This window comes from Bubalus kerabau, chromosome 3 (assembly GCF_029407905.1).
Source record: "Bubalus kerabau isolate K-KA32 ecotype Philippines breed swamp buffalo chromosome 3, PCC_UOA_SB_1v2, whole genome shotgun sequence".
Taxonomy (NCBI): Eukaryota; Metazoa; Chordata; class Mammalia; order Artiodactyla; family Bovidae; genus Bubalus; species Bubalus kerabau.
In genome coordinates this window covers 3,911,908-3,982,617 of record NC_073626.1, presented here as the reverse complement: position 1 = coordinate 3,982,617, position 70,710 = coordinate 3,911,908, and the positions used below count along the sequence as shown (strand labels likewise).

Here is a 70,710-nt window from a genome sequence, read left to right as displayed (position 1 = left end):
CACGCCCCAGAGCCTTCCCAGTTCAGTTATGTGCAGGAGGAGAACTCAGGCTCTGACAGCTCTGGAGCCCTGGGAGGGTGCAGACTTGAGAGACGGTCAGGTGGAGCTCAGGTGAACTTTCACTGGAGCTTAGAACCCCCTGGGGCCTTCTGGGATCCCTGAGACAGGGCTTCACGATGGGTGGGGACATGAAGGGCCTCGGTGAGCTTGGTTCTCTACCAACGATTGAAAGTAGTTGATCTTGCTAATAAATAGGAGAGTCTATTGTCTCAGCATTTATTTTAACTTTGTCCTTTTGTCTAAGCCAAAGACGCGTTTGGTGAATCTATGTAGAATAAAGAAGCAGAGGAAGAATTTCCTTGGTGGTCCAGTGGCTAAGACTTGGTGCTCCTGAAGCAGGGGACCCAGGTTTGATCCCTGGCCAAGGAACTAGATCCCACATGCTACAAGTAAGACCCAGTACAGCCAAATAAATAAATAAATTACAAAAAAAAAAAAAAAAAAAAAGAATCAGATGAAGTCCCCTTGCTTCTTCTGTGGCAAAAAAGCATATAAAGCCTGCTGCTGCTAAGTCACTTCAGTCGTGTCCGACTCTGTGCGACCCCATAGAAGGCAGCCCACCAGGCTCTCCCGTCCCTGGGATTCTCCAGGCAAGAACACTGGAGTGGGTTGCCATTTCCTTCTCCAATGCATGAAAGGGAAAAGTGAAAGTGAGGTCGCTCAGTTCTGTCTGACTCTTAGTGACCCCATGGACCGCAGCCTACCAGGCTCCTCCGTCCGTGGAATTTTCCAGGCAAGAGTACTGGAGTGGGGTGCCATTGCCTTCTCCATATAAAGCCTGCAACTAACCTAAAATACTTTTCTGTTAAAAAAAAAAAAACAGACAAGGAAACAAAAAATTCTAATACATGGAACAAACTTAAGTAAGGATTGGATCAGCAGACTCATCTTTAATCTAAGAATGTTCTCTTCTTTGTAACTGGCAATCAAGTGCCTCAAAGCTTCCCTCCTTTCCTTTCCTTCAACAGAATTAAATTTGATTCTAGGGGAAAGATGGAATAACACTATTTTTGAATTCTGTTTGGTTAAGGTTGGAAAGTAAGTGACTCAAGACAGCTAAGTGCTAGGGGAATCTTTTATCCACGAGAAGACAGCGGTTTTGCATTTGGTTGCCCGTGGTGTGAATGTCTGCATTCTATTTAAATTGTTGTTTAATTGTTGATTGTTCAGCACTTGTTTCACAGCCAGACTTCCTAGAGGAGGAGTTTCCTTTCCTACAGAGCTCTCCCTGAGAAGCCGGGAGGATCGGACTGCTCAGGAGTTAGCTGGCATCTCTCAAGCGCGAGGTGATGCCCACACAGCAATAGTGATAATAAACAGCCATATATAACAAGAGATGATGCAGGTTGGTTTTTTGTTTCATGATGAAAGGGAAGAGCAAAGGAGAAGGTGGTTGAAGGGATAGGAATAGAGCCTTCGAACAGGATTTTTCATCCCTCACAGAAGGGCAGTTTTTCTAGACCGAAAGTTTTTTTAAAGAAAGAGAGAAAGTGCACACGCGCTCAGTTACTCAGTTGTGTCCCAGTCTTTGCGACCCCATGGTCTTTGCAGCTTTGTAACCCACCAGGCTCCTCTGTCCATGGGATTTCCCAGGCAGGAATACTGCAGTGGGTTGCTAGTCTCTGGGAAATGGGCTATCCCTTCTGAAGGAGGAAAATGTAACGTTTATGTGAACTTAGTTTGTTGGTAATGAGTAGCATACAAGACACGGCCCAAGAGATGATTTACCCAGGGGCCTAGCTGGCCAGGTAGGGCAAAATACTGACAAGGGACACTATACTCCTTCTTGAAAAAAAGCAAATGGAGAATTTGTCTATTCGACATTTATCTAGCATCTGCCGTAGGGAATAAGGTTTCCAAATTCCTTTCTCTCAACTTGTCTTAAAAATCATGCATATGTTAAAGTGCAGCTAAAGTGAATTTAGATTTGCATAAGTTTAAAAACATTTTCCCCTTGAAATAATTACAGTCTTCTCTAGGGAGCCATGAAACCATACCTTGTCTGGAGCAGTGTACATTTAGGCTTTAATAATTACTGGATGAGTCAGCACTGGCTGACTTCCCTGGAGGTGGTTCCCACCGTGGGGAATAATTTTCCATTCCTGGGGGGGAGTCCCCTGGGAGACACCCTCTCTGATCGTGCGAGTCAGAGACGTGCTCTGTGCTGCCTCCCTGGCAGCCCTTTGTCGTTCCCAGCCACGTTCTGTTGTCTGTGGACGGCAGAACGTCACTGTGACTCACCTCTCCTATTAGATGTCAAACTCTTTGCTGAAGGGTCTATGCTTGCCCCTGGAGTTTACTGAAGTAAACTTTGATCCCTGTTTTGAGGGGTTAGGGTTCTTGCTTGTCATAACCAGAGACAGAACACACTAGCATCAGAACAAAGTTTTCAGTATTGGATGTCTCAAAAGAGACGTGTGTTGGGAGATAACCTGATGTGATTTGAATTTCTGAATAGATATGGAATATTCTTCGATGCAAGTGTTCACCGAAACTCTTCCTAGAGAAGAACTTGCTTTCTGAAAGTTTAAAAGAGAGTAATTTACCTAAGGCAACGCGTTTATTCAACAGATTGGTAAAGGGACTACTTGTTTCTTCCTAAGAAACTTGTTTTTGGACACTGCAGCAGGTACTGTTTGGAAAGAAGTAAAGATTTGGAACTGAGAATTCTGGATAAATGTCTATTGTTGGAAGAATCCTGTAAACCGGCCCCAGACGAAGAGGTACAGGGTGCCCTGAGCAGGTACTGCCTCTTCTTGGTCAGACGGAAATCCGTGATCTGATTAGGGACATGGCTGCATACTTCCTCTTCATTGACTAGCCCTTTCTTAGCTAAGGTTGGGGAGGAAGCTCAAATAAAACGTAGATGCCTCAGTTCAGCTCAGTTCAGTCGCTTAATAGTGTCCGACTTTTTGAGACCCCATGAATTGCAGCATGCCAGGCCTCCCTATCCATCACCAACTCCCGGAGTTCACTCAGACTCACGTCCATCGAGTCAGTGATGCTATCCAGCCATCTCATCCTCTGTCGTCCCCTTCTCCTCCTGCCCCCAATCCCTCCCAGCATCAGGGTCTTTTCCAGTAAGTCAACTCTTCGCATGAGGTGGCCAAAGACACACTGAAATGCATTTGACTTCTTACCATGTGGCAGCACCTTGCTCAGGGCTCTCTTTGCCAGCATTTCCTTACAGGGTTTATGACCCTGGAAACAGTTGAATGTAAATTGGGAAGGGTTTGGCAAAGCTCTTGGAATTACTTGCTGTGTTTCCAGCTTTCTATCCCCTATTTACCTTGTTGTCTGTTTCTTCCCAGACATTCCTTTCTCTTCTTCCCAGTCACCCTTTAGGCATTTCATAATTGATGAGCTGTTTTGCGTCAGTTGTTATTAGCAAGGGTCAAACCATTGGATGGAAGGTTACTGGGGATAGGACATGTGCTAAAGTATGCTCCAGAGTTACCTACTGAGCGGAGGAGAGGAACCTTCCCGATGGAAAGAGCTGATGGTCACCACTTTATTCTTTGTGATCAGAGGTGATAGAGCAAAGCAGCCTCCCAACAGGATGAACCATGAACTCCATAACATCACTGGAATCTAATCAAGTCTCTGGACCTAGCTTTCAGTTGACAGGAAATACAGGGCAGAGGCTAGGGACAAGGTAGACTGCAGTATGATGAAAACATCAGCTAAGCCAGAATATGGGAACTTTTATAAAACTGTCCTGGACTCTTGAGAAACACCAACACTAATCCCCTGGAGAAGGGAAAGGCTACCCACTCCAGTATTCTGGCCTGGAGAATTCTATGGGCTGTATAGTCCATGGGCTTGCAAAGAGTTGGACATGACTGAGCGACTTTCACTTCACTTCATGAATAAAAAGTGGGGAGGGACTGTTCTAGATGAAAGGATTTAAAAGAGTGTAAAGAGACATAAGATAGTCCCTTGGACAGCAAGGAGATCAAACCAATCAATCCTAAAGGAAATTAATCCTGAATTTTCATTGGAAGGACTGATGCCTAAGCTGAAGCTGCAATACTTTGGCCACCTGATGTGAAGAGCTGACTCATGGAAAAGACCCTCGTGCTGGGAAAGACTGAAGGCCAAAGGAGAAGGGGCTGACAGAGGATGAGATGGTTGAATGGCATCACTGACTCAATGGACATGAGTTTGAGCAAGCTCCAGGAGATGGTGAAAGACAGGGTAGTCTGGCGTGCTGCAGTTCATGGGGTCTCAAAGAGTTGGACACAGCTTAGTGACTGAACAACAAAGAGACAAAATGGGGCTTCCCAGGTGGCGCTAGTGGTAAAAAAATCTGCCTGCAAATGCAGGAGATGCAAGAGAAACAGGTTCAATCCCTGGGTCAGGATGATCCTCTGGAGTAGGAAGTGGCAACCTCTCCAGCATTCTTGCCTGGGAAATCTCATGGAGGGAGGAGCCTGGCAGGCTGCAGTCCATGCGGTCACAGAGTCAGACAGGACTGAAGCAACTTGGCATGGGTATTAGATGATAGTAGGGACTTGTTAATTTTCTTAGATGTGATGCTTAGATGAGGCTTTTCAGAAGAACGTCTGTATTCCTGGGTGGTGCACGTTGAAGCATTTAGGGGCAGCGGTCATGATGCCTGGGCTCTCCACCCATATGGTGTGAGAAAGCCTACGATATGAATACTGACAGTCCTTGAGGCTGGAGGAGAATTTTTTTTTTTTTAACCCTTGTAAATGAAATCCAGTGCTTGGTTTTTACCTCCACAGGCTCCCAGGATCCTTTTTGTTTTGGGCTCAGTCCAGATCGTTTTCTTTCCTGGACTTGTGGGAGCCCTTGTGGGAGCCGCATTCCTTCACCCATCATTCTTTTCCCCCATTCATCTCTTCTTCCTCATTTTGAAAGTGCTTTCAAAGGCATTTGAGGTTTTGTTTTTTTTTCAATTGGAGTATATTTGCTTCACATGCTGTGTTAGTTTCTGCTGTAGAGCAAAGTGGATCAGTTATACATATACACACATCTCCTCTTTTTTAGATTTCCTTCCCGTTTCGGTCACCACAGAGCATCAGGTAGAGCTCCTTGTGCAGAGTAGTAGTTTCTCATCAGTTATCTATTTTATACATGAAAAGAAAGTAGAAGTGTTAGTTGCTCAATCATGTCTGACTCTTTGTGACCCCATGGACTGTACCTACCAGGCTCCTCAGTCCGTGGAATTCTCCAGGCAAGAATACTGGAATGGGTTGCCATTGCCTTCTCCAGAGGATCTTCCCAACCCAGGGATTGAATCCACATCTCCTGCATTGCAGGCAGATTCTTCACCATTTGAGTCACCAGGGAAGATGTATGTATGTTGGGAGCGGGATGAACTGGGTGACAGGCATCTGGGTTTTTATTTTTTGATCTTTATTTATTTATTTGGATGCATCAGGTCTTGGTTGCAGTACACGGGTCTAGTTCCCGGACCAGGGGTTGGATCTGGGCCCCCTGCAGTCTTAGCCACTGAACCACCAGGGAAGCCTCTCACTTGAGTTTTGATGAACCTACCTAAGGGGCTTTTCTGTTGATAGGACGAGAGGCACTGAGACATTCTTGGGCAGCCGTGGGTGTGCCCAGTTGGTGGTGATGATGACCGTGTAGTAAGAGGACATCCACTTACTACTTTATGTGCTTCTTTACATTAAAGGGTCTTCGTGCTCAAAGTAACTGCTTGTTGGGAGAAGGATTCTCTGGTTTCAGTGTCAATGCTGACTGCCGCATTCTGTAAGTCAGGGTCTGTGAACCATCTCACCCCAGTCCATGGACCCGGATGCCTAAGACTATTCTATCGGGATTGTGATTTGAGCTCAAGTCTGTGTGGATCCTGGATTGGAGGTAATCTAGTTGGCTCAGAGACCACTGTAGGTCTTTCAGGATTGCAGAAATACCATTCTGTTCCAAGAGTGAAGGAACAAACACAGAACTGGCAGCTCTAGTGGATCAGAGACAGAACCTGCCAACCTAATTGCCACCCACACCAGGGAGGCCAACCTTCAGGCAGTTGGGCAAAGCCTGAAGCATCTTGTGAAACAGGCCAGGGGGCCAGTCTTCTGTTCAGAGGGAGCACTCGGAGCAGGGGAAAGCCAGCCAATCCAGTGCGTTACGTCGTGAGATTTTAATGTCTGGCTCTTTGTTTCCATTCTTTGTTGTGAGAGTGTGTAATCACCTCGAGAGAGTGACTCAGCACCTCTGCCCTGTCTTTGTAACACCTTCTAACTGGCTGTGTTTCCGGGGTTTGGAAATACATTACTGGAAATTCAGGGTTAAGATGGCAGAGCAAACCCACACATTTATAATCCTTTCCCCGCCTTTACTAAATGAAAATAAACTACTGGCCCATCAGAAAGAAATGAAAGCCCTTCATTAATAAAAGTTCTTGTGTGCCTAAGTCAGATTTTACTCTATAATCTCAAACAAAACGTGCATGACACCTGCCCACTGGGCAATGTCCTCCACAGGGCAGAAGAGACGCTTCCTCCTGAGTCATGCCGAAGACCTCAGCACAGGCCTGGATGGAGACCTGATGACGCTGCAGACCCGGAAACCAAGAGGAGTTTGAGGAAGAGGAATATGGAGTTTAAGGAACAAAATCCACTGATCTTGTTTGGATTCTAACTGGCCATGGCTTTACTTGGCTGGTGTTCTATGTCTAGGGGTGGGGGTGCAAAAACAGAGGTCTTGGGCCTGCCCTGTCTCTTCTTATCTGAGTCCATTTGTTAAAAGTTAACTTAAAAAATCTCTTGCATAAAGACACGTATAACACGGGATGCATGAGTAGAGAGTGAGGATCTGAAAGGTTCGTTCCAGCTGTGCTGTCCCAGCCTGCGGCAGCTGCATCATCTCCATGTTCTCACTTGAGCAGGGCTCAGTAACACCATCGACCTGGACTTTCCCGCGGGAGTGACTTCTATCAGCCAGAGGGTCCATCCTCATCTGGAAGCTGTGTCTTCATCTCTCAGCTTACAGTGTTGAGGGAGACTCTTGTTGGCGAGCTTGTGAACTCATTGCCCAGCACAAGTCGTCCAGTACTCTGGGTGCCAGTGGGCGCGGGGTTGGGGGAAGGAGATAAGATAGGGAAGTGGGAGGCTGATAGTGGGAATCCCAGGGTTTGTGGGTCTGCGCCTTTAAGAGACCGCCCTGGGCAGCCAATTAAACAAGTACAGGTTGAAAGCAAGTTGGGTAAAGACCACATTGGTCTCAAGGAAGAGAGAAACATCTCTTCCCAGAACTCATGACCCCTGGGGCCTGTTTAGCCTCCATCCTTCCTTGCACAATACATGATCTTCTAGACGTGATTCATTCATGGGAGAGGCTGTAAAACCTCTGCAGAAATGAAATACTGTGACTTTGCTGTTCTTTTATGGAAAGTCTTGGTTGTATTGATTAATTAGTTAATTAACTCATCAGCGTCCATATGTTTATCGAGTGCTATCTACGTGCCAAGCCCTCTGCTCTCCTCCTCAGTAGACAGAGGGTGTCAGAGCCTGGACCACATGTGGCTGAGGGATAAGGCAAGGGTCCCAACACCTGGTGAGAATTTTCTAATCTCCCTGGCACTGTCTAGGAGCTTTTCACATATTATCTCATTTAATCCCCCAAGTGTTGGTGTTATAACTTCCCTGTTGTAGGGATTAAACCAAGGCTTAGAAAGGTAAGTAGCTTTTCCAAGTCACACAGCTATTAAGCGGAGTGACCAGGAATTACACCCAAGAGAGTCTTTTACAACGCTTGTGCTTTTAACACTACTTTTAAAAAATGAAGTACACTTGATTTATAAAGTTGTGTTAGAGTCAGGTGTACAGCAAGTGATTCAGTTATCCATATATACATTTTTTCAGATTCTTTTCCATTATAGGTTATTACTAGATACTGAATATAGTTTCCTGTGCTATATAGTGGGTCCTTTAGAGCTTCCCTCATAGCTCAGTTGGTAAGGAATCTGCCTGCAATGCAGGAGACTCTAGTTCAATTCCTGGGTTGGGAAGATCCACTGGAGAAGGGATAGGCTACCCACTCCAGTATTCTGGCCTGGAGAATTTCATGGACAGTATAGTTCATGGGGTTGCAAAGGGTCAGACACTACTGAGCGACTTTCAGTTTCACTTTAAAAAAAATCTATTTTATATAAAGTGGCATGTATCTGTTAATCCCAAACTCCTAATTTGGAATAAATTAGGAGTTTAGCACTGTTTCTAATGGCCTCATTCAAAAGCATAAACTCTTCCTGCTCTTAATTCCTATCCTAGTAAGGACTCTTTGGCTCTTGGCAAAGTCACAAATGCAGGCAGGCAGGCAGGCAGGGGACATTTAATTGAAATACATAGTCTGTAGGCATATGTCTAATTTCCTGCCAGAAATATAATACAGATGCATCAACTTTAAAATAAATTAAAAAAAATACTGTGCCATTCTGATGATTAAGGCATCCTTGAAATAATTAATTTTATAAACATTAGTGGCTAGAAAGAAACTAAGACATGAAAATATGTTTGAAAAACAAATTCTATCTTTAGAAAAAGTAGAGTTCACAGTGGTCAAGAAAATCAAACCACTATTTTAAGCATTCTTTCAAAATTCTTCCAATGGCTTGTAGATGGACATTTATGGCAAATTCATTTTGGTCCTATAATTAAATATATTGTCATTATCATCTCCTTTATTCTTGAAGGAAATGACATTCTCCACAGTTTTCTCTTGGAGAAATCTCTAGTTCTATAACTCTCTGGCATTAATTTCTAGTTCTAGGTTCCACCTATTTATTTAAATTTATTTTCATGTTTTTTCTCTCATAAGAAGAGACACAGAACTTAAAAAATAATTTAAGTAGTTTGAAAATCAAAAGGTAAATTAAAATATTCAAAAGAATTTTATCCCGTCAGGCTTTTGAATTCAATTAATGAAGTATCCTCCTAATGTTGCTTCATCCAAAATGGCTGTAAAATAACCCTCTTGGAATCTCAATGTGATGACGGGAATGGTTTCAGAACCAGGAAAGCTCTAACGTCACAGAGCAGGTGCTCGAAGTCTCCGTGGGACTCCAGGTTTATAGCTCACCTCAGTCAGCAGGAAGCTGAGAAGTGTCCACAGGGACAAAGGGAGTAGTTATTTCTTCTCACTTGGGTCCTTTCCTCAGCTTGACCTGGCTCCTGCCAACTTTCCAAACCCTCCTTCCACCGCTGTCTCCCTCGTTCTGATCTGCTGCCCATTCCTCGGCTGTGACCCTGCCAAGCTGGCCCTTCTGCTGGGGCTTCCCCGGGGCTCCTCACTGTCTGGGTTTCCTCTGAGGTCTCTTCTTTGACAGCTCACAGGAAGGCAGACCCTCAGGTCCCTCTACCCCACGGCTCTTTGTATGTGGTCTAAGACATCACCCTATGAACGGTTAGTCGTTCAGTCGTGTCTGACTCTTTATAACCCTTTGGGCTGTAGCCCGCCAGGCTCCTCTGTCCACAGGATTTTTCAGGCAAGAATACTGGAGTGGGTTGCCTTTTCCTCCTCCAGGGGATTTTCTCATTCCAGGGGTCGAACCTGCATCTCCTGTGTCTCCTGCATTGCAGGCAGATTCTTTACTTGCTGAGCCATCAGGGAAGCTCTGAATATATCTTGTTGATTGGTTTCCTTACCTGGATTTTGTCTGTTTTTCTTCTCTGAAATGTAAGCTCCATAAAAACAGGAGCTCATGTTTTCTCAGCCCCTAGAACTGTCTTTGCTCCTCGTCATTCAGATAGGGGGTAGTATTCCAAGAGTGTCATATATTCTTCACCTTTTTCTGTGCAGATTTTCTTCTTATATTGGTTACCATACAATAGTTTTGCATACAATGCTTTTCACTCAACTTTGATAAGTAGATTTTTTTTACACATTATTTACCTGTATCCCTGAGCACCTCTTTAACGATTGTATACTACTATATTCCATGGTTGTTTACTTTGGCTTACTTGGCTGTCGGTTGACACTTAAGTGATTCCTGATTTTTCGCAGTTATCAACAACAGGTTCATGTGTGTGTGCGTTGCCCTGTTGGCTCTGCGCCTCCACGGGTGACTAGATGGAGCCCGCGATACTACAGCATCTCTCAGAGGCCTCACACCAGGTCTGGCTCCATGCAGAGAACAAGCCAGTGTCTAGAGTGCAATTAGCATCTGAATTAGTGACATGAGGATAAACAGGTGATTATCCCGTTTAACAGCTGTTGAGCAGTGCTAAAGAGACACTGTCTGACAGCTTCAGCTTCAAATGTCGGGTTTATTAACAAATGATTAAGAAAAAGAAAAGTAAAGGACTACTGGGTTTTTAAAAATATAAATGAAGCTAGGCTTTCAAAACTGAAGTCATTTCAGTGTGCTTTAAACAAAACCAAACAATTCCTAAATCAAGTTACTTATCTAAAAAGTGAATAGCACAAACAAATAAGATTGCAATTTTAGTTTATATTTCTATCGCCAACTTTAATCATACCTTATGTATACCATTTATATTATAATTCTAAGATTCTAAACACAAAATGAGAAAAGAATTAAGGTAATTTTCTGGAATATATGTGCAAACCCATACATTTTCTTTCGCTTTTCCAGATATTTCAATGTAAGAAATATATATGCAAAATTATTAAAATATTTGCAGCCTGCATGCTCAGCCATGTCTGACTCTCTGTGACCGCATGGACTGTAGCCCGCCAGGCTCCTTTGTCCGTGGCATTTTCCAGGCAAGAACACTGGAGTGGGTTGCCATTCCCTTCTCCAGGGCATCTTCCCGATCCAGGGATTGAACCCACATCTCCTGCATCTCCTATACTGGCAGGCAGATTCTTTACGACTAAGCCACCTGGCAAGCCCAAAATATTTACTCAATTTTTTTTTAAGGAAACAACAAATAATCACATATCATGCTTCCTGCCTTTTGTCTGAAGAACTCAGAGTGATTTATAGATGTTCTCACAATACCCCTTCAGTGAGACAAAGAGCATTAACAGTGTCCCAGGGCCTGCATTTTGCCCGTGGGAAGCTTAGTCGCAGACTGTCCACAGATGTTCCTGGAGCCACATTCAGAAGAGGAGACAGAATTAGAACTCCCTTGAAGCATCAACTTTTTTAGTCTGGGTGAAAACCATATTGAGATTTTTTTCGAGTTAGTAACAGGTGAGAATGTTTTTATTGTCTGTGATGTTTATCTTGACAGCTTTCCTGTAATTACTTGTCTTGGGTTTGAACCGTGGGAGCCTTGCCGTCTGACTTGGCAGTGCCTCTCGGAAAGAATCGCTGCTACTATTTGCTTTGTTTTCATGTCTGTTTATGTTTCTTGACTTATTTGCCTTAAGTTTTAGGTTCGTCGGATTTAGGGTCAAAACAGATGCAAAACTCCCACAGATACAGCGTTGCAACGACTGGTTCGGTTTTCTAGAAGTTCTACAGAAGTCGGCACAACTTTCATCGGGCCAGGCTTTGCATGGTGACTAAGCAGCAGAACCTTAGCTGAAGGCATGCTGGGCAGAGGGTGCTGCTGATAAAGCAAATGTCATTTCCTCCCCATGGACACAGGGGCCCAGGCATCAGAACCACAGAGGGCCGAAGAGACCGAGATGACATACCGGCGCCCCCAGCATCTTCCGCACTCAGACTTTCCCAGTAGAGTACTTGGATACCAACATCATTTATTCCTGGAAAAAAAGGGGCATTGAAAATGTTTTTCCTGGGACTTCCCCGGCTGTCCAGTGGTTAAGACTCCACGCTTCCACTGCAGGATCGATCCCTGGTTGGAGAACTAAGATCTTGCAGGCTGCATAGCATGGCCAAAAAGAGAAATGTCTTTCCTGTCCTGGAAACAAGAGTCAGTGTTGTTTAGAAAGTTGACTCTCACTGCTCGTGAGAAAGGTGAAGTAATGTCTCAGTAAGATCAGCCCTGAGTCTCTTCTCTTTAGCCATCCCGCCCCTGAACTGGTTTGGGTGTGAGGGACCATTCAGGGGCCTCTCCTGCCAGGGGGTGAGCTGACTGGCCTCTGGTTTGCCATTTGCACATGGGCAAATCACTCATTTTCATTTTTTCATGATCGGCAATCTAGTCCAAGGGTCAGATCATCCTAAACTCTGATCTGGCACGTGATTTTCCGTAGCGAGAGAATTCCTCTGTTGTGCTTTTATTTGGAGACGGCGGTAGAGAAGAGGAGGAGGGTTTGAATAGGGTTGGGTTAAGTTTGGGGCTTCCCAGGTGGCTCAGTGGTAAAAAATCCACCTGCCAATGCAGGAGACACAAAGAGTCGGACACAACTGAGCACGCACACATTCACAGGTTAAGTGTGACTTACTCTCGGGATGTCCCAAAGGTTGCGTGGGGTAGGCTTATGAAAACCATTTCATTGTTTATCTGAAAATCAGATTTAACCGGGCATCCTCTACTTCTTAGTCTGCTAAATCAGGTTGGTCAGTCGGGTTAGAGCCGGAAAGTTTTCATGGCCGGGTGTCATGGGAGATTCCCTGCATGCTCCCTGCAGGTGGAGGGCTCCGTTCTGCGTGGCTTGGACCTGGAGATGGGAGCCCTGTTCCAGGGGCTGCTGCCTCCCTTGCCATGAGAAAGACGGAATAGCAACGGCCCGTAAAGATCTTCCTGATGCTCGGTGAATACATTATATTAATGAAGTTATCACTTTAAATGAACCCTGGCAGCTGCCCTTGTTCTCTTACTTCCTAACAACTGCCTCCAGGGCCAGGCAGGGGGGTGCACAGAGCGGGGAGAGGAAGATCTGGGAGATGCAGGGATAAGACCGCTACGCTCCTATTGGAGGTTCTAGAACAGCTTTCACAGCAAAGAAGAAAGATTGCTGATTACAGTGTGAGGCTCTGAAGGATGCTTCTGCTCCTAGGAGACTTTTCCATGTGTTTCCTCCCAGGGTGTCTGGGTCTTTGTTTTCAGCCGTGCTCTGCACAGGAGCTGGAAAGCTAACTCCCCAAAAGTGAACTTCCTCTTCTTCTATAAACTGACCCCTGGTGGTTGCTATAGCAACTGCAAAGCGAGCATAATGAGCCGTGTAAACAAGGCTGATTCCCAGCACTAGGGCAGGGCAGTCCGGGAGGGACAGGAGGAATTTGATGTGCCTGGAAAGTGGCTCTGGGGAAGAGAGGGAAATGCTGCAAAACATCCCCCCTCCTCCCTTCCTCCCCAACCCTCCTCCCCTTCCCTCCTCACTCCTCCCCTCTCCTCTCACCTCCAGCCTCCCTAACGAGACAAAGGCTGTAGGCGGATAGCATGCAGAGGCCTGCCTTGTATGCTGAGGAGCTGAACACCATATGACTGAAAAATGAATCTACACCTTTACCCAGAGCCCTACTCTAGAAATGCACCTATCTGAACCCTATATTTTTGTGGGGCTCCAAAATCACTTCAGATGGTGACTGCAGCCATGAAATTAAAAGACGCTTGCTCCTTGGAAGAAAAGCTATGACCAACCTAGACAACATATTAAGAAGCAGAGACATTGCTTTGCCGACAAAGGTCTGTCTAGTCAAAGCTATAGTTTTTCCAGTGGTCATGTATGGATGCTAGAGTTGGACCATAAAGAAAGCTGAGTGCCAAAGAATTGATGCTTTTGAACTGTGGTGTTGGAGAAGACTCTTGAGAGTCCCTTGGACTGCAAGGAGATCCAACCAGTCCATCCTAAAGGAAATCAGTCCTGAAGATTCATTGGAAGGACTGATGTTGAAGCTGAAGCTCCAATACTTTGGCCACCTCATTCAAAGAACTGACTCATTAGAAAAGACTCTGGTGCTGGGAAAGATTGAAGGCGGGAGGAGAAGGGGGTGACAGAGGATGAGCTGGTTGGATGGCATCACTGACTCAATGCACATGAGTTTGAGTAAGCTCTGGGAGTTGGTGATGGACAGAGAGGTCTGGTGTGCTGCAGCCCATGGGGTCGCAAGGAGTCGGACACGACTGAGTGACTGAACTGAACTGACCCTGAGAAACAACCCCCCCGTGTCGCTGCCACACCTGCATCAGGCCTGGGCTGCGACAGGTGCTGGGGGATGTGGTTCTCGGGCCTCGGCGAGCTTGCTGCGATGTTTCAGGGGACAGGCTTCTGAGACAGAAGCCTGCAGGTTCCCCAGACCTGCAATGCTGGTGTTGATGCTGTTCTTTTTCTGGAAGGAAGGATGGAGAAGGCATGTGGTACCTAAGAGGACCATGATTATGAAGTTAATCACACGCGCACAATACACATACCCACATAATACACATATGCACACAGACATATACACATACACGTCTGCCGTTGTTACCCAGATAGCAAATCTCCCTGTATTTATATGACTCTAGGTAGTAAAGAAAATTCATATAAACTATAATGCCTTATATTTACACAGCATTTTCCTCCCATATGTTCAATTATCTTCTGTTTAGTACTATTCTTTACATTATCTTTTCACACTAGGGGGCCAGGTTCTACTGTATTAATGTGATTCTTAATTCTTGCCAATAAGCTCTAATACCTCAGCCATGTGATGTGAAGTGCTGACTCATTGGAAAAGGCCCTGATGCTGGGAAAGACTGAGGGAAAGAGGAGAAGGGGGCAATAGAGGGTGAGATAGTTAGATGGCATCACCAACTCAATGGATATAATTTTAACAAACTCCAGGAGATGGTGGAGGACAGAGGAGCCTGGCACACCACAGCCCATGGGGTCGCAAAGAGTTGGATGCGATTTAGTGACCGAACCACAATGACAGTTCTTGCCTGTCCTTTGTTTTGCTCTCCGGCATCAAAATAGTGCTCTGATTTTCCTTTAAAGCAGTATTATCAACTACGGTCCATGGCATACATGCTTGAAGCTTATTCCCCTTAGAAAGAGCAAAGAAGAGGCCTCAGCACAGTTCTTGCTTTTTCCACAGAATTTCTTCTTCCTTTTTCTCCCTTTTAAATTAAGTCACAGGGCCACAGTATTTGTGGGCTCAACCACTTCCTGATGGGTGGGACATGGCTCTGTGAGATTTTTTAGTAAGATAAAGGGAAGGAAATCTGGAATAGCAGTGCTATTTCCTCAGGGAACATAGGGAAATTTATGAAAAGTAGCAGTATTTTGGAGCCTGTTCTTGTCTTATTACTGTTCAAAGGCGGGGAGAGATGGTTGTCTTCCTCTAGATATAATTTATGATACCCAGGGATGGGTTGGTAGCAGCCTCTGTGGGTGGGGGTGGCTTGTCTTGATACAATCAAGCAATGCATTCCTTCCAGTGCTTCAAGCTTGCAGTCTCCACTGCTAAGAACAAGAGACTGGATCCTGATGGCATCTTGTCTCTCTCAGAAAAGGATTAGTCTCTGTTATCAGAAGGTACTGGAAGTGTTGAGATTTCCACAGAGACCACCTTTTCTATCCCCAGCCCTAGTCATCCTTCCCTCAGAAGATGCAGGATTTTACCCACAGAATTTTCAGACACAGATGCTTTCTCCCCTCGGTTCAGGACCTCAGCAAACTCTGGAAACCAGGAGTCCCCGCCCCAGAGCCCATCCACTCCACAGAGGCAAGGGGGCCCCTGGATCTTTGGATGTTCCGTGTTGTATATAGGTGTAGGTGAGTAACTCCTGACATGTTTTAAGTGACAGTTCCAGTTTAATTTCTTTGAGCAGAGAGAGAAAGAGAGCTTTACTGTCTGAGCCACCAGGGAAGTATTAAGATTTATACAATTTTCACACAACCACCTTCCCTTTTAAGCGTGAAAACCTCCCCGTTAAGGTGGCTGTCTCTCCTGAGGTCTGATAAGGGCTGCTTCCTCCTTCCCCAGCTCCTTTTCTCTGCCCTGTGGCTGGGGTGGGCTTGGTGGGCTGGGTGGGCAGGGACCCGGTCCCCGCCCAGGAAAGCAGAGGCTGTGGCCTTTCTGCCCACAATCTCCGGTTGCTGTGGGAGGCTGGCAGGTTGCTGGGAATGCCAGGCCTCCTCCCACACCTTCTGGCTCTCTTCTGCGGGTGTGCAGGGTCCACACCACGGCTGAATCCACTGTGCGAGTTCCTGGGCTTCCAGAAACGACTCTCACCTCCAGGGGCTCCATCTTGCCAGGTGCCCAGAAGAAACAAAAACGGAGTAGGGTTAGGGAGGATGGACTTGAAAAGTCAGTGTTTCCTCAAACACAACCCTGCCCACCAGCCAGCCAAACCGTGGATGAGCAACAGGCAGGCGACGCAAACGTCCTTAGCAGGGGACGCGCGGGCCTCTCCGCCCGGGAGCTTGTGTGTGCCTGTACTCGTCGTGAATAACAGGGGGCGAGCCAGGGGGAGAGACGGGCCAGTTCAGTTCCTGACCCCGCTGTCCGACCTCAGAGTCCACTTCCTCCTCCGGAAAGTGGAGGAGACAGCTGCCACCAGCAGGCACAGCCGGGTGGCCTCTGAGCGTTGTGGGTAAGGCCGCTGGCTGAGCCCAAAAGCGAGGCTGGTACTGCTCAGGGCCGAGAAGGCGGTTGCTAGGAGGGAAGGGGCGTGGCCGCCTGCCTCCGATTGCAGCAGCCTCTCCTACCTCCTGCGGCTGCAGGCGGCATCCTGCCCCTTGGAGCTCCCCGCGCTCTCAGCCTGCAGAAGGAGTGCTGACTGCTGTTCCTTTTCAGAAGCCTGCAGTTGCAAGGGCTCCGCAGACAGCCCTCGGGTGTTTCCACCCCAGAGCTGGGAACAGTCAGTGACCTGGTGCATCCGCAAAGTGGCCGGGGAGGCCCCAGCCTCCGCTCCGTGCAGGGCAAGGCCCTGGCTCCCGGGGCCTGGCTGTGGGCCGCGTCCAGGCCTCCCCTTTCCTCCGACCCGCGTGGATCCCCGGGGTCTGCCCACCGCTCCCCGTTCTCAACAGCCAGGCTGCAGGGAGAGTTTGAGGGAGACCACCCAAGGCAAACAAGGACGACGACGGCGATGCTTGCTCTGATTCCCCGTGGGATTCATGTCACATGCATAAACAGCTCACAAAGCCTATATTCATAGAAACGCTTAGGATGTGGAATTGGAGCCAGAGGGTGTCTGTGGACAGTCAGGGAGAGGGGGCGTGGAGGGGTGGGCGGGGCTCAGGGGCGAGGGGGAAGGTGGGGGGAACTGGGGCGGGGCGGGGGCTGCCGGCTCCAGCAGAGTGGTCAGCCGCGGTGGGTCCTCAGGACAAGAGAGGAGCGGGAAACTCCTGCCGGGAACTCCTGCCGCGACAGCTGAGCCTCACGGAGATCCTGAGTCCCGAGCAGGAAAGCCCCGGCGCCCGTCCTAGGGATGGGGAGGGGCCGCCCGCCTGGCGCTGAGGCTGCCTTAATGCTTCTAGCCCCTGCGTCTCCCAGGTCCCTCCAGGGAGCGGCCCTGTTGTCAGATGAGTGATAACCTTTGTTTCCCCCCACCCCCCACCCCCTTTAAGGAAAGATCTGAAGCAAATATGGCAACATGTGAAAGTAATTGGTGGGTTCCTTGTTTCTGTGTTTTTCTACATCTTTTAATTATTTCATAATTCAGAAAAACGCATTTAAACAGAAGGCACTGGATACTCTATGCCATCCGGCAGCACATCTTCTAATGATTTCCTAATTAAGAAAAAGGTATTTAAGCAGAAGGCACTGGACACCCTATACCATCCGGCAGCAGCTGTTTGGGGATGTCTCGGACCCCTCCTCTGCACCGCCTTGTGCAGGTTCCAGGCAGGGCCAGGATGCCGGGTCGCTGAGGCTGCGCCGGGGCGCGGGGGTGGGGTGGGGAGGCCCCCCACCTCTGGCAGGGCAGCAGCGCCCCCGGGCTGGATCCCGCAGGAACTCCCAGTCCTGTTCCCCCATCCTTGGCTCCCCTGGTCCCCGGCGTGAGGCGTGCGGAGGCCCCACGCGGCCTCGGTGTCCCTCTGCCGTCCCTGGGCTGGAAACACCCAGAATGAGTCATCGTCCGCCTCGGGAAGTCGGTAGTAATCGCCCGTTTCACAGAGAGGAGAGAGAGCCACAGCACCGCAGGGTGTGACCTGCCTGAAGGCGGCGGGAAGATAAATAACCAGGAGGGAAAACCAGAGCCGAAAAGCTCCAGCTGAGATGTGAGGCCCTCAGCTCTGCTGGTGAGCTGCGAGCTGTTCCGGGCAGGGCTGGGCGCTCCCCGACTCAGGCCTGTGTGACCGCGGGCGCCTCGGTGCCTCTAGGAGCGGCCGGTGGTCCGTGCGGGCCGTGGCGTCCACCCCTGACCGCGGCACACACCCTGCCCGGCGCCTCGCGGGTCGGCTGGGGGCAAGCGGCCCGCAGCACAGACGTTCAGAGAAGGTGGCTGGAGGCTCTGGAACTGGCAGGACTGGTTTCCAAGGCTGGAGCCACAGCAGAGGCCCGCAGGACGGTTAGGTGAGGAGACGCCTTCACCTTCGGAGTGGGCGGAAGGCAGAGATGCGGCCACCAATCTCGAAGACTTCTGGAATTTTCGACTCTTATTTCTGTTTTCCCTGGACATTTTACATCGCGGTTGTGATCCCGTTATGCCGTGACCTTTTCGCTGACCTGTCTGGGAATCAATTGTGTTGGAAATAAAGTCCAAGTGTCCAGGGCCCCCTCTGAGAATTCCTATGGATCTGGATTTGCTTTAAACCACTTGCTATAGTCTTGGAAAAAGTTAAGACTCCCCCAAAATATTTTTCAAGTTAGTTAGTGTGGCTTGGATTTTTTTTTTAAGTGTTTCTTTTACATTTTATGTTTGTGGTTATTTTTTAAGGTAAGACTTGAAGTATAGTTACTACCACATCGTAGACAAAGTGTTTCCTTTGAGTCTCAGATCCTGGGAGACCCATGTCATCATTTAGGTGTAAAAACCTTGGACAGTTGAGTCCTCTGTTCCCTCAGGGCACCTGAGGAGCTGATTCTATTGCCAGAATAACAGTTCTCCCGTATTTTTTGAGGAGAGGCAAGGATTCATTTGCCTGAACTATGTATCAGTGGTTTTTAAAGACAGGGAGATGTTTATTTTATGAGAACATTTGTCCCACCTGAATTTGCAAGGGAAAAAATAAAATCATAGCTGCTAGGAAACACGATAGAAAAGTATTTGGTTCTTATGAGACACACGAGTGTTTGTGATAGAATCTCTCCTACATAAAAACGCCTCAGAGATAGCTCTCAGGTCGTCCCATCTCCCCTGTTGCCTCCACATCGTGTCTTGTCACTTGCTGGGACCCACACCCCGAGTCCCCGTTTACTCTCTCAGCGGGATCTCACTGCCGCGTGTTTCTCGCCTTCCTCACCCGGAGGAAAGTCCCCATGGCCCATTTTCTGGGCAGTGCTTTTCCACTCTTTCATAATCTAGTATTGTGACCTTGAAATGGGAGAGGAGGCTTGGCAGGGCTTGCCCCACGTGGAGGCAGGTGCCACACGGGTGCCCGTGGCTGTGGCTATCCTTGTCCCCGCCATCCCTCACCCTGGCCCCCAAGTCTGGGGCTGCGGGGCCCTGGGGGCCAAAAGGACTCTCCTGTAAGGCTCCTCGAGGAGTGTGGTGTTCCTGGGGGCTGGGTCAGCAAAGAACATCCTTGTGGGAGAAGGTGTGCGTGTGTGTGTGTGTTTTACAGACAGCAACCAAGACAGAGAGAGTTAACGTGGAGATAAAAGAGACTCTGCTTTAAAACTAGATTTCAACTATTTTTCTAGGACTGTACCTGATAGTTTTGATCCTTTTAAAGATCAGTTATGAAAGCCACACACTCTATGCAAGACAGCTGATTCTTAAATGACGCTGATGCTGTGAGAGGAACCCTGGACAACTGCAGAGGGGAGGGGCTGGAGAGGGGGCAGGGCGGTGGGGTCGGGAGGGGGTCTCTGGGTCCCAGTTTGGTCTGGTCCCCACTCCTGGCCTGAACTCCAGGGCTCTCCCCCAACCCTCTTGGCCCAGCTCCCGTTGGCAGAGAGAGGCTCCCTCCATCAGATGCAGCAAAGGGAAATCTGATTTGCTGTAACTGGACTCACTGCAGGCAGTGAGGGTTAAGCTGGCCTGAGGGCCAAGCTGGCGTGAGGGCCCATCAGACACTGGGGCTTTCAGTGCTTTTCATCACATTCCCGGGAAGTCCTTTCGGAATCCAAGTGGTTATGTTAGGATACTGATGTGCAGAATTTAAAGTCACTTTACACCAGTGTTCTTGTGGTCTGGAAGTAGTCGGTGCATGCACTGCCATTATCTACACTACCATGTAAATATTTACAGTTTACATATAGTACATAATTGGAGAAGGAAATGGCAACCCACTCCAGTATTCTTGCCTGGAGAATCCCATGGACGGAGGAGCCTGGCGGACTACAGTCCAGGGGGTCACAGAGAGTCAGACATGACTGAAGCGACTGGGCACATAGTATGTGATATACATGTGTGCTGTGCTTAGTCACTCAGTCGTGTCCGACTCTTTTCGACCCCATTGACTGCAGCTCACCAGGTTCCTCTGTCCATGGGATGCTCCAGGCAAGAATACTGGAGTGGGTTGCCATGCTCTCCTCCAGGGGATCTTCCCAACCCAGGAATCAACCAGGTCTCCCACATTGCAGGCAGATTCTTTACCATTTGAGCCATCAGAGTATATGATATTTATACAGTATGTGGTACATATAGAGTACATAGTGTATATATACACACACATATATATATAGTATACGGTATATGTATATAGTACATGGTATCCTGCTGGCTCTTGAACAATATGAATTTGAACTGTGTGAGTCCACTTATATGTAGATTTTTTTCAACTGTAAATATTACAGTATTACACAATCTGAAATTAGTTGAATCCTTGGATGCAGACCCATGGCACTGGAGGGATTACATATATAAAGAGCTGAGTGTAAGTTATATAAGAATATTTTTCTGCACAGGGGGTGGGTGTCCCTAGACCCAGCATTGTCAAGGGTCAACTGTGTGTACCTATGTTATAATATATGATTTATATATAGTACATGGTATAAAGAGTGTATGATATATAGTGTGACGGAGAAGGCAATGGCATCCTACTCCAGTACTCTTGCCTGGAAAATCCTATGGATGGAGGAGCCTGGAAGGCTGCAGTCCATGGGGTCGCTGAGGGTCAGACACGACTGAGCGACTTCACTTTTACTTTTCACTTTCATGCATTGGAGAAGGAAATGGCAGCCCACTCCAATGTTCTTGCCTGGAGAATGCCAGGGACGGAGGAGCCTGGTGGGCTGCCGTCTATGGGGATGCGCAGAGTCGGACACGACTGAAGTGACTTAGCAGCATATAGTGTGACTCGATGGACGTGAGTCTGAGTGAACTCCGGGAGTTGGTGATGGACAGGGAGGCCTGGCGTGCTGCGATTCATGGGGTCGCAAAGAGTCAGACATGACTGAGTGACTGATCTGATCTGATCAGATATGATATATTGTATGTGTGCATATACAGTATATTACATATACATATAGTATATGATATATATTATACAGTATAAATATGTATGAAGTATATGGTGTGTGTGTGTATGTTCAGTTGCTCTGTTGTGTCTGACTCTTTATGACCCATGGACTGTAGTCCGTATATCTATATATCTTCAGGTGATGCTAGAGATCTGTGTTCAACCCCTGAGTCAGGAAGTAGAAAATGGCAACCCACTCTAGTATTCTTGCCTCGAAAATTCCATGGACAGAAGAGCCTGGTGAGCTGCAATCCATGGGGTCGGAGAGGTGAAATGACTGAGCATGCACACTCACACTCACACACACACTCACACACACACACACAAATATGGTGTGTGTGTATATATCTTACATGTCTCCATATCTTCAGCTGAACAAGGATACATAATGAAAATGCACTGGGTGTTTTCCTTTGTTCCTAAATGTCCTGACCTTTCGTTCCCATCTGCACTCAGTCATTTACACTGAGCAGGGCTGGGACATTGCTGCTGAGGACTCTGTTTCCTTCCTTGAAAGGACTTTTCCACCTGCATCCCAAGAATATTAGGCTCTTAAACACCTGTAGTGGAACTGCTGCTGAGCCACTTCTCAAATCTTAGACCCTGTACTCAAAGGCAGATGCATCTTCTTCACTGCCCAATCCATCCAGTTGTTTAATCCCTCATTAAGTGAATTAAATCATTATTTAACAAACATTTGGTTATTGTCTGCTCGCCAGAAAGCTAATACAGCTAATGCCCTGCTCAGTTACATCCGGGTGCTTATCATGAAGTTTCTCACTAGCCAGAGAGAGGAGTTTTGAAGGAGAACTCAGACTCTTCCCTTCACTTTTGTAATTCTCTGCACTTTGCACTGTTAGTGGCACATAACACGGGTTCACAAAATGCTTGTGCAACAAATCTATGAGCCAACAGATCCGTTATTTTCCTCTATGTAGCATGCAGGTACAGAACATCGACTTTTTGCCTTTTTTTTTCCCCAAATGACAAGGAGGAGTTGGTTTGCAGAGCCGTTCCCTCACAGGGCTGGGGCATTGGGTCTTGAGCCCTTTGCTGACCTTCTCATTGAGATGAGGTGGTTTTGTCTTTTCCACCCCACTGGCTGGGATGGGAGGTGATGAGCTTTGCTGGGGCAGGGCAAGGTGGGCATCCGCCTCTGACCGCTCTTTCTGCACAGCTTTGTACCTGGCTTCGCCTTGAGATGTCCAGTTTCCCTGGGGCAGGTCCAAGTTTGTGGCCGAGGCTCGAGCAGGGGCCAGGTAAGTCTCCACAGGGCTTTGCCTCCCAGTTCAGACTAGATGAGACTATTTGCATCTGCCAGACGCATGGGTTTCAGTCCTGGTGGTTTATCTGGGTCAGGTTCGCCTCTGGCTTTGATCTCTCTTCTATGAAAGCGTGGCTCAGCCTGGTTAATTCCCTTGCTAAGGCCTGCTCTCCATCTGTTAAGATAATGGAGCTTCCCTGTGAATTGAGCACTTTCTTACTAGGCTGGAGGGCAAAGAGCATTAGAGAACAAGGTCTCGGTCCTCCAGAAAGTCCCTCCCACTCAGCGCCCTGCTAGAAAGAAGCAAGACCAGCCATGCAAAAAACTTCTCATATCATGGACTGGTTTGCTCACAGTGCCAATGGTTGATTTTTCATGACTATTCATTCCAATCCAGGCTGTGCTGTACTATTTCAGATTTCTTCTAGAAAACAGTTCTGGTCTTTATTTTCTTAGGGGCTGTGGGAGGAGCCCATCCCTAAGATGGGCACACAGGGAGGCGTTTGGGAGTGGTGTGTTATGTGAATTCTTTGGAGCTCGTTTTAAAACGTTCGGACATTTTGCTGGCTGCTCGGCCGTGGAAGGTTGTTTTCAGCACAGGAATTGCAAATGCAATCGTCGCTCCCTGGCCTGGCACAGCGGCCACCCAGCACGCCGCTGCTGCCACCCCTGGACGGGGCAGCCTGGGAGGGGTCATAGCTGACGATCACACGTCCTTATCTAGCTGTGAACTGCATCCAGAACAGGCATTCATCATGGGGTGGGCAGAGAGGGCACAATTAGAGTACAAAGCAGTCTGCGGTAAGGTGAGGGCTCCAGAGGTGAGAACCACCCTGGCCTTGGTGATGGGACATCCAGTTCCCATCGCCGTAGCAGGGGACTTGGGTGTGCCTGGCTGCAAGTCTGCTTCCAGAAAGGGTGTCCTCAGAGAGCCTGCTTCTGTGAGTGAGCAGCTAAGCACTCTCTCCACAACCTTCCCTAGAGGTTTGCCCTTGAGCGAAGGAGGCCCACCTGGCCACCCGGCTCCCTTTCCCACCAGGGCACAAAGCCACCCACCAGCCTCAAGGTGAGGCAGCTGTGGACCAGCAGAGATATTAATAGCTGCTAATGCTTAAGCCAGTAACATCTTTTAGGTTTTTCTTAACGAAAGGCAACCAGGCAAATATTTGAGGATAAAAAAAAACCATTAACATTATAGTGAAACCAGATATTTTCGATTTTTTCCCTAACAGTTTCCTTGGTGGAGCAAACCCTGAAGACGCTCATTTCAGGCAAAGAGCTGAAAGCAAAAAAGGAGGGCTCCTCACCCCTCCCACCTCCACTGCCACTGCCCAGTAGACACGAGTTCTGGTCTGGTATGAAGAAACGGGAGCTCCGTGTGCTCTCTTAGCTGTTGTTATCAGCATTCCTTTACCCAATTCAAATTCCTGGTTCCAGCCTGACTTACTCAAAGGGAGGGGCTCCCTGGGAAACAGGGTTCCCTGGGGAAAACTTCCCAGGAGGTGCTCCTGCCGTGGGACTGACCAGCTGGGAGGAACCAGCCTGTTCAGTGGAAGAGGAGATCTAAGGTTGCCCAGCACCTTGGAGAAACGGAGGGAAGGCCCGGGGAACAGACACAGGTCGGGAGGGGGCTGGGGGCTCATTAAGAGGAGAGCCCAGAGTGGTTGGTCTGGGCCACCAGGCAGCTCTGCGAACCCTCGTCAGCCAGGGAGAGGAATTCAGATCTTTTTCTGAGTATAAAACCCTAGGGCCCTCACCTTGGTGAAGCAACCACTGATCTTAATGACCTTCTGAAAGACCTCCAGGCATGTTGACTCACAAGTATTTTTTTCCATCAGGGTGACTAAGACTGATATTTCCTAACATATATGAAAAATGGATCAGTCAGACCAACAGTACAAAATGCCACTCACTTTTCCTCCCCCACAAATTGCTTTTGCACCTAAATGATCTGCAGGTCCCTGCCCATCGTAACACCCCAGCAAACCACTGTGGTTCCAGCAGATGCTTCCTGCAGAACCATCCCTCCTCACCTCTCACAGGCACAGCCCAAACACACACTCGACCTGAAATCTCATGTTCCGGGTTCACGAGCAGTTTCAAATGGCAGTCAGCTCTCAGGTCCACCTGAAGAGAGGCCTTGGGTATCAGGGGCCATGACCGCGGTAGGACAGGGGAGCAAGGAGCATAAGACGGGCTCTTCCACGTGCTGGCCAAAGGGAAATGCAAAAACTGTCCAAGTTTGTTTCAGAAGCTTTCAGCCTCCAGAAATCGGCGTAGAGACTCCAGAAAAGATTGGGTTATCTAGATGAGTCAACAGAGAGGGCCTAATGGAATCATGCTCTTTAATTCAGTTGGTGGTTGCTCTTTAGTATTAGATTTATTTATTGGCTGTGCTGGTTCTTCATTCCTGTGTGCAGACAGGAATGAAGTTTTTTTTTTTAGTTGCAGACAAGCCGAGGCTACACCTCGTTGCAATGCACAGGCTTCTCATTTTCTCATTGCGGTGGCTTCTCTTGTTGCAGAGCACGGGCTCTATGCACACAGGCTTCAGTAGCTGTGGTGCATGTGGAGCGTGGATCTTCCCAGACCAGGGATTGAACTTGTGTCCTCCACACTGGCAGGTGGACTCCTATGCGCTGTACCACCAGGGAAGTCCTAGTGGCTGCTCTGGAAGTCAGATAGTTCAAGATAATTTTTGTTTTGTATTCATTTTGTTCTCTTTCACATCAAAATTACTTATTAAATGGTTCCCATGGGCTGAATACCACTCCTGTGCTGGGGTGGCAGATGAACGACAATCCTTCCTAGGCCAGAGTGGGTGATGGGCAGGCAAATGTTAATGTGTGTTGATAAAGGTACACACAAACCTCAGGAGTGTTATCTACCACTTCAAGGAGGGTTTCTGGTGGAGGGGCATCAGACATGAAATCACTCTGGCCTACAGGAGCCCTTGAGTGATGAGGCTGGGTTCTGAAGAAGCTTGGATGCCCTTATCATCAGTTTCAGTGTTCTCTGGGAGGTTCTGAAAACCATAAGAAATGTTAAGTAAGGGAATGACATAACATACTTACATCTTGAAAATAGGGCTTTGGCTGTTATCAGGGGATAGGGATGAAGGGCTTATTTATCTTTGCTGAAACATAAATCACTTCAAAACACAGCAGCTTAGAATATAAGGGTATTTTTCTTTGGGTCAGGATTTCTGGAGCTGCTCAGCTGAGAGGTTCTGGCTTGGGGTCTCCCATGAGGTTGCCGTGAAGATGCTGGCTGAGGCTACAGTATTTGGAAGGCCAAGGTGGCTAACGTTCATGCCTGCCAAGTTGGCGCTTGTCATTGGCAGACGGTCAGTTGCTCTCCCTGCCGACCTTGCCACAGGCTGTGTGAGCATGCTGTCAGTCCAGGATGGGTGACCTGGGAAAGTGAGGCCAAAGTGCTGGTTATAAACTGCCTATGTTTGTCCCCTCTCCCCAGCTTCATACATTGAAACCCTAACTCTCGGTGTATTTGGAGATGGAGACCGTGGAAGATAATCAGGGGTAAATGAGGTCATGAGGGTGGGGCCCCAATCTGATGGAGTTGGTGCCTTTCTGAGATGAGGAAGCAACCAGAGCCCCTACTGCCTCTGCCACATGAGGACACCAGGAGGAAACAGCTTCTACAAGCCAGAAAGCAGGCTCTCTTTAAACACCGAATCTGCAGACACCTTGATCTTGGGCTTGCCAGCTTCCAGAACTGTGAGAAATAAATGTTTGTGGTTTGAGCCACCCATTCTGCAGTTTTGGTTATGGCAACCAGAGCTGATGGGGACGCTAGTATGCCTTTTGAGACATGGCCTTGTACCATCCCTGCAGTCACATTTCGTTTGCAAGAATGTCAATAAGTCCAGCCCATATTTAAGGGTAAAGGAATTAGGCCCCACCTTGGAGAGGAAGAGAATTCACGAACATAAGTTCAATATCCCTTTGTTACCGAGTCCAAGCTCACTCTGCTCACCACATGGCAGACCAATGAATCAGAGACAAGGATTGAGGCAAGGAGTATGCCTTTATTCAGAAAGCTGGCTGACCGAGAAGATGGCAGATTAATGTCTCAAAATAACCATCTTGTCAGTTTCTGGATGCCAGGTTCTTTTATAGAACAGAGAAGGGGAGGAGTTAAAAAACAAAGTATAAAGGCCTTTAATCTTGCAAAAGTCTCCTGGAAGGGCCATCCTGGGGGAGGGGATGCGTTCATTTCTTCTTCTCTGTAGTCATTCATGGGTGAGCAGGGTCAGAATGTCTTTCAGTGAGCTGAACAAAAGCATTTTAATTTAACAATTAGGCAGAGGGGCAGGGTTCCCTGAGGCAGGTCATTGTGTATGATTATAATAACAAAAGTAATGAAAAGCAAAGGTAAAGTCAAAGAAACAGATCCAACATGGAGTTAAAAATGGCTCTTTCCTGTAACACCTTTGCGATGTTCTTAACATGTGAGAAGGGAAAGGGGTCATAATCTGGCCCTAGAGCACATGGAATAAGGCACAGATGTGATAGACATGAAGTCTGTAGAGTCAACGTGACTTGGAAACTGTGCTTAGACTGAGCTGGGACTAAAATAAAAAGGGGGTTGGGGTGGGGCATGTGATGTGGAGGAGGAATACAAGGGTCCAGAATGTCTCAGAAGCGAGTCACCTATGGGACAGGAAATGGATATTTCAAAGAGGCTGGAGTGCATCTGGATCTGGGGTGTTGATCTGGGGCTGTGAGCATGAAAACTATGGTTGCAGACGAGCTCACCCAGCCAAAGGGCATAAGACAAAGGGAGTGAAGGCTTAGGCAGAGGCGATCCTTCATGTGGGGTTAGTGTAGAGGATGATAATCGGGCAAAACAGACCCAGAAGGGGGATGAGAGAGGGGAAGAAGACGCAGAAACTGTCCTAAGGGAGCCAAGAGGAGAGAGTGGGTTCCTGTGTCACACACAGCAGAGGAGCTGGAAAGTTGGCTGGATTTGGTGATAGGGAGGCTGTCTGTGGTTGGCTAAAGAGTATCAGTGGAGTGAGTGGAAGTCAGATTGGATTGGGTTGAGGAGTGAATATCGGGAAGGAGAGGAAGTGGATAGAAACCGTGCTGACAGCCCTTTCAAGAAGGTTGGGTCTAATGGAAGAGGGAAGTAAATGGAAGTGTAGAAAATTTGTTTTACTGCTTGAGGGAGGGTTGCAGTGGAGACAGAGGGGTGGAGAGAGGGAGAAAGAGAGTAAGGTTAGGAACTGAAGTCCTCGAGAAGTCACCTGCCTTTGCTCTTACAGTTTATTTTACACCTCATAGTTTGAACCTTTTAATCCGCTACCCTGATCTTGCCCCTTCCTGCTTCTCTCTTCCTACTGGTAGCTGAAGCTCCAACACTCTGGCTACCTGATTCAAAGAGCCGGCTCTTTGGAAAAGAACCTGTTGCTGGGAAAGATTGAGGGCAGGAGGAGAAGGTGACAAAGAATGAGATGGTTGGATGGCATCCCCCACACAATGGACATGACCTTGAGCAAATTCCGGGAGATAGATAGTGAAGGACAGGGAAGCCTGTCCTGCTGGGCTGCTGCAGCCCACAGAGCGGGGCGGGGGTCTCAAAGAGTCAGACACGACTTAGTCACTGAACAATAACAACAACCTTTCCTGGCACATTCTGGCTAGTGCAGAGGAGCAGGTGATAAAGGATTATGGCTCCTATTACCGGATCTGATCCAGCTGTACATAGTAAGCAGCCGCAGGGACAGCGTTCTGGTTTGTCTACTGCAGGGGGCATCCTCCGGGCACCTGTTCTGATTGTTCTGATCATCCCTGCTGGCTTCTAATCCAGACTGGCCACTGACTACAGGGGGATGGAGGGGCACCTTTTCCTAACTGGCCATCTCCACCAGAAGAGAAGTAAGCCTCTGTCAGGGGTCTTGCCTGCGGGCTCAGACGGTAAAGCGTCTGCCTACAACGTGGGAGATCCAAGTTCAATCCCTGGGTCGGGAAGATCTCATGGAGAAGCAAATGGCAACCAACTCCAGTATTCTTGCCTGGAAAATCCCATGGACGGAGGAGTCTGGTGGGCTACAGTCCATGGGGTCGCAAGGAGTGGGACACGACTTAGCGACTTCACTTTAAGCCTCTGTCAAGAGGTGGGGCTCTGAAGGTAAGTCACCAAAGTGGCTTCTTATCTTCCGCGTGCCTTCCTCCTCCGGTGCGGCCCTTGGCCACCACAGGGCAGCCTTACCTGGAGAAGTCCTGCCCCAGAGGACAGGGATGCTGGCCCTCACTCACAGCCATCTTGCGCTCGGAGACTACAAGTTCCAGCATCCACCGCTCGCGACCCGGCCACGCCCCCTGTTAAAGGCCGGCTTGGGGCCCTCCCCGCCGCCGGGACAAGTGGCCCTCGGTGTCTCTGGCAAGCTGGCACCGCGGCCAGCCTGGCCTTGACTCAGCCACCCACTCTATCTCGATGCAGCGGGGTTGATCTCTTCGTGGCTGGCGGTTTCTTGGCCCCTAGATGAGGCAGGGAAAAAAAAAGAAGCGAGATCTCTGTCAGAGAGCTGCCCCCTGCCTGCGCATTCAGCCCACCAGCCACCAGCAGGACCCTGGCAAGAACGGAGGGTTTTGTCATCTGGGAGCTGTGCTGGTGAATGCAAAAAGTGAAACCAGATGTTCCTCCTTCCAGTTGCTTCACATCCATGCAGGGGCTTGGAGGAGGAGGCAGTAAAAACGCCAGGGCCCTTGATGGCCGACGCCCAGGTTTACACGCCGGCTAACCTTGCACCATAAATCCGCTGCCCTCGCCCAAGCCTCTGCTTCCGAAGGGGCTGGGCCCAGCTGCGGCGGTGACCCGAGGCTGCTGGCTGGACAGCGCGGGAGAAACTGGGGGCAGGGAGCCTGACTGGGGACCAGCTAGTTGCTTTTCAAGAATTTCCCAGTGGGCGAAAGATGCTACCAGATTGGCTGGGGTGGGGGGGTGGGGTTGGCGGGGGGTGTGGGGGGGCGGTTGCCTTCTTGGGAAATAAGCTGAAACTCCATCTTGCATTTTAGCCTGGAAAGGAATTGGATTTCTCTTTGGAAAGGACTACCAGATGTAAGAGAACTCGGTGGGAATGGACGTCACAGAAGCAGTTTTTGCTGCAGGTCGAAGTGCCCATGGGAGAAAGGAGAGGTGGGCAGGGACCAGACGCCAGTTCCCCAGGGGCCATTCTCCAGAGACTGGGGTTTATCCTCTGTGCCATGGGATGCCATCCGACATTGGCTGTAAAATAGTCATTCTCTTTGCGTGTGGAGACAGAACTATTGTGGTGGGGCAGGAAGGAAGAGAGGAGATGGCTCAGGAGGCGCTTAGAGACATCCAAGAGATGTCGCTGGCTGGGGCCAGGTGGAAGCCGTGAACTCTGAGAACCGCGAATGGAGTCAAGGTCTGGTGGCCAGAGGGTGGGAAGAATCCCGGAGGCCTCTCCAGTTTCCGGTGTGAGCAGCTGAGTGGTCAGTGGTGAGGCCATTGGAATGGAAGCTTGGTGGAGGATCAAGTCTGTTGAGGGGATTCAGACTTTGGTTTTGGACCCGCTGGGTTAGAAATGCTTATAGACACCCGTGTGGATGTTTTAAAGGGACTGTTGAAGAAGAGGGTCTGGAGAAGGGAAGAGAGGTCAGGGCTGGGATCTAACATTCCTCCTCATGTTGTGGGTGGTGATGAGAAAGACAGAGCCCGACAGCTGCTGGCCTGGCCCCAGTTGTGCTGTCCTAGTGACCCTGTGATTGTGGTCACCTTCTGAATCTCTCTTTCTCACCTTTTGTTGTTAGTGTTTAGGAATGCAAGAGATTTCTGGGTGGCCACCTCTGATCTCTGCATAGACACTGGCCAGTGCCGTGGAGCCCTGGGTCATGGCTGCTCACACACGGGTCGTGTTCCTCCTCCTGCCTGTGGCTGGCGTCTCTCCTTCATCCTCCTGAGCTCTCAAGGGCTCTCTCAGGTCTCCCCTCGGGGGGCTCCTGGGTGATTGTCTGCCATTGATGCCACTTCCCACGTGGCAGGAAAAGTTCTAGCCATCCTGACCCCAGATCAGCAGCACTCTCCGCAAGTTCTGCTTTTCTCTCTTTTTGCATCATCTGGCTCAAATTTTCTGCTCTCTTAACATTTTCCCAGCTTGTTGACATTTTTACAGTGGGTACAAACCTTATTATTTCACTATTAGTCAGTAAACGGGAATGAGTTGCTTTTTCATTGAATCCATGTTGCCAAGAGTGTTACATTAATTTCTAGCACGTTCTAAGTGACCAAGTCCTGATAAGCGACTTAACACAGTGCTTCTATGTCTGTATCCAAGCAGCTGGTGGTGGGGTTGCTACTTGGACAGAGATGCCCACTTACAAGGATGCAGCGGGCAGTCGACCCTGCCGTTCATGCTTATTTCATCCGTGCAGTTTTTATTTCTCCTTGCAATTATGGCTTTTATTTGTTCTAATTAAATAGGAGCCTTGTTCAGTTCAATGGATTCCTCATATAAAAAGACTGAGAGAACCTCCCCCTCCTCCTGCCCTCGAGCTGGAGGCTGAAAACAGATGCTGCTTGAACCAGGGAGTAAAAACTGCACTGTGTGACTGAGGCTGTGATACGTGCGGGAAGAGCTGAGGGGCTTCCTTGGGGCCTGTGTGGAGCCCGTGGGCCAGGCGAGGAGCGCCCTGGGCCATCTGCGTTCCCTGTCCTTGGGAGGCTGGGACTGGCACCACTCTGCTCCCTTTTTCCCTCTCTCTCCTGGAGCCCTTCTTCATTAAAAAAATTTTTTTGTGAGGATTTTTTTTTTAATGTCAGTTCAGTTCAGTTGCTCAGTCCTGTCTGACTCTTTGCGACCCCATGGACTGCAGCACACCAGACCTCCCTGTCCATCATCAGCTCCCAAAATTTACTCAAACTCATGTCCATTGAGTCAGTGATGCCATCCAACCATCTCATCCTCTGTCATCCCCTTCTCCTCCTGCCTTCAATCTTTCCCAGCATCAGGGTCTTTTCCAGTGAGTCACTTCTGCGCATCAGGCAGCCAAAGTATTAGAGTTTCAGGTTCAACATCAGTCCTTCCAATGAATCTTCAGGACTGATTTCCTTTAGGATGGACTGGTTGGATCTCCTTGCAGTCCAAGGGACTCTCAAGAGTCTTCTCCAGCACCACAGTTCAAAAGTATCAATTCTTCAGTGCTCAGCTTTCTTTATAGTCCAACTGTCACATCCATACATGACCACTGGAAAAACCATAGCCTTGACTAGACGGACCTTTGTTGGCAAAGTAATGTCTCTGCTTTTTAATATGCTCTCTAGGTTGGTCATAACTTTCCTCGCAAGGAGTAAGCGAGTACTATAGTCTTTATTGAATTTGTTACAGTATTGCTTCTGTTTTCTGTTTTGTTTGGGATCCTATCTCCCCCACTAGGGGTCAAACCTGCACCCCTGCATTGGAAGGCAAAGTCCCAACCACTGGAGCACCGGGGAGGTCCCTCCTGCAGTGGGGACTCCCTCCTGCAGCCCTCCTTACTCTCCTGCAGTGCTTGGTTCTTGCTGGCACCTGGATTACTCCCAGGACTGGATCTGTAGATGCCTTCCTCTTTGGGGAGTCTTGTTGCAGATAATGATAAAATGTAAATAGGGGAGGGTCATGGAGCATGTGGGGTAGATGAGAGCATGGAGAACGTCAGGCTGATCACTGGAGGTGTCTCTGGGGAGGGGCACAGAGGGGACCAGCAGGAGCTCTGGGAAGGACCAGGCGGCAGGAAGGGAGTTGGGGGAGCAGCCAGGAAGGCAAGGCTGCTGGGGGCACGGGTGCACAGGCCATGAGAACAGAGAGGGGACGGGGGTCTTGGAAGCCTGGAAGAAGCAGATTTTGAGAAGGCACAGTGATGAGTCAAGACTGTAGACAAGTCAATAACTGTAGACAGTTATTAAGACAAGCAGTAAATTGTCCACTGTGTGTGCATGTTAGTCGTTCAGTCGTGTCCACTCTTTGTGACCCCATGGCCTGTAGCCCACCAGACTCTTCTGTCTGTGGGATTTCCCAGGCAAGAATACTGGAGCGGGTTGTTATTCCCTTCTTCCGGGGATCTTCCCGACCCAGGGATCGGACCTGGGCCTCCTGCACTGCAGGTGGATTCTTTACCGTCTGACCACCAGGGAAGCCCATTGGATTGAAGAGTTCAGCGCTAACTAATGCTGTCATCAGAGCTGGTTGGAAGGAAGAGCTGGGGCTGGAAGCCAGCCTCTATGAGGCTGGAAGGCAAGCACCCAAGACAGCAAGTGAAGCCACCTGTAGGGAATTTGGGGAAGAGAGATGGGGCGGAAGCTGGGGAGCACACGGTGTGGAGGGAGGGGCTCTGTTTGCCTGGTTCTGCTTGGAGTCTGGCCTGAGATTCACTTCACTTTCATCTCCTGTTCCCAAAGAGAAAAAGACAAGCGCGGTTGGGGGACAGCCCAGCCTGCCTGCGATCGCCCTGTGGATATTTCCATGCTCATGATGGAGACTGCTGGGTGTCCTCTCAGAGTCATCCTGTCGCTCCGAAGGTGTGTCTACAGGAAGGTCACCAGGGCCGCGAGAAGGCCTGGGTGGTAACCGACCCAGGGAGCATCCACTTTCCAAGTCCAGCCCCACCACATCCTGGCGAGCTGGTTCCTGTCCTGCCTGCACTTCCACGCCCTGTGGACTCACCTCTTCTCTTGGCCAGGGGGCCAGCTCCAGGTCCCCGCCCCGTTGGTGAAAGTGTTTTGTGTGATTCCTCCTGTTGCCTGGAGAACACTTTTCTCTTTTATTATTGTTTTGGTTTTAACCGGAGAGAATGTGGGTAAGGAGGCCAAGGGGCTGAGGGGCGAGGGAGGGAAGGGGAGTTAGGGAGGAGGGTCTGGAGAGGGGAGGCCGAATGGGGTCAGCTTGCAGGTGAAAGCCAGGGTCAAAGGTTAGGAGTGGGGAGGGAGGGGGACAGGTGTGACCCTGGGCAGGAAGTCCAGGGACCCCCACGGTGGGCTGCTGCTCAGTAGGAAGGCGGCAGGATCACTGGAGGAGGAGGCAAGAATGGATGGAAAGCTCTGTGGTTCGGCTCTCGTGGGGGCCGAGAGGAGCCGGGCAGGGACCAGGGGGGCAGTTTCCTCATCCTGCTGCCTGGCGAGAGGGACAATGTAGTCATGGCGACCCTCACACCAATGGTCCGGAGTTCCCTCCATCAGTGCTGTGAGGATGTGGGAAGGAAGGGTATGTGCGGGGGTTGGAGGGGGAGCTCATGGTAGGAAGGCAGGCGAGATGAAGGGCCAGGGGCTGGGGGAGCAAAGGGTCGGGGCCTGAGCCCTCCCCCCACCCCGTGATTCCTGGTCCTCCCCCTTCCACACCTGCCCCAGCCTTGTCCCCTGGAAACCAAATTCATTTCACTCCCTGTTTATCCGGAGATTGGCCTTCAGGGTCATCTACACGTGGAGCGGTGGGCGTGGGGGGCGGTGACGGGTCCGTGTAGGTGCATCAGGGGTACCTCTGTGCCGCCTGGTGTAGGAGGCTGAAGGTGGGAAGATTGTCAGTTTGGGGGCGGGGGCCACGTGGGAACAAGACCCTACTGTGAGGATGAGCCGGGAGGGGAGGTGGGCAGGCTGGTTGGGGGTTGCGAGTGGGCTTGCTCATAACCCCGACCGCACCAGGGCTTAATCGGCTTTATTTTTAAGAGCAGTTTTAGGTTCATGGCGTGATGGAGCAGAAAATACAGAGATTTCCAAGATCCCAGATGCCCCCAGGCCCACGCTCACTTCCCTCACCATCAACGTCCCCTCCCCTTCACATGTTCGTCCGTTCAGAACGTTAAGCCCTATTTCACTTGCTGCACTTAGTGAACCGCTTCTAACAAATCGACAGTGATGGAAGGGAGATGCATGGCTCCCTAGACCAGATTACAGAGGGCGACCCAGCCTCCGCCTTGACCTTGCTCATGGGGATCTTGCTCAGGGAAAAAGAGTTGCCGTGCTGTGAGGGCACTCAGTCAGCCCCGCGGCCAGATCCATGGGCAAAGAAACCAAGGCCTCCAGCCAAGAGCTCTGTGAGTGAGTCGAACTGATGGACCCAGTGGAGCTGGCAGTTGACCGGTCCCAGCCGACGGCTCGGGAGAGGCTCTGAGCTGGGATCCCCCCGCCAAGCTGCTCCCAGATTCCTGACCCTCGGACACTGTGAGATAATACATGCTTATTGTTTTAAGTCCCTAAGTCTTGGGGTAATTGGTTATGCAGCAAGAGATAATGAATATAATACCTTTAATTGCATTCTGATTATCACTTTGTCACTAGACTTGCCACATGACCTACTCTGTCAAGTCTGCTTTTTCCTGGCTCTCTCCACCTTTCTCCCGCCACTGGGCTGGCTGTTCTCAGGACTGGCAGCGGAGTGGTCGTCTTCCCTACCCTGCTGACTCTGCTTGCTGGTTCCGAGGTCTCTTAGTCTTCCTTCGGCCTCCTTTCCTTTTTGTAAAAGAGTTTATTTAAAAATATATTTTTAAAATTGAAGTGTAGTTAATTTACAATGCTATATTAGCTTCAAGTATACAACAAAGTGATTCAGTTATGTACGTGTACGTGCTCCGTCGCTGAGTCATTCTGACTTTCTGTGACCCGTGGACTGCTGCATGCCAGGCTTCCCTGTCCTTCACTATCTCCTGGAGTTTGCTCAAATATATGTATTTGTTTTCAGATTCATTTCCCTTATAAATGATAGAGTGGAGTTCCCTGTGCTATATGGTAGATTCTTGGTGTTTGTCTATTTTATATGCGGTAGTGCATATGTTGGAGAAGGCAATGGCACCTCACTCCAGTACTCTCGCCTGGAAAATCCCATGGATGGAGGAGCCTGGTGGGCTGCAGTCCATGGGGTCGCTAAGAGTCAGACACGACTGAGCGACTTCACTTTCACTTTTCACTTTCATGCATTGGAGAAGGACATGGCAACCCACTCCAGTGTTCTTGCCTGGAGAATCCCAGGGATGGGGGAACCTGGTGGGCTGCCGTCTATGGGGTCGCACAGAGTCGGACACGACTGACACGACTTAGCAGCAGCAGCAGCAGTGCATATATGTTAACCCCAAACTCCTAATTTCTCTCTCTACCACCACTCCCCACTATTTTCTTTGAAAGCCATGAGTTTGTTTTCTATGTCTGTGAATGTTTGTTTTGCATTATAAATTAGTTCATTTGTATAATTTTTTTTAGATTCCACATATAAATGGTGTCGTAGGATATTTGTCTTTGTCTGAATTACTTCACTTAATTTGGTAATCTCTAGGTCCATCCATGTTGCTGAAAATGGCGTTATGTCACTCTTTTTTGATGGTACGCAGTATTCTGTTGTATGCATGCACCACGTCTTCTTTGTCTTATCCATCCGTTGTCGATGGACCCATGTTGCTTGCCTGTCTCGGTTGTTGTAAATAGTGCTGCCGTGAACGTTGGGATGCATGTATCTTTTTATATTAGCATTTCCTCTGGATATATGCCCAGAAGTGGGTTGCAGAATCATATGATAAGTCTATTTTTAGTTTTTTAAGGAAACTTGATACAGTTCTCCATAGTGGATGCAGCAGTTTACACCCCCACCAACAGTGTAGACAGGCCCTTTTTCCTCACCCTCTGCAGCGTGCATTGCTTGTAGACTTTTACATGGTGGCCATGCTGACTGCTGTCACGTGGTTAGGCTTCCTTTTCTTCCTTTTTATTCTTTTCTTTTCCTGAAACCCATCAACCACTAGCACTTAGGAAAAAGTCTGTGGGAGATAAAAAATAAAAATACTTTTACCTGCTTTCCTTCTTGTTCAGTTTTGTTGTTGTTCAGCCGGTAAGTCGTGTCTGACTCTTTGCAACCCCGTGGACTGTAGCCCCGGAGGCTCCTCTGTCCATGGGATTCCCCAGGCAAGAACACTGGAGTGGGTTGCCATTTCCTTCTCCGGGGATCTTCCCAACTCAGGGATTGAACCCACGTCTGCTGTGTCTCCTGCCTTGGCAGGTGGATTCTTTAACCGCTGAGCTACCAGGGAAGCCCTGGTTATTGAATTCCAGATAGAATGTCATTTTCCCTTAGAATTTTGATGTCATTGATGGTCCTAGCATCCAATGCTGTATTAGCTGTACCATTTTCCTTCCTGTTCCTCTGTGTCCTTCCGTGATTTTCTCTCCCTCGGAGTTCGAGGGCCCTCAGTTTCCCTGGTGTGGTGGAGTTTTATGATGATCCACCTTGTTGTGTCAGATAGGAACCTGGAAGTGAGGAAAACCCAATTAAAATGTCCCCAACGACAAGTGGATTCATTCTCTTGAATAATATAAAAGTCCTTGGATAAGGTGGCTCTCAGGTTGTTTAACTCAGTGGCTGAATTACATCAGGAACCCTGGTTTTAAAAAAATCTGTTTGTTCTGCCAGAATGCTTCAGGTAATTCCTTTTGTGGGCACAATACGGCAGTGGCTTATATTCCAGAGGCAGAAATTGGAATTACCTCATCCTCTGACTCTTTAAAACTGTAGAATGTTTCCTAGAATTAATCTCATCACCGGCAGACTTTCTATCAAGACCCCACATCCAAAATTAGGTGTTACGGCTCTTCTTAAATGAATCACTAGACAAGGGAAATACAGTTAATATGATTGCCTTCAACTAATCAAGGTTTACTCCCTGGAGCTGAAGATGAGGTTGGTCTTTCCTGACACCATGACTTTGCAGTGGAGGCTGAGGACTTAAATACAGTCTGAATCTTATTACAAGGAAGAATAAGGCAAGTGTGATTGGTGCGCAGCCAATATCACCAAGTGACTGGGTTCTTCCGTCATTTACTGCAATGGAAACCCAGTGATCTGTCTTCTAAAAACTTGTCAAAGTCTCCCATCTGTTGATGTCCCCTCCTGTGTCCTTTGTCCTTGTGGGTTTATTCCTTTATTACCATTTTAATAGGGTTTATGAAGGGAAAGGTGAAAAATGTGTGTTCAGTCTCTTTTCGTGTTTGGAAGCCCCCAGCCAGTGTTTCTCAAACTGGGAGCTGTATAGCCCCAGTCTGTATAGCCTATAGTGAGCGAGCTGTGTCTAGTGTTTTAACAAATGAAAGAGCGTAGAAAATGCCAGATGGTATGTATTGCACAGAGCAAGATTAAATATCGTTTCAGTCGAGTACGCCTATGTTGTGTGTCCTGGGAAGAGATGTGAAACATGTTTCTCCCTGCAAGTTGCCCACAAAACTACTTGGAAAGCATTAAAGAAGGGGCTTCCCAGATGGCTCAGTGGTAAAGAACCTGCCTGCCAATGGCTGGAGATGCAGATTTGATCTCTGCGTCAGGAGGATCCCCTGGAGGAGGAAATGGCAACCCACTCCAGTATTCTTGCTTGGAGAATCCCATGGACAGAGGAGCCTGGTGGGCTACAGTTCATAGGGTCACAAAGAGCTGGACACAGCTGAAGCGACTGAGCATGCACGCACTTTGAAGAAAGCTATTCTGAGCATTTTGTGCCCTACAATCCTATCTTACTCACGGTGGTTTTACGGGTACGTGAGGCTCAGAGAACATAGCAAGTCCGTCCGACTCCAGTGGGCATGAACTAACATGTGATTTATGCATAAAGACATGGTTCAGTTCCACAGAGTCACTCAAAACTCCATGGAAGTAAACATGTTACTGTTTTCATGTTACTTGTTTCTGTTTTCCCAAGGAAGAAACTGCGCTCCAGAAGTATCCTTGGCTGGAGCAAGGCAGCAGGCAGGTGGGCCTGAGAGGCTCTGGACACTGAACGTGGAGCCTGGCTGAGATCCGCTCCCCTCCCCCCGCCCCATGGTCAGGGCTGGGTCACAGCCCTCGCTGAGTGTCCAGGGTAACCTCCGCAAACATCTCTCCAAAGGCCGCATTCCCCAAATGTTTGGAGAGCCTCCGACCAGAAGAGATGCTAGGCTTCCACTGAGTTACATAACAAAGTACTAGGCTCGAGGTTTGGTTTCAAGGCCTATTTTTCACTCAGCCTTGCCCTTCCCAGGCAGCTGTATTCAGCAAAGACTGATGGGTGTATTTCCTCCACCTAAAGGTTTTCAAGAAGTGAAAACATCCCTCTGGGCGAGGTCTGCATCAACCTGAAAGCTACTCCCTGGGCCCCAGCCCAGGGCCGTGGGCGCCCCCGCCTGTCGTGCTCACAGTGGCGCCGCCTCTCCTGCTTCCTTCCTGTGGCCCCTCGTCATTCCAGCCTAACTGCGTTTTCCACTTTCCAATTTTAAAATTCTTTTTTTTTTTTAAATATCTTTGACATGGAAAAATCGTATCTAATTAAGGTGTCCAGCCTGATGTTTTGATATACATAGACGCTGTGGGGCTCCCCAAGTGGACGCAGGAGATGTAAGAGATGAGGGTTCAGACCCTGGGTGGGGAAGATTCCCTGGAGGAGGAAATGGCAACTCACTCCAGTATTCTTGCCTGGGGAATCCCATGGACAGAGGAGCCTGGCGGGCTACAGTCCATGGGGTCGCAAAGAGTCAGACACAACCGAACAACTGAGCAGAAGATAATATACACGTAGACACAGAAAAGATCCCAAGCTGATTGACACATCCCTCACCTTGACCTAGTTACCATTGTGTGTGTGTGTGTGTGTGTGAGGTGAGATGATTTCCTTTTAGCTCAGTCCTCTTTTGCAACTCTCAGGCATTCAGTACAGTATTGCTAGCAACAGTCACCATGCTGCATGACAAGTCTCTAGTTTTCTGTCCAGAACATACTCATCTTGCGTAACTGAAGCCCTGTGACCCACACCATGCCGTTTCTCTCTCCGCTGCTCGCCAGCAGCCACTGTCTACTTGCCAGTTCTGTGCATCGGACTATCATAGATTCCACCTGCAAGCAAAACCCTATAGTGTTTCTCTATGGCCGGCGTATTCCTCACAGCACAGGGGCTCCAGGCCCACCCATGTTATCACAGGTGCTGGCATCTCCTTTTTAAAGGCTGCATAGTTATTGTCTAACCTTGTTTCTGATGCTGAGGTGATCAGAGAGGCATGCACCCCAGTCCTTCTTCATTCCTCGCATCAAAAGACAGCATTCTTTACTTCTCAATATTTAAAAAATTACAGCAGAAGGCTTGGAGTCCTTTTCTATATTGTCCAGCTTTTAAATTGCTGTCAGTGGGAAACAGTCTGAATACCTCGCCTGGCACTGTTGGAAGTTGGAAACCCTCCCGACAGCGTGAGGCCCCCGTTCAGTTCCAAGAGTGTCCTATTCTCAACGGTGTCACTTCTATAATTAGCCCGTCCCCGGATTAGAGGCCACAGCCCCTCTCCCTTGGATCATGGGATGGAAGGAGCAGGGGGGACACGGGCCCAGAAGCTGACCCCGACAGGGTCCGGAGCTGGAGGTGCTGGGGGTCCTGGCACCCTCATTCTTGTTGTGCTGCCCGCTCAGGGCCTGTGCCTGCTTTTCAGTGCACATGATTTGGAAAAAGACGTGTGAACAGTGCTCGAAAAACGGTAATTGCTCTATGAAGAAATGGCAGGCACAGCGGCAAGCTGAACCACAGTGTGGTGCAGTGTGGGGACTGGCCGGATCTCTGGGAGGAGAGGAAACGGGAAAGGTGGAGGGATGGAGGAGGAAGTGATGCCCTGGGGCCTGTGCGGGGGGTTGAGACCTCGGGGCGGGGGCTTTGGTCCCCTGTCACCTGCCATCGGACACTCCCTAGCCTGTTAGGTCGCAGCCTGTCCTTCGTGTCTCCCAGGCCCGTGCCATCTGGATTGGGCTGGCCCGATGGGGTGGGAAGAGACGGTCCCTGGGTTGCACAGACACCGCTGCTCCTGCCCCTGGTGACTGGGACAGAGGTCAGGGCTGAGCCGCGGCTCGGGGTTCTGCTTGTCAGCACTCCGGGCTCTCCCCTCGGGCCCGGTGCCCTGGGGGTCAGAAGGAGGGATGCTGGGAGCTCTTTGAGTGCAGAGCTGCTCTTGCGGGCACCCCAGAGCGTCAGCTCCCGGCTGTCCGCGGTCCGTGGAAGGATAACCCGGCCCTCCCTCTCTGGGCTGAGAGCCGCGAGGCTGACACCCATCAGCTCGGAGCCCGGCACTGCCCTCGGAACTGGGCCACCTCATAGATCCCACCTGGTGGGGTCGCACTTCCCTTCTCAGACCCAGCCAGGCCCCCAGCATCTGCCAGCCTCAGGGCGCTCCCCTGTCCTCTCGGTCCAGAAGGCTGAAGCACGCTGGGACACACGATGCCCTCTCTGCTCAAGGTCCAGCCACGAGAGGCCGAGGAGCCCATGAGATGCAGGCTCGTGGCACAGGAGGTGTTGCTCTGCTCGGGGGCCTGCGTCTCTCAGGTTTGTATGCCCAACCTCTGCCAGGACATGCTGCCTGGCTCTTCCCCGAGCAGTGTCTCCTGCACACGGCCTGGCTTGGAGGGATGTTCCTCTGTTTCCCAGCCCAGCCCTCCCTCAAGTCTCTCTGACTTGTTTTTCTGCTGACTCGGGAAGCCCAGCGCGCGCTCTCTTGGGACGCCCTGCCCTTGGAAGGGAAGCCGGCTCTAGTTATCCGTTAGCACATGCTGCCCTCTATCGGCTCCGAGCTTCGAGTTCCCCGGCTCCCTTGGCAACAGCCACCCCAGGCCTTCGTGGAGGGTCCACAGCGAGATTCCATGCAAGTAAGCAGGCTCTTTCCCTTCCCCCAGCGCCAAGGACCAGCCCTTGCTCTTGGGAGGGGCTGGGGGGAATGTCAAGGGCAGGCAGGCCTGGTGGGTCTGGCCGGGGGCTGGAGGGGGGAGTGGCCCAGTGTCTCACTGCCAGCTGTGAGATAACTGGAATTTTCTAGCTTAGGAGCTGGGACCAGCCTGTTCTACAGCCGTGCCGTCCACCTGCTCGCTCACAGCTCCTTGCTGGGCCTAAAGAGGGGAGAGCAGGGCCTGTCCTCTGTGCAGCCAGAGGGGCTTCCTTCTCCTGCCTTCTGGGGAGGGGGCTCCCCTGCTGGAGCCTCGAAAACCAACTCAAACGCTGAATGGCGGGTCAGGGAGGACACACACACCCTGTGAAACAACATCTCTCGAGCTCGTGTTTGAAGAACCTACAGTGATTGGTTGAACATTGTCCAGTTCTGTTTCCAGGGGAGTCCGGTACCTAATCAAGGAACAAAGTTCACAAGTGTGGGAGGAGAAACTGGGAAACATTTTGTTTTGGTAGCTGGCAAGCTTGTCTCCAGAGGTGATGGAAAGAAGCTAAAAGAGGAAAGAACTCTGTTTTCCTGCAATAAGCCCCAAATCTGGCAAAAGCAAAGCGTCGTGCTTGAGCTTTGCTGCTCAGCAGGAAACGATGCGAAAGTGAGTTTTCATGAGTTTCAAGGTGTTATAGAGTGAAGCTCCTTAGGGGAAAAAAGACGCACTTCACTAGGAAGCAAAATTTGGAGCGAGCCACCTTTAGCTTTCCTTAAATTGGGGGTGGTGGTCACAGAGGTTAATGTGCTAATTCCAAGGGAGCTGAAACCACTGTTTGGTGGGAGCAAACCACTGCTCTCTTCTGCCCTGGGGAGTGGGGACGGAGACCAGAAAGTGCAGGAGGAGGGGTTGAAATGTGAAATTATAAAGTGAAAGTGAAAGTAGCTCAGTTGTGTCTGACTCTTTGTGACCCCATGGCCTGTAGCCCACCAGGCTCCTCTGTCCATGGGATTCTCCAGGCAAGGATACTGGAGCAGGTTGCCATTTCCTTTTCCAAGAGATCTTCCCAACCCAGGAATCCAACAGACATCTTTACTGTCTGAGCCCTCAGGGAAGTCCAGTTTCCATGTGGGGTTCAAGCACCTCACACCTTCCGATATGGTCAGTCTTTGTAGAAATGGAAAATAAACATTTTTTTAAAATTTATTTTCATTTTGAATTTTTATTTGGATCTCTAGCTGCAGAAACTCATCATCAGGAGACTCACCTTTTCCCACTCAACTAAAAAAAAACAATGGACATGTTCCTCCTTTCTGAAAATCTTGAGCAAATTCTGAAAAAGATGAAAACAAAAAAGCTTCCTTTCTTTTGACAGAACCAACCTGAAATTTGGGCCATGTTCATCTTTGATGCTTGACAGTGCTGATTCAGCCTCAGAGGAGCCCGGCATCTTTCTAAAGGTACTTAGGCACATCCCAGGCAGGCCAGACAGCAGGCCCTGCTCGGCCTTCTGGGAGCCTGGCAGGCAGGGGTCAAGCTCTGAGGGCTCCCTCCTCCTGGAAACGGAGCTGGGTCTGCTTGAACATGTGTATTGTGCACTCCAAGATTTGGTTTGTTTTATAGCCACACTTCCCCTCAACCCTCCCTCCTTGCCCTTCCGGCGTAAAAATGGTGTCACGAGACTTTGAGAGATGATCCATGCAGTTCCTCTTCCTTAACATTTCCTGCAAGGCCAGTTCCACCTGTCAAGAGAAGAGTGTTTTCCCAAAGCCAGGCCCCTGCTGAGCTGCAGACACGGCTCTCTGGTTTTATTTGGGTAACGTCAAAGGTAAACAGAGGGCCCTGGGCTTATACGTGATATTTAAAACACAAGACTGTGACCATTTAAAGAATACCTCTAAGAGTTGTTGGGATTCCCGGCATTCCTTGCTTCACTGTAAGTGTTCTCACAGTGGTTGGGGAAGCCTCCAAGTTCTGAACTGGGGAACTGGCTGAAATGTCCACAGCAGGACCGGGACTCCTCAAGGTGTGAGTGAGACTCCAGCACATCTGAGATGACGGGCCTGCACCATCCAGGCAGCACTCGTATCTTCTTGGCTTTGCTACTGAAGGGATCAGAAGTTTTTACTTCTCCCAGCCTCCATCTGGGTCCTCCCTAGGCAAGGGGGGTGGCGGTGAAGATGTTGTGAGTGTCATTATAGAAGTTCAATGCTTAGATGTCAGTTGGTAAGATACCAGTTGCTGCTCCTGCTGCTGCTAAATCACTTCAGTCGTGTCCGACTCTGTGCGACCCCATAGACGGAAGCCCACCAGGCTCCCCTGTCCCTGGGATTCTCCAGGCAAGAACACTGGAGTGGGTTGCCATTTCCTTCTCCAATGCATGAAAGTGAAAAGTGAAAGGGAAGTCGCTCAGTCGTGTCCGACTCTTAGCGACCCCATGGACTAACAGCCTACCAGGCTCCTCCATCCATGGGATTTTCCAGGCAAGAGTACTGGAGTGGGGTGCCATTGCCTTCTCCGAAGATAGTAGGATTATCTTTTTAAAAGTCTGAATTTAAGGGACCCAAAGGAAATGAGATGTGGAAGTGGCTTCCTCAAGCCCCGAGCCTCACCTTGGCTTGTGGTCATGTAAGGAAAGGAACTGGGGTAGAAGTAGAAATAGAAGCTTTGGGAGGAAGATGAGGAAACAGAGAGAGGAGAGCTAAGACCTTGTCTTCTGGAGCCGCTAGTTCCCATCACAGCTGGAGCCTGTGGAGGCGTGGGGAGGCCCTGGGAGAAGCAGGGGCTGAGGGGGCATCTGCCCTGCCTGGGGATTCAGCCCGCCACCATAGAACCTGACAGAGCCCTGGGCTTATGATCTGGATCCCTGTGGAGAGAGGTGTTGGCTGGGAGCAGAAGAGCGGACTTGGGGGTGGGGGCGGACTGGGAATCAAGCCAAAGCTCCCAGTCTGCCAGGCCGAGAGGGGCCTTGGAGCGCCAGCCAGTTAACCGGGTAAGCGCCTGGTTAATGAGTGCGCCGTGGTCAGGGCGCACCTGGGACTCCCTAAATCCCCAAATGCTCGCTCCAGGCTCTCTGCACACCCAGGCCTTTCCCTCTCTGCTTGCATGACTCTGCTTGCTGAGCAGCTATTGGGGGAAGGGACCCCTGGGACAAAGTTTTCTAAAAATCTGATATTTGGAGGGGGGAGGGGCGATGTTCTCCTTGCTAACAGAAGTGGCAATGAAAACACAAAGAGGACTTGCTTCATGAACTTGGGAGCTCCAGAAGCTGTTAGGCAAGATATGGGCAAAAGTGAATTGTCTTGTATGTCATTGCAGGCTTTAGGTGACCTTTCATCCCTATGGCCTTTCCTGTAGAATTGGGTTTTCATTGTTGCTCATATAATTTCTTCTAACTTTTAAGTATATATGGGGGTAGAGGAGGAGGAATTGGCTGAAGGCATTTTACAATATTTTTTTTTAAATTATAAAAAATGTATGCAGAAAAGTGCCCAAAGCCTAAATGTATAATTCACTAACGGTTCACAATTGGAAAACACTCATGCAACCAACACTTCCGCTGAGGAACGGGACCTGCTCAGCCACCGGGAGCCCCCCTTCTCCCGAACCAGCCCTGGTCTCGCTTCATACTTTAGTGCTGCCTGTTTTTTTCCCTTTTAAAAAAATTAGTTTTTAATTGTGGCGAAAGGCGTAAAACCAAATTTATCATTGTTATTGTCTCTAAGTGCCCAGCTCAGTGGCATGAAGTGCGTTCAAATGGTGCGACCGTCACACTTTCCATCCACAGACCTCTTTTCATCTTGCAAAACCGAAACTCTGTCCCCATTCCCCCTCCCCAGCCTCTGGAGCCCACCAATCTGTGTCTGTGAATCCGCCTACTCTGGGACCTCGTCTGTGGAGTCAGGCAGCGTTTGGCCTTTGGTGGCCGGCGTATGTCACTGCGCGTGACGGCCTCGTGCCCCTCAGCAGTGCAGCCTGCGTCCGGATCTTCTCTATCAGGCTGACGGGCATTCCACTGCATTGATACCCCTTTTGTTTATCCGGTCATCTACTGATGGACACTCGGGTGGCTTCTACCTCTTGGCGATTGTGAATAAAGTCGTTATGAACATCGATGTGCAAATAGCTCTTAGAGACCCTACTCTCAGTTCTTTTGGGTAATTAACCCAGAGGTGGAATTGCTAAGTCACGCGGTACTTCTAGCAACAGGTCAGACGGAAAGAACCTGCCTGCAGTGCAGGACGCCTGGGCTTCATCCCTCAGTTGGGAAAATCCCCTGGAGAAGGCAATGGCAACGCTTTCCAGTATTCTTGCCTGGAGAAGTCCATGGACGGAGGAGCCGGCCAGCTACGGTTCATGGGGTCACAAGGAGTCAGACACAACTGAATGTCTCTGCTGCTGCTGCTAAGTCGCTTCAGTCGTGTCCGACTCTGTGCGACCCCATAGACGACAGCCCACCAGGCTCCCCCATCCCTGGGATTCTCCAGGCAAGAATACTGGAGTGGGTTGCCATTTTATGTGGTAATTCTATTTGTGAGTTTTTGAGGAACCTCCATACTGTTTTCCATGACTAGTTTTGCCCATTTTTATGTCGTTGTGGTTTAGTTGCTAAGTCGTGTCTGACTCTTTACGACTCCGCGGACGGTAGCCCGCCAGGCTCCTCTGTTCATTGGATTTCCCAGGCAAGAATACTGGAGGAGGTTGCCATTTCCTTCTCCAGGGATCTTCTTGAACCCGTGTCTCCTGCATTGCATGTGGATTCTTTATTGATGAGCCACTGGGGAAGCCCCTTTTAAATTTCTATACATGGAACTTTTCAGTACACACTGTTTTGTCTGGCTTTTTTCTTCAATTTTGTGTAGCTCAATTTCTGTTGCTATATTTTTAACAGACATCCAGGTTTGTAAGAAGCTATACTTGCTTTTTATTTGTCTGTATTTCATATTTTCCCATATCTTTTAAATAAATATGGTTGATTTATAATGTTGTGCTTATTTCTGCTGTACACACACACACACACACACACACATTTTTAAATAAGTTTTAAAAAAATAACGTATATTTTTTAAAAGTTCAGTTCAGTTCAGTCGCTCAGTCGTGTCCGACTCTTTGTGACCCCATGAATCACAGCACACCAGGCCACCCTGTCCATCACCAGCTCCCGGAGTTCACCCAAACTCATGTCCATCAAGTCGGTGATGCCATCAGCCATCTCATCCTCTGTCGTCCCCTTCTCCTCCTGCCCCCAATCCCTCCCAGCATCAGGGTCTTTTCCAATGAGTCAACTCTTCGCATGAGGTAGCCAAAGTATTGGAGTTTCAGCTTCAGCATCAGTCCTTCCAGTGAACTCCCAGGACTGATTTCCTTTAGGATGGACTGGTTGGATCTCCTTGCAGTTCAAGGGACTCTCAAGAGTCTTCTCTAACACCACAGGTCAAAAGCATCAATTCTTCAGTGCTCAGCTTTCTTCACAGTCCAACTCTCACATCCATACATGACCCCTGGAAAAACCATAGCCTTGACTAGACTGACCTTTGTTGGCAAAGTAATGTCTCTGCTTTTGAACATGCTATCTAGGTTGCTCATAACTTTCCTTCCAAGGAGTAAGCGTCTTTTAATTTCATGGCTGCAATCACCATCTGCAGTGATTTAACATGTATATAATAAGAAATCAAAAGACATAGGAAGCAAAAAACAAAGTGCTCCTGAATCACAAGCAGTTTGCCACTTGATGTGTCATTCTTTTTTAAAATATCCTTTTCCATTATGGCTTAATCGCAGAATGTAGCATATAGTCCCCTGTCTTGTTACGCTGTGTTTAATAGGTAAATCATTTCAGTCCTACGGCCAACTGCGTAGCGTTTTGTAAGGGCTTTCAGCGCCTTTCGCCCTGTGCTGTCGGCAGCAGGTTCTGCTGGACGCGGGCGCAGGAGCCACGTCAGGATCTGTGCTCTGGGTCCCGTGTGGGGCGTCGGCTGCGCCTCTGCTTCTGCCATTCTCACAGACTTCACAGCCTGAAGAGGCAGACGTCGCAGCAAGGACTCCTACCTGGTCTGTGAGCTGGGCCTGCTCCAGTGGTAAACACCCAATTTGAAGATCGATTCTATAGTTTTATGATGGAGTACTTTGATCAGCTGCTCAATTACCCTGGTGATAACCGACCACTAAATGTGATAAAATAGCTCCACGCTTCCACACCTTGTCTCAACCGGATTTCTTCATGAGCCATTCCGCCTTACCCCCTCTCCAGCCCCCACCCCCCCAAGAACACTGCTCTTGGAATCACAGATTTGCAGAACTCCTGCAGCAGCTAGCACCTACGGATTTTACTGATTACTTCCCTTTAAAAAAAAAAAAAAGATTTCTGCAGAAAGCTGAGTGAGAAAAATATTTTGTAAATCAGATGTGTGAACCTCAGCTTCCAACAAGGTCCTATTTAAACATTCCAGCAGGTTCCAGAAATGCTAAGTGAACAGCGAAGTGAGTCCTCATTGGGTCGGTTGGGGCCTGGCAGCTGCGTAACAGTAAGAGTTTCCCAAGAGGAAGGCACTTCCGGGAATAGAGCTGGGGGCCCGGAGGTCCGGCTGCCCCCTCCCTCGACCATCAGCTCTCCTTCCAGGCCCTCTGGGGGTCGGGGCCCGGGGTGTGGAGAGGGAGAGCAACAGTGATCTATTCAGGGGGAGTTAGGGGTCCTGGGCTGGCCTCCTCCTCTGACACTTTCCAGAAACGCGATACTGAACGATCGTCTTGACCGCACACGGTCTTGGCTCTCTCCACTTGCAGAAACAGCATAATTTATAGAGATCTTAAGTTGCATGTTGTCATTTTTTGGGGGTCTTCCTTCCCAGAAGGTCAAGTGTCTGAGCTCCTTATCACTCTGGAGGTTTGTGGTGCTGGATGGAAAGCAGAGTTTGCCTGAATGGAAACGCACTGTTGTGAATTTTATTTTGAATGCTTGAAGTCACTTAAGATAAAAGATAATGCTTGCTGGTACTCAGAGGAAGGGAGGTGTGTGTGTGTGCAGAGGAGGTCAGGGGACGGGGGGTGGCTAAGGATGGTGCTTTTTGTTTTGTTTTTTCAGTGAGAGGGAAGACTGCAGAGCTGAGGGAGAGCTTTATTGTGGCCAGAGAAGAGCCGGGGGCAGGGCTTCCAGAAGGCGTCTGGAGAACGCGGTTCTGTCGCGCTGCCAGCTCTCAGGAAAGGGCCACGCCTTGGAGTGCCATCCCTACACACAGCACGCAGAGCCCCGCAAGGCACCAAGCGGCCCAAGACGGTGGCCCATAGGGATAACCAGGTGGACAGAAAATCAGCGGGGCTGCCTTGAGTGTTCTCTGCTTACGACTCTGGGGCCTTTACGTTTGGAACAACTGAAAGGAACTGGGGAGAGAAGTGAGAGTGGAAAAAAAGGGGCATCTTTTTTTTTTTTTTTTTGAATTGCATCTTTTTTTTGCTGTGTTTTTAAATTTTTTATTTGAATTTAAATTTTAACTTGATTTATAATATTGTGTTAGTTTTCCACTTACCGAAGAGGGATTCAGTATTCCTGTAGATCCCATCCCATTATAGATTATTACAAAATATGGGTTATAATTCCCTGTGGTCTGCAGCAGATCACTGTTGTGTCTCTGTTTTCTGTACCGTCATTTCTGTCTGCTAATCCCACGCTCATAATTTGTCCCTCCCTTTGGTATCCACAAGTTTGTTATATATGTCTGTGAGTCTGCTTCTGTTTTGTATATACGTTCATTTGTAATATTGTTTAAGCTCCACTTATAAGTGATATCATAGTATTTGTCTTTCTCTGTCTGACATATCAATAAGCGTAATATTCCCTAGGTACATCCACACTGCTGTAAATGGCCATTGTCAGGGTTGAGAACTATTCCATTGTATACATATGTATATATACCATATCTTCTTAATCTAATCGTCTGTTGGCGGAGACTAGGGGTGTTTCCATGTCTTCGATATTGTAAGTAGTGCTGCTCTGAACATTCAGATGCATGTATCTTTTTGAGTTAGTATTTTTGTTTATTTCCAGATATACCCCCAGAAGTGGAATTGCTGGATCATATGACGATTCTATTTTTTAGGTTTTTTTAAAAAATTGAAGTATATTAATAGTTTCTTTACAATGTTGTGTTAAGGACTGCATTACTTTGATTTAGTAAAAATGACCTGAGTTTCCAGAGCAAAATTCCTATGGGCCACATATAAATAAAATGGAGACAGCCTAGCGTCCAGCTCACCTGACTGTTTCAGGAATGGAGGGAGGTGATGGAGGTGGGACGTGGCTCACGACATGCTCCATCAGTTCCTCTGACCCCCGGCTCTCCCGGCTACGGGGGGCGGTGCACCCCCAGGCTCTCCTACAGGTCGGTAGGAGTGGAAAGTTTCCCGGGCTCCCGCGTCCGGTGTCCAGGGCCTGTTGCTTCCGTCAGACCCGAGTAGGATGTTGACAGCTGGGGCTGCTTCCTTTGTGGGGTGTTGCAGGGCGTCGCCGCTGAATGCTGGCACTGCAGACTGTGCGACGGTTCTCACTGAGAAGAAACCTGGGTGCGAGCATCGGAGACTTTCTGATGATTCTGTGTCCGCCCTGTCATGCCTCAGCTGCCAGATCCATCGCCAGGGCAGAGAGTCCTGACACATGCTTGCTTTGCTGGTGTGGCAGCGACTCACTCCCGGGGAATCTGGACCTTCTCAGGGAGGACCTGAGCGGGCAGTGTCTGGACCTGTGCTGAGCAGTGGAAATCTAATGCCCCACCAGCTGAGCCGCATATGTTATTTCAACATGTTAGGTGGCCACGTTATTCAAAGTGAAAAAAAAAGAGAGATAAAATCGAGCCTTACATTTTATTTTATATAACTCAGTGGATTAAGAATCCTATTACTGTAACCAGTAAAAATGCAACATAATCGTATAAAAATATTCCTGAGCTGGTTTACATTTTTTTTGTTTTGTTTTCCATGTAAACATTTGAGATCCAGGATACAGTTTATGCCCATAGCACGTGCCACTTTGGACTAGCCACGTTTCACTTGCTCAGGGGCCCTGGATGGTTTCTGGATTAGGTGGCGCTGGTTCGGACCGGTGGCTCTCCTGGGGAAGTTCCCCTCCCACCTGGGGGGCATTTATCAATGTTCGTGGATCTTAGGAGTTGTCACACCTGGAGGGGACGCTGCTGGCTGCTGCTGGGTGGAGACAGGGATGGAATAAGCATCGCACACACAGTACACAGCTATCCCCCCACACCCCATTCCCAACAAAGGACCATCTCTCCCAAGATGTCAGTAGCACCGAGGCGGAGAAACCCCAGTCTGGACTAATTCCTTCTCCCTTGCTTTTCCCCCAGAACAGTGAGAATGAGGCAGCAGGTGGCAGGGCAGGTGATTACTCACAAGTCTCATGAGTTTAGCACCAGGGCATTTCCATACATTCACCACCCCCACCCCCATGGCCTCCTTGCAGGAGCGGATGAGGGCGGGGGATGGTAGCGAGTTCCCTACCCTTTGACCAGCCCAGGAGGTGAGTGTGAGTGACAGGAGGCAAGCCACAGGCAAGAAACCAAACCCTCCACAAAGTTCCACAGCACAAAAGCAGCTTTTGTGCTGTAAGAAAATTTAGGGAAAATTCGTACACTTATCAGAAACTGAGGGCCAGCCCGAGGGACAAAGGAAATGCTGAGACCAGTAAGGGGCCTGCAGCTGATGTGGGGCCAACCCTGGACACGAGCTGCAGCGCCTGGGGTATCAGGCGAGCATCTTCCCACGAGAGTGGGCTTCTTACTCAGCTGCCAGGACCAGGAACCTTTCCTGAGCATCCATGTGAATGTTTATTCTCATCCGTCAGAGAAAAGTACTTTCCAGTGCCTGGAACCCTCAGCTTCGAACTCCAGTGACCAAGTGTTTGTCCCCTCCCTCGGTCTCTGTAGGGCTCCTCCCTCCCCTCTCTACCCCTCCTGCATAGGTTTGCAGACAGGGCACTTTCAGAAATGTTTGTAGAAGTTGGTAGGAGAAAGGGTGCGTTAAGAAGTGAATGAATTGCATGGAACCGCTTCAGATAGGAACCAGAGTCCCTCCCTGTTTGTTTCAATGTTAAGTAAACGGATTCTTTTCTAGTCTATCTGGACCCTTGGCCTTCATTTCTGGTGCTGGGGCTCTGGCCTCCCTGCCTTTGTCCAGCTCCATCTGAATTCCCGAGTTTGTCAGGATGGCCTGATCCACGTAGGAAAGTGAAACTGTGGGAGATCCCTGGACGCCCTCCTCCAGCCTGGGGCCAATGTGCTGTGTGCCCCCTCGTGCCTGACTCTCTGCGACCCCACGGACGGTAGCCCTCCGGGCTCCTCTGTCCATGGGATTCTCCAGGCAAGAGTAATGGAGTGGGTTGCCATTTCCTCCTCCAGGGGATCTTCCCAACCCAGGGATCGAACCTGCATCTCCTGTGTCTCCTGTATTGCAGGGAGAGCCAGAAGCTTCTATTAAAAATACCCTTCCCTGGGCCCCACACTCCTGGAGATGGTCAGACTCGCTTCCTACATCAGTGACCTCCGGGTGCTTCTCATACCCATCCAGCCTCCACAGAGAAGGCTTCCTTTCTGCGTGGTCCCACGACCAGGCGCCCTGCAGCCCAAGCAAGGCACACATTCTGCCTGCCTTGTACTTGCTGGTTGCCAGACCCTAGGCAGTCTTTTGTCTGCTTGGTTGGTGCTTTAAGACCATTGCTTGCTTTTGCCACCTTTGTGTGTTCTGCCGTGCATCCGTTCAACGGAGGATGAGAAAGCCGGTCTCAAACTGGTTCCGGCCATTGTGTCATCAACGTGGGTTATGGATAGAGTTAGATGCTCAGAGCCGTTTAAAACGGAGTTTGGAGAAGCTGTGCAGCCCTCACATATGGATCCTTCCCCAACCCTGTCTGTTTAGTTAGGAGCTGACCGCTGGTGCTCTGGCCCCAAAGATGCAGAGATGTCAAGGCTGAGGGATCCTTGGGAATTCCCAGGGCTCTGACCCTGCTGCCTCCTGACCTTGCTCCTCTGTGGTGCCTGTTTTTCTCAGGCATCAGCAGGAAATCAAGAGTTTCTAAGTCCACTGGGTGTGCTGGACGCCAGGACAACAGTCCCATCCTGGGACATGGAAAATATGATGTGTTCAGCTGAGAACATGGGGCCTGTCCCGGAAAGGAGGAAGAGCACATTACTTGGAGATGGATCAACCTCCTTAGTGACCGCCTGCCTTGGGGACAAGCTCCTGGCCACACAGAGTGCTGGCTGAAGGGCTCAGCCAGCGCATCAGTTCCTGGTTCCGAGCAGCTGCCCACTCTGCTCACGGGATAGGTGTGTCCGTGGAGACGATGTTGTCCTAACAGGCGGACTGCTCTGGCTACTGATAAGGTGTAGATGACATCCTTTCTAGACACCAAGAGCTGCTCTTCTCAGGGAATTCAAGGTTGTCTTTTGAAAATGATTTTCCTTTCTTCTTCCTCATCTCCTTGTTATTTTATTTGCTTTAAACAACATCGTCCATCCATCCTAAGTCATTTCAATCATGTCTGACTCTTTGTGATCCCATGGACTATAGCCTGCCAGGATCCTCTGTCCATGGAATTCTTGGAGTGGGTTGCCATTTCCTTCTCCAGGGGATCTTCCAGATCCAGGGATCGAACCCATGTCTCTTAAGTCACCTGCATTGGCAGGGGAGGTTCTTTACTAGGAACGCCAGCTGGGAAGCCCTTCAACAACGTACACGATGGCTTTCTCAAAGAAGACGTAGCCCAGAATCTACGTCTCCGTTTACAGCACAGTGGCTTTCCTCGGATTGCTCCCAGGAGCTCTGCTTTACCTCGACAGCCACACAAGCCCTGCGCGTGAGGGGCACCCAGGCAGGGTAGGAAGTGGCCGACGAGGATGCTTCTGTTTGCAAACCACCTCCCAGGCATGCGGCTCCTGCGGCGGGACCTGGGCGTGTGCAGTTCTGCAGCATTGCCAGTACACAGGGAGACGCCAGGGCCAGGCAAACTCCCTAATGCAAACCTTGAAACTAACCGGAGAAAGAGTTCCCTCTGCACCCGTGCTGTGGTTTTGCAGTGTTTGCTGATCCAAGCACATCGACTTAGCTGCATGTTAATGAAAACGTTTTTGGATGGGGGTGAGTGTCACGGGTGTTTTCATTAAACTGATTTCAGCATATTGTTGACCCTTGTTCTCAAGGGGACACAGAGCTTCCTCTGGGCCTGCAGTACAGTTGTTTAATCCTCACAGCGGCCACCACGAGGAAGGAGGAAGTTCACATCAAGGAAGGTCCCCTCTCACTCTTCCTGCTCTGCTGGCTTGATTTTTAAAGAGACAACATGATGTTTTTGCTGGAGGAGGGTAAGTGCCTGGGAGAGTCATTTTCTGTGGGAGGATGTGGGGATGTTAGCAGAAGGAAGAACTTCTGTTTGAACCACGTTTGCTTTACCGGGCTTTTTTTTTTTTCTACCTTAGTTCACAAAGTTGGAAGTTCAGATCTCCTTACGGAAGTTGACAGTTGGCTTTAATAGTGCAGAAATGGGTCCTGAAACTGTCTGCGCCCTGGGCTGGTCTGGGTCGGAGGCCAACAGAGCTGTAAAGGCTCTTCTGTGTGGGGCAGAAACTCCTCCCGAGGCTGAGCCGCGGCCCCCCTGAGAAGGGCGTTGGTCCACTCCTGGCTCCTGACCAGGTCACCGCCAGTCATGAGCATTTGCCCTGCACACCTCCAGCACCGCCCAGAGAGAAAACACACTCCCACACCGAGGCTGGCTTTCCTCTCTGCTACTGAGCCGTTTGCAGGTCTCTGCTTGGCTCGCCCTCTTCCATTGCGGAGCAGGGCAGCTGAGGTTGCGTGGCACCCAGACACCCCCTCACCAGTGTGCTCCCCAGGGAGGCAGAGGCCGGGAGGGGCTGTGGGGAGAGCTGGCTGGCATCTCCTCTCTGCCAGCCCTGCTGCCCTCAAACCCCAGATCGCTCTCCTTGGCACTTAGCTCATTTCCCCACAGATTCCCAGAATAGAACTAAATTCAGATCATCTAAGTGTGTTGCTGGGGGGAGCCAGGCACATGCTAACCAGTCCGGGGCCCCAGACCCAGAGCCTGACGCCGCTGGGCTCTTGGGCGGCCCCTGGCCTGGCTCTGTGCCTCCCCCAACCCCCTGACCTGGGTCCTCTGGGCAAGCAGCGGGCCTGGCCAACTTTCTCTTGCAACACTCTGACCACGTTGCTCACAGCACAGAAGAGCTCAGATGGTCACGCAGCTCCTGGCTGGTCAGGACACAGTGGGTGGAAGAATTGGGACTTTAGTGCCCGTGAGAGGAGGTGCAAGTTGAAAACACAAGTAGGTGCAAAACAAGGTTTGGGATGATTTGTAAGTGACTGTTTATAGGATTTTCAAGGGGATCCAGCAATCACTTGTATATAAGCCTCTGCTGTCTAGCAGGGGACACACAAAATGAATGGGGGCCTTGCATTCAAAGAGCCTTCAGTCTGGGAGGGAAACAGGATAGGCAGCCAGGTACCTGGCAGGTGAAACACTACCCCCATCCCCACCCAGACAAACCTTCTTGCTCCCCCCGCTTTCTGACCCACCAGGCCAGGACCACAGATTAGATGCCATGGGTCTTGGACAGTAAGAATACATTTGCTGAACAATTCAGAGGAACCGTGATGAGGTGGAGGCTTTCCTGGTGGCTCAGACAGTAAAGTATCTGCCTGCAGTGCAGGAGACCCCCGTTTGATCCCTGGTCCAGGAAGATCCCCTGGAGAAGAGAATGGCTACCCACTCCAGGATTCTTGCCTAGAGAATCCCATAGACAGAGGAGCCTGGTGGGCTACAGTCCATGGGATTGCAAAGAGTGGACACGACTGAACGGCTAACACTTTGTGTGTGTGTGTGTGTGTGTGCGAAGAGGTGAGAGATTGGGCATTATAGGGAACAACACGGCGGAAACTTCCGGACCCACTTCCTCTGGTTCTGGGCCTTCCAAGAGATGAAATCTCTCCTCTCTTATTGTCCAGTGTCCTGCTGCTTGGCTGTCTCCTTCCTCTCTCCCCTTGGCTACCTCACACCATACCCCGCTCCCCCTCCCCACTACTCTCCTTCCTCACTTACTTTCTCTGCTTCTCTGTGTAGCTCCCTGCCATGGGCTCTTCCCTGGGACTCTGCGGGCCCCTCCCTGCCTTTTCACAGGTGCTTTCCCACCAGGCCCCCATCAGCCAGGGAAGGCTTCAGCGAGGCGGAGCAAACAAAGGAACGGGGCCCTGGAGACAGTGCTGAGCTCTAGCTGGATCCCCAGACAGCAGCGAAGCTTCATCCTCCTGAGCTCTGTGACCAAGCTCTCCCACACTGTGTGTTCTGGGGCACGACTTCCTGCAGAAAGCACTCTCCCTCATGGACTTCTATAAGACCCACTGCTATGGGCTGGATGTGTACCCCACTCCCCCTCCAAATTTACGTGTTCAGTCCTAACCCCAGCGCTTTGCAGGATACAGAACAACTGGTGTGCCCATTCATACTCAGCTGGTGGAGTACGAATCAGAACCACCGCCTCTGAAAACAGTCGGGCTTTCTTTTTTAACAAAGATAAACATACAGTTACCCTAAGAGCTAGCTAGCATTTGCTCTCTGAGGAATTCATTCTCTTGAAAAGAAATGAAGACATGTCCACATAGACACTTAACCACTGGTCTTCAAAACAGTTCTATTCACAGCAGCCTCAAAGTGGACACAGCCCAGCTGTCCATCCATGAATGCACGCTCAGTCGTGTCCAACTCTCTGCGACCCTGTGGACTGTAGCCCGCCACGCTCCTCTGTCCATGGGATTCTCCAGGCAAGAACACTGGGGTGGGCTGCCATGCCCTCCTCCAGGGGATCTTCTGAATCCAGAGATGGAACCTGCATCTCCTATGTCTCCTGCATTGGCAGGCGGGTTCTTTACCACTGGCGCCACCTGGGAAGCCCTTGTCCATCCATAGGTGAAGGAGTAAATGAGTTGGGGTACCTGTACAGGGAGTCACTACCTTGCAATAAAAAAACTCCGAACTACTGAGCTGTGTAACCACCGTGGCTGACCTGCAAAGTCACCGCACCGAGAGAAAGGAGCCAAGCACGGAAAGGCCACGCGGAATACGACAGGATCTTGTTTCTATCAAACTCTTGAAAAGACAAATCTCATCCACAGTGACAGAAAGCAGGTCAGGGGTTGTCCGGGACTGAGCAAGGAGACAACTGATGGGGAAGGGGCCCCGCAGAAGTCTTTTCTGAGGGACTGAAATGCTTTTACCTCAACTGGGATTGCAGTTACACACACATGTGTTTGTCATGCAGGAATGTCTTACTGCACTCAAGTTATACTCAATGAAGTTAATATAAATTTAGAATCAAAAAAGAATGTCACGTGTCCTGACCTGGAATACTTTAAAAGTACGTCACAGAAGAATAAGCCTAGAATTATGTTAAAAATAATCACATTTTAACCACCTCCCCATCTCTGTAAATGCAAGGGAAGGATTCAGAAAAAAAAAGAGGCAATGAAATGATAACTGGATGTTACCCAAGGGCAATGAGTGAGATGGAGGGGACGTTTCACTTACAGTGAGTGCGTATTCCTTCTGTATCATTTGGTTTTTATAATCAGTATCTGTGTACTGTTTGTATACCGTTTTGTTGTTGTTGTTAAGGTTAACACACACACACACGTACACACACACAGGCACTTGTCCCAAATCACATGAGTCTGAGCCTATTCTGACTCCAAAGCCAGAAGCTACGAGCCTCTAGGTGCTCGCTGGGGCTCTGCCATGAAGAACCGCAGTTCCTTCCCATCGGCTCCAAGAGCAGCGCCAGGCCGAAGGCGCAGGGTGCTCCTCGCACGCTCTTGGCTCCAAGAACACGTGGAAACACAAACCAGTGTGGAGGAATGCCTCTGATTCTCCCGGTTTCCTGTTCAATTTGACTACGAAGCCGAAATAACTGTGAACAACTGTTTTGGTTGTTGCTAATAAGTGTTTCCTGCTGCTGCTGCTGCTAAGTCGCTTCAGTCGTGTCCGACTCTGCGCGACCCCATAGATGGCAGCCCACCAGGCTCCCCGGCCCCTGGGATTCTCCAGGCAAGAACACTGGAGTGGGTTGCCATTTCCTTCTCCAGTGCATGAAAGTGAAAAGTGAAAATGAAGTCGCTCACTCGTGTCCGACTCTTATCGACCCCATGGACTGCAGCCCACCAGGCTCCTCCATCCATGAGATTTTCCAAGAAAGAGTACTGGAGTGGGGTGCCCTTGCCTTCTCTGAAATGTTTCCTAGTGACAACCAAAAAAAGCCAGTTCTCTTTTGATCAGGGCTTCCCTGGTAGCTCCTGGGTAAAGAATCCACCTGCCCATGCAGGAGATGTGGGTTCAATCCCTGGGTCAGGAAGATGCCCTGAAGAAGGAAATAGCAACCCACTCCAGTATTTTTGCCTGGGAATTCCTATGGTCAGGGGAGCCTGGTGTGGTCGCAAAGAGTCAGACACAACTGAGCAATTCAACAAGTGACAAGCAAATAATCCAGTTCTCTTTTATCAGTGGTTGCTAACTGGGGGCAACCTTGCCCCTGGAGAGACACCTGGTGACGTCTGGACACACTTCCGGTTGTCACAGCCCACAGGCCGAGGTGCTGCCAGAGCCCAGCAGGCCGAGGTCAGGGCTGCTGCCCCCCACCAGCAAGCCCGGGGCAGCCCCTGACTGGGGGCCATCCTGCGCCCGGCGTCAGCGCTGCCAGGGCCAGGACGGCCCCAGCAAGCCCGGGGCAGCCCCCGACCGGGCACGGTCCTCAGCAAGCCCAGGGCAGCCCCTGACTGGGGGCCATCCTGCGCCCGGCATCAGCGCTGCCAGGGCCAGGACGGCCCCAGCAAGCCCGGGGCAGCCCCCGACCGGGGACCGTCCTCAGCAAGCCCAGGGCAGCCCCCGACTGGGGACCGTCCTGCGCCCGGCGTCAGCGCTGCCAGGGCCAGGACAGCAGTCTGCTGGCAGGACCGCTTCTACCAGGCTCTCCAGTCTCGCTTAAGAAACAGAAGGAAATCAGCCCCTTGGCTTCCATGATGGAGGTGGTTGCTTACAGAAAAGTTCTTCTCTACATTTTACGAGCTGCAGTGTGGAAATAGAATCGGTTGTCTTCTTGTTTCAGGACAAAAGCTGGTCTTGGGCACATACGTGGGGGGCGGCTCTGGGGGGCTAGATATAGTTGTTGGAACAGAACTGGGCCTGGAGCACGCACCCTGGGCCCTGGCTTTGCACACGCCTGCAGTGTGTCATTGGGAGTGCCACTCTCCTCGGGGTGGAAATAAGCACCTTCAGCTCTTTTCTGGCCCTGACAGCTTTTATTCTTTAACAAGTCTGTGCAGGAGTAGGTGTGGAGTTGCTGAAGCACAGCAGGAAGAAGGAAGAAGAAACCACGGCGCTCCACCTTCCACGCCCAGTCATGTTCCCCGCATGCGTGCTGGGCTTTCCATCCCCACACATGATTGAGAAGCAGCCGCTGAAAAGGGCGCGAGGAGACGGAGAGGCTGGCCGGGGCGAGGTCTCCATTTCCCGGCAGAGTAACTTCTGCAGAGCTTGCTTCCACACTGGGATCAGGGGAGTTCTGCTGCTCTCGATGGTTAGTCGCTCAGTCGTGTCTGACTCTTTGTGACCCCGTGGACTGCAGCGTGCCTTGCTGTCCTTCAGCCTCTCCCAGAGTTTGCTCAAACTCATGTCCATTGACTCAGTGATGCCATCCAACCTTCTCATCCTCTGTCGTCCCCTCAGGGGAGTTGTGGGTTGCCAGTTATCCTCAAGAAAGAAATGATGACGGACCCTGACATTTTGATGCCACTCTTTGAGAAGATTTTTTTTTTTTCTGGGATGGAGGATAGCTCCTTTTTTCCCTTGGGTATTCATGAAAGATGTTTGAGTTGTTTTGTTTGTTTTATTTTCCTCTCTGAAACAATGGAGAATAGGTGATTGTAAAAATACCGATTTCATGTCTCTGTTCAGTCGCCAAGTTGTGTCCAACTGTTTTGCACCCTAAGGTCTGCAGCGAGCCGGGCTTGCCTGTCCTGCAGTCCATGAGGTCACAAAGAGTCAGACAGGGGCTTCCCTGGTGGCTCGTCGGTAAAGAATCTGCCTGTAATTCAGGAGACCTGGATTCGACCCCTTGGTTCGGGAAGATCGCCCGGAGGAAGGCAGTGGCTACCCACCCCAGTATTCTTGCCTAGAGAATCCCACAGACAGAGGAGCCTGGCAGCCTACGGTCTGTAGCGTCACAAAGAGTTGGACACAACTGAGCGACTAAACACACACACAAATATAGATAATAGACCTGTTTTCTGGATCCTGTAGACACATGCTAAGGCATTTAAGTATGAAAAAGGGTGTACAGTGAAAAATAAGCTCTGAGATAGATGTTCCCCCTTTTCTTCTCAAAATACTCTTGGAGGAACTGGAGAAGTCGGGGACTTGTTGCTTTAGGGGAGCAAACACCAAACCTTGGGGCTCACGTGACAGCCACGGAAAGGAGACTGGAGGGCCAACGTCCAGGAAGATGACACAGTTCTGGGCAGACATCCACAGCGAGAGGGACCTCTGCACGCAACTTAGATGGTTGCCGGCTGCTGTGTTGATAGAAGAAGGAAAAAACAATCAAGAGGCAGGAACAAGGCAAAAAATTGCGGCTTTCAGAGCCACAGGCTGGAGTTCTACTGGCTTCCTTCTGGAATAATCCACACCGGTGTGTTAAGCTTCCACTTCTATTTTTCCTTCCATGTCCTTTTCAGAGTAAGTGCTTGGCTGATACAGGGAAGTAACACCAGTGAGAGAACAGGGCAGAGTTTTTTGGGCTTCCGTGCTTTTGTAGAACTCTGCGGTCTTCCTGTATTTAAAGCCAGTTCCAGTTTGGACAGAATCATGGCCTCTGGGGGCTACCTGCGGCCCCAGCTACTCAGTCCAGGTGTATTATACTTGAGTCCCAGGGGACTCCCGGGGGCGTGGGCCCCCCAGGATTCTGTGCTCATGACGTCAGGGGTAAGGGCCTGTGAATGGGGCAGCAGGGAAGGGTGGGCCCCGCACTGCACAGTCCTCCTCTGCTCACATGCACGTCTTATTGTCCCTAGGACTCCACTCACAAAACACAAATTCAAAGGTAAAAATACCAAAGATTTCACGATGGTGACAGCAAGGCATGAAAGCAAGTGGGGGCCCCTGTGAACACCGAGCCCTGTGGGACGGCGCAGACTGATGACCCGAGAGGCTGCCCTGCTGGTCTGCGTGTGAACCCAGGGCCACTAAGGGCTCGGGGAACCGTGAGACAAGACGCCTGAGCCTGAGGACGGGAGAGCCCAGAGCTAGCAGGGACTTGGGTTCCTGATTACTTTTTAAAAACATGTTTTAGGCAAAGCAGCAGGTGGGAACTTCGTTTGCTGACCGGGGATCAAACGCACACCCCCTGCACTGAAAGTGTGGAGTCTTAAACGCTGGACCACCAGGGAAGTCCGAGTTGGCAATCTTGTCAACATTCTCAAGTGCCCACAATCCTTAGACTCACAGAAGTTTATGGCTTGGAAAATCCCACAAAAGTTTAAGCCTGGTCTAGCCCTACCCTGGAGGTCACTGAATCACAGCTACAATCTATTCAAGGTCCATCCTTAATGCAGACCTGGACGAGGAGTTTGGCTCTCCTGCCCCATGCTCCCCGCACCCCTTCCCCACTCCCACCCCTCCCTGCAGCTCACACTAATTTATCGCAGGTCCTATTTCTACAGCCTCCGCTGATTGGTTTATGTTCATTGGACACTTTTCAGGATAAGGGTACATTATTTTCTCATATTTCTTTTTCCTATTCTCTCCCCTCCCTCAAAGCTGCTGAGTCTCCAACTGAGATCAGTTAATTAATAGGAATTCACTTCCAAGTGGCTTCTCCTGGGTGACAGATGTGCAGAGCCGGGTGTGGAAGGGCATCTGGCCACCTTCTTCCTGATGTGTGTTACACATCAGCCTTGAGCTAATTTTATCAGGCTCAGAAATGAGCCCAAGTGATCCTGAAAACACTTAGCATTGCAGAGTGTCAGATTCAGAACAAAGTCTTGCAGTTCTCTAAATATGCTCCAGGGAACCCCAGGGGCTGCCTTCTGCTTGGCCTTTAAGAGCAAGTGGGCTGGGGAACTGAGCAGACCTTCATTCCCTCCCCTGAGATTTTTTATTCAATTGGGTCTCTGGGAAGGATTTCTCATGAGGAAAGGCTTCAGTATTACAAAACGGTTTATCACGATGGATGTGGTTCATCTAGAATATGATGAGATAGCTGGATCTGGACAGCCATCTGGGGCCATGAGACAGAAGCTATCTGGGAGGGGTGATGAAGCCACAAATTGAGACAAACTCAAGCCCTGCCGATCATGGACCATCCAGGTTCATGGAGAGAAACTCAACATCTAACTAAATATGGGGAAGTGGAGGATCAGCGGGAGAGGAGAGAGACTGTGACCTCTGCACACCAAGCTGCCCCAGCAGCCAGAGACAGAGCAGGGCTGGAAGCCTGGTCTGCAGATGCCCCTGGGGTCACCTCGTGGAGGGGACTTGGTGTCTCTGAGAAGCCGTGTGTGTGGCTTGGCTGAGAGGTGGAGCTGATGGAACCCGTTCTACGGTGGCTACTCACCTGGGGAAGGAGGGGGACAGGATCAACACGTACCGAGTGACCACAGGGTGACAGACACGGAAAACATATCTGTGCCCTGGCCCCAAGCAGGCTCCCCCAGACCACTCCACCTGCCTCTCCTCTGAGCCTCAGACAGCAGCAGGAGCAGCCGCAGCTCGTCTCTGAGGTGAAGGCCTGGAGCGGGTAGGTGACTAGGGGCCATGTCCGAACCCACATCTCCCGAACCCCACACAGCGTACTAAGACACTTATTTTGTTTAAGGCTCAGGAAGTCAGCAGCTCCCAGTGGCACATGAGCCCTCCAAATACTTGAAACCCTGTAAAAAAAAAAAAACAAAACTTGGAGTTTCCCCTGGTCTATTTGGAAGGTGGCAGGCCTCCCCAGGTGATGCTAATGGTAAAGAACCCTCCTGCCAAAGCAAGTAGACATAACATTCAGGTTCGATCCCTGGGTCGGGAAGATCCCCTGGAGGAGGAAACGGCAACCCACTCCAGTCTTCTTGCCTGGAGAATCCCCATGGACAGAAGAGCCTGGCGGGCTCAGGAAGATCTGGAGGAGGAAATGGCAACCTGCTCCAGAATTCTTGCCTGGAAAATTCCAAGGACAGAGGAGCCTGGCAGGCTACGGTCCACAGGGTCACAAACACGACTGAAGCGACTGAGCACACACGCGTGCCTCCACAGCTTCCCCTCCACGCCCGTTCTCCTGGGGACACGGCTTCACGAAAGGGATCTGGGTCCCGTGTCCCCACCCAGAGGCTTCCATGAGTCACCACACGCAGCCCAGCCCGGCTGGAAACCGCTGCTTATCCTGCCTCAGCCGCGGGCGGGTCAGGGAGAAGCTGCCTGCCCCTCGCCCCCCCGCGACTTGTGGGGCCTGTGAACCAGCGAGGGGCAGACAGCAGTCATGTGCGTGTGGGGCGAAGCGTGCATGAGGGGCCCATCTTCTGCTGTGCAAGGAGTTTCCAACTGTCTCTCAGGAGACGGCGTGTCTCCATAGCATGCCAGCAACTTTGGGAGCTGGTTCAGTCCAGTTTGTTCTCCATGTTTGAGGCTTCTTCCTGCTGGACCCTGGCCAGCCTCCTGATCCTCTAAATATTCTTCGAAGACCCTGAGAGTCATCTGAATAAATGGGAGTGATGTGGGTGCTGGGCGGGGAGGGATGATGGGAGGAAGGATGGTGTGTGCGGACTCTCCTGGGATGTGTGACGGTTGCCAATCCCTCTGAACACTGGCCTTTTCAGACCTCAGACCCACCAACTTTGTTCCCCCCTTTTAGGGGATTTTTTTTTCCTGGACCACACAGTGTGTGGAACCTCAGTTTCCCAACCAGGGATTGAACCCGAGCCCCTGCCTTGGAAGTGAGGAGCCTTAACCACTCAGCCACTGGGAAATCCCTGGGATATTGTTAAAAGTTGGTGGTACTGATGGTTTGACGGGAACGTGGGCCTGGCCGTGGAGTCTGAATATTAAGGCTTGAACTGGAGGTTTGCTTTGCCAGTTCTAGAGGTACACACGTTGTCCCTCAATTTAAAAAATTAAACCATAAATCTTTGTGAGGACATTCGAACTTACAGGAGAAGCTGAACGAATTATTCCAAGTGAGCACAAAAATGTATGAAGAAATTCAAACCACAACCTCCTTTCTTTAATTTTTATCTAGTTACTAATTTACGATCATATCCCTCCCACTGGAAAGAGATTAGTTTTTGGACATTACTTCTAAAGAAGCTGCTTCCCTGAGGCAGCTCTCCAAAGACATGCATCTGATGAGAGTGAGTGTTATCTTGCTCCACCTTAGGTCTCAGCCTCACACATTCACAGCCTCAGCCTGTGAATGAGAAAACAGAACCCACCCTGTGGGGAGGGGTGGCCTGTGCGTGGGAAGCCTGCCCCCCGGAGCCCTGGGCTTAGTGCAAAGCAGCGAGTTCCAGTCCCAGCAACGCTGTGACCCCTCACGTGACCTCTCTGTGCCCCGGTTCCTTCACCCATAAAATGGGAGCAGTGAGGTGGTCAGGGGCGCTCCAGCTCTGAATTTCCGTCTGATGGTGGACAGTAGAGTAACAGATTGTGTGGCCCTTTTATTAGTTCTGTCTTCATTTTCTCTTTCTGTCTCCTGAAGCCATCGGCTGGAGTCGAGGACAAGCTCTACAAGTTGATGGCTTTCATTTTCTGCTCTCCTTTTGCCCCCACCCCATCCTCCTTTCCCTTCTTTTCTGCCTTTCTTCCTATTTTTGAAATTTAATTGTGTTTTATATTGGTGGTTTCCCTGGTGGCTCAGATGGTAAAGTGTCTGCCTGCAGTGCAGGAGACCTGGGTTCGATCCCTGGGTCAGGAAGATGCCCTGGAGAAGGAAATGGCAACCCACTCCAGTACTCTTGCCTGGAGAATTGCACGGACAGAGGAGCCTGGTGGACTAGAGTCCATGGGGTTACAAAGAGTTGGACATGACTGAGCCACTTCACTTTCAATTTTATATTAGATAAAATATAAATATTTATATTTTCTATTTCATATTAGAGCATTTGTTGTTGCTGTTCAGTGGTTCAGTCGTGTCCAGCTCTTTGTGACCCCATGGACACCAGGCTTCCCTGTCCTTCCCTATTATAACAGAGCACGGTGACTGAGTGGTGTGTTAGTCTCAGGTATACTGCAAAGGAGTGCAGTTACACACACACATGTCCTTTCCTGACTTTCTTCCTAACTCTTGCAAGTATCATCAGCTGCAGAACTTGATGGGTGTTTTGCTAAGGTTCAGTTCAGTCGCTCAGTCCTGTCCGACTCTTTGCGACCCCATGAATTGCACCACGCCAGGCCTCCCTGTCCATCACCATCTCCCGGAGTTCACCCAGACTCACGTCCATTGAGTCAGTGATGCCATCCAGCCATCTCATCCTCTGTCGTCCCCTTCTCCTCCTGCCCCCAATCCCTCCCAGCATCAGTCTTTTCCAATGAGTCAAGTCTTCACATGAGGTGGCCAAAGTACTGGAGTTACCGCTTTAGCATCATTCCTTCCAAAGAAATCTCAGGACTGATCTCCTGCAGAATGGACCGGTTGGATCTCCTTGCAGTCCAAGGGACTCTCAAGAGTCTTCTCCAACACCACAGTTCAAAAGCATCAATTCTTTGGTGCTCAGCTTTCTTCACAGTCCAACTCTCACATCTATACATGACCACTGGAAAAACCATAGCCTTGACTAGATGGACCTTTGTTGGCAAAGTAATGTCTCTGCTTTTGAATAGGCTATCTAGGTTGGTCATAACTTTTCTTCCAAGGAGTAAGCGTCTTTTAATTTCATGGCTGCAGTCACCATCTGCAGTGATTTTGGAGCCCCCCCAAAATAAAGTCTGAAACTGTTTCCACTGTTTCCCCATCTATTTGCCATGAAGTGATGGGACCAGATGCCATGATCTTCATCTTCTGAATGTTGAGCTTTAAGCCAACTTTTTCACTCTCCACTTTCACTTTCATCAAGAGGCTTTTTAGTTCCTCTTCACTTTCTGCCATAAGGGTGGTGTCATCTGCATATCTGAGGTTATTGATATTTCTCCCGGCAATCTTGATTCCATCTTGTGCTTCTTCCAGCCCAGCGTTTCTCATGATGTACTCTGCATATAAGTTAAATAAGCAGGGTGACAATATACAGCTTTGATGTACTCCTTTTCCTATTTGGAAGCAGTCTGTTGTTCCATGTCCAGTTCTAACCTTTGCTAAGGTAGACAGTTGTAAAAAGTCGCTGTGTCTCCTCACCTGCTGCATGACCCCAACCCTCCTTCAGGCTAAGCTCCCCGGGCTCACTTCCCCATCCACTCTCCCAGCGCAGGCGCCCATCTGAATTCCAAGCTGCTGGTCCCACGCCTTTTTTTGCCCCAACCCTGATACTGAAGCATCTGAAATTGTTTATCTGAGGCACTGATTCTCAACTCTAGGAAATTAAAAAAAAAAAAAAATCAGTGCCTGGAAATTCAGATGCAATTGACCTTCACTGGCGTTTTTAATGTTCCCCAAATGATGCAAAAGTAGAATCACTATGAAACGAAAGCGAAAGTGTCAGCCCCTCACTTTGTGACCCCATGGACTCGAGTTCTCCAGGCTCCTCGGTCCGTGGAATTCTCCAGGTCAGAACACTAGAGAAGCGAGAGAATACTAGGAGAAATGCGTTGGCATTTCTTCCCGTTCCAGGGATCAAACCTGCACCCCTTCGCAGAGATCCAGACTCAGAACGTCGGCCGTAATTGTAGAGATTCTTCAGCAGAGTGTGCATGCTCTTCCTCCCTCACCAAACCACAGATGGACGTGAGCCTGGGGTGGAGCCCGAGGCAGCCAGGAGAAAGGCGTTTGAAGTATTTTTTAAATTAAAAAAACTTACAATTTCATGTGAATCAATGGAATATGTTTATTACAATATAAAAATAATCTCCTCCCCAAATATCTGTGTACAGCTGCAGCCTCAGGAAGGTGTCCTGGGACTGCTGGGGGACCTGGGAACACGCCCCACCTCACCCAGGGGCGCTGCCCCCGCTCCGGCTCCCACTGCACTCGACCGAAACCCCACCTCCTACTCGGACCCTCCTGCTTCCCTCACGCTCACTCCTTCCTGTCTTGACCTGTTCCGCCGCTGTTCCTCTCTCACCACCAGCTATCTCCCGCCTTTACTCTGGTCTCTGCCAAGTGTGGGTCCAAGGTCAAGTGCTGCAACTGTGCTCACGGTCACCCCCATACCCAGGACCTCCCACCACACCCTCCTCCATAGATCCCCCGTCCCCGGAATGGACCCCCACCCTCCGGAATGGACCCCACCTTCCAGGATGGACCCCACCCTCCAGGATGGATCCCTCCCTCCTACAAAGACCTCACCCTCCTGGGTAGACCTCACCCTCCTGGGTAGACCCCACCCTCCTGGATGGACCCCACCCTCTGGTAGACCCCACCCTCCTGGGTAGACCCCACCCTCTGGTAGACCCACCCTCCTGGGGTAGACCCCACCCTCCTGGATGGACCCCACCCTCTGGTAGACCCACCCTCCTGGGTAGACCCCACCCTCCTGGATGGACCCCACCCTCTGGTAGACCCCACCCTCCTGGGTAGACCCCACCCTCCTGGATGGACCCCACCCTCTGGTAGACCTCACCCTCCTGGATGGACCCCACCCTCCTGGGTAGACCCCACCCTCTGGGTAGACCCCACCCATAATGTCCAGCCCCACCATCAGCTTTCTCCCTGCGGACTTTTGGGCAGTGGTGTTTTGGAGCGGAAAGGATGCCAAAGGGTCCCCTCAGGTTCACGTCATCTAGCCTCTCCTGGGCTCTCCAGAGTCAGCACTAGTTTAATCCCCTCCTTCCTGCAAACTTGCCTGGTGTCCCACTGATCGAGGAGCCCTCGCTGCCCCCTGCTGCGGCACAGGGCCCTTCATCACTCCCTTTTCTGCACATTCTGTGTTTCCCTCACCAAAGGATAGTTCTGTGTTGTTGTTAGAACTGGGCTTACGGTCTTCTGCTGCCTGCACCCTTCAGAACTTTGGCTTCTCCCTCCAGGTCCCAGAGCAGACCTGCCTCCCTCTTTGCATGGAAGGTCTCGTCTTCCCCGGCCCCAAGCCTCTCCTCTCTCCCTGTCTGCTTACACAGGGCACCTGCATGGCGCCTTGGCAAGGTGTTTGCAAGCCCCTGGGGGCTCAGACGGTAAAGAATCCCCCTGCAGTTCAGGAGACCCAGGTTCCATCCCTGGGTTGGGAAGATCCCCTGGAGAAGGAAATGGCAACCCACTCCAGTATTCTTGCCTGAAGAATCCCATGGACAGAGGAATCTGGCAGGCTACAGTCCATGGGGTTGCAAAGATTTGGATGTGACTGAGTGACTTCACTTTCTTTCTTGCAAGCCCCTGCTTGAGCCGGGCAGGGGAGATCGTCCACCCGCTTCCCCTGGACCCAGCATGGCCTGGGATTTTCTTTCTCTGCCCAGCTGCTCTGATCCAAGCCTCTGCCCCTTGGGACCGCCTGCCAACCCAGGGCCTGTCTCCTATGGATAACCACAGAGAACCCACAGAAATGGGGATCAATCGCTGCCTTGTGGCTCCGAGGATGGATGCTGCGGAGACCTGCGGGGGCGGCTGTGCACAGACCGTGGTGGAGGACCCCGGAGAAGACCCCCGCAAGCCAGGGAGCATGTGGGCCAAACGCCACCTCCGAACTCAGAACCCAGCGCTCCTTTCACTCCCGCCCACGCCCACCGGCTTCACCAGCAATTGTTGTTGGACTCAAAAAATAATAATTTATTGAGGTGAAACTCACATAATATCAACTTCACCGAAGCAGCAGTTTCGTGGCGTTTAGCATATTCACAGTGGAGTGCACACACCACCCCGGCGAGGTCCAGAGTGTTTTCATCAGCCCAGAAGTTCCCCCTGGCCTCCCTCCCAGCCCCGGCAACCGCTGAGCTGATTTCTGTCCCTGTGGATTCATCTATTCTGGAGGTTTCCTATAAATGGAATCAGACCGTGTGTGACCTTTGTGACTGCTTTTTTTCCCCTTTAGCATCATGTTTTCAAGGGTCATCCGTGCCGTACTGTGTATCAGTACAGGCTTCATCCCTTTGTTCTCTTTTAAATTTTTCCATTGTGGTCAAGTACGCATAACATAAAACTTACCATCGGGTGTATTTTCAGCATACTGTTCAGTGGTAAATATTAAATACATGCGCTCTGTGCAGTCATCGCCTCTGTCGTCTCCAGAACGCTTCGTCTTTCTCAGCTGAATCTCCGTCTCCATCAAACACTATTTCCCACATCCCGCCCCTCCCCCCCCAACTCCTGGCAACCCCTGCCGTGTGTGTCTCTATGATTTCCACTCTAAGTGTCTCATGTGAATGGAATGAGAGGCAATTTCCTTTTTTTTTTAATTAAAACAATTTTTTGGCCGCTCTGGGTCTTTGCTTCTGCAGGCAGGTTTTCTCTGGTTGTGGCGAGCTGGGGCTGCTCTCTAGGTGCGGAGCTGGGGCGTCTCACTGTGGCGGCTTCTCTCATCCCGGATCACGGGCTCTAGAGTGCCTGGGTTTCATTTGTTGTGGCTTGCGGGCTGCAGAGTGCAGGCTCAGTGGCTGCGGTGTGTGGGCTTAGTTCCCCGACCTGGGATTGAACCTGTGTCCCGTGCATTGGCAGGTGGATTCCTCTCCACTGGACCACCAGGGAAGTCCTGAGAGACCCTTCTTAGAGTAAAAACAGGCTTTCATCAGTCCTGTCTCTCCTCACACAGCCCTGCAGATCAGGACTCCCTGCATTTTGTCTGCTGGCGAGGATCCTATGGGGCTTGTACAGCAAAGGACAACACGCGGACTGGAAATTCCACGTCGCTGGAGGCTCACAGCCGATGCTGCTCGGGAACCAAAGGAAAACCCAGGAGGATGCAGTGCCTTCCCGTCTCCTCCTGGAAAACCTCCATTTCTGGGCAGCACTTTCACTGTGACTGTTACTGAGTCCAAGCCTGTGCTGGTCGCTGAGCAACAGGTCAAAACATCAAGAGCCGAGTTGTGTGGTAAGGAAGAGTGACTTTATTTAAGGCAGTAGATAGAGATGGTGGTGGTCTCATGTCCCAAAGAACCATCTGTCTGAGTTAGAATTCAAACTTTTTGATACTCAAAGGGGAGGGAATAAAGTCAAACATTTCCTGGTTCTGTTCAGCTTCCAGAGGGAATGTGATGATTTCTTCCTTCCTGCAGTGGTTCACAAGTAGGCCTGGTCAGGATGTTTCCTGTGAGCTAAACAAAGGTTGGAGAAGGCAATGGCACCCCACTCCAGCACTCTTGCCTGGAAAATCCCATGGATGGAGGAGCCTGGTGGGCTGCAGTCCATGGGGTCGTAGGAGTTGGACACGACTGAGGACTTCACTTTCACTTTTCACTTTCATGCATTGGAGAAGAAAATGGCAACCCACTCTAGTGTTCTTGCCTGGAGAATCCCAGGGACGGGGGAGCCTGGTGGGCTGCTGTCTATGGGGTTGCACAGAGTCGGACACGACTGAAATGACTTAGCAGCAGCAGCAAACAAAGGTAGTTTAGCCTGATGCTCATTACCTGGAAGGCAGGGTCCCCAGAGATGAGCCATTATGTATAATTTAAGCTTAAAGGCAACGTCCCTTTAGTGATTAACTTGCAATCTTATCCCATCACTGACATCTCCAACCTCCTGGGTCCTCCAGATGGCATGGTTCCAGGAGCGGGGTGTGTGTGTGTGAACTGAAGTCTGGACCCCCTGCAGTGCCACTAGGAACTAATATCGTCCGCAGCACCCAGTGTGTGGGCTGGAGCAGTGCTCCCAGGTGGAGAACGCTTTCCTTCAGGATCAAATGAGGCACAGCCAGCGATGTGTTTCCTTCTCTGTGGTAAGGAACGCAAGACACAGAAGTTTGTCTTTTACCTTGGAGGCCGCATTCAGGCATCCTCTAGCCGCCGGACTCCTGAAAACATCAATGACATGTAAGCCCCGAATCTTCATGGGCTCTGTCTGCCATCCTCTCTAACGCATGTATTTCACCAAGGCGAACTTGTTATTTCTTCTGTCCAATCACCACGATGTCATCGAGTTCTGTAGGATGGTCAGCTGGTCCACACATCTTCAGGCCATTTTATGAAGAAGACAGGAGTTCCTATAGCCATGGGCAAAGTGCTAACTGAATACGGTTTTCCATCCCACATAAATGCAAACTGTTCCTAATCCTC

General features: G+C 50.1%; 3 long non-coding RNA genes across 4 annotated transcripts in view; 2 read left to right on the top strand and 1 right to left on the bottom strand.

The window, feature by feature from the left end:
* The window catches only part of LOC129647401 (uncharacterized), a 9,640-nt gene extending 2,559 nt beyond the window's left edge, over window positions 1-7,081 (top strand). The window contains exons 2-3 of the long non-coding RNA XR_008712304.1: window positions 5,723-5,910; window positions 6,534-7,081. This is a non-coding gene — a long non-coding RNA (uncharacterized LOC129647401). The remainder of the gene's footprint in view (window positions 1-5,722; window positions 5,911-6,533) is intronic.
* A 15,261-nt stretch (window positions 7,082-22,342) lies between these two features.
* On the bottom strand, window positions 22,343-24,933 carry LOC129647400 (uncharacterized). Of its 2 annotated transcripts, none has more exons than XR_008712302.1 (2): window positions 24,724-24,933; window positions 22,343-22,865 (listed from the first exon to the last, which is right to left on the bottom strand). It is a non-coding gene; the product is annotated as an uncharacterized LOC129647400 (long non-coding RNA). The 2 variants fall into 2 exon arrangements; XR_008712303.1 differs by having other exon boundaries at window positions 24,757-24,933.
* A 15,073-nt stretch (window positions 24,934-40,006) lies between these two features.
* LOC129647399 (uncharacterized) lies at window positions 40,007-45,391 on the top strand. Its single transcript, XR_008712301.1, has 4 exons — window positions 40,007-40,171; window positions 40,921-41,007; window positions 42,706-42,790; window positions 45,170-45,391. It is a non-coding gene; the product is annotated as an uncharacterized LOC129647399 (long non-coding RNA).
* The last annotated feature ends 25,319 nt before the right edge of the window (window positions 45,392-70,710 follow it).